General features: G+C 42.8%; 3 protein-coding genes and 1 pseudogene across 8 annotated transcripts in view; 1 reads left to right on the top strand and 3 right to left on the bottom strand.

The window, feature by feature from the left end:
• The window catches only part of LOC115167558 (tetraspanin-4), a 103822-nt gene extending 89943 nt beyond the window's left edge, over positions 1-13879 (top strand). For all 4 annotated transcript variants that reach the window (XM_029722123.1, XM_029722122.1, XM_029722121.1 and 1 more), the window contains 4 exons: positions 4098-4199; positions 7096-7227; positions 10819-10902; positions 12797-13879. In XM_029722123.1, the coding sequence (XP_029577983.1) occupies positions 4098-4199; positions 7096-7227; positions 10819-10902; positions 12797-12865 (387 nt within the window). In that variant the 3' untranslated portion in view covers positions 12866-13879. The remainder of the gene's footprint in view (positions 1-4097; positions 4200-7095; positions 7228-10818; positions 10903-12796) is intronic.
• Positions 13880-29182: 15303 nt separating this feature from the next.
• On the bottom strand, positions 29183-57272 carry LOC115167557 (DNA damage-binding protein 1). Its single transcript, XM_029722119.1, has 26 exons — positions 57107-57272; positions 55941-56089; positions 55303-55419; positions 54921-55142; positions 54484-54598; positions 54145-54242; positions 53801-53959; positions 50165-50248; positions 49618-49837; positions 46264-46339; positions 42319-42427; positions 40962-41140; positions 38885-39045; positions 37905-38012; positions 36881-37088; positions 36485-36580; positions 36180-36291; positions 35559-35682; positions 35223-35387; positions 34614-34708; positions 33827-33997; positions 33294-33403; positions 32472-32641; positions 31415-31517; positions 30077-30200; positions 29183-29845 (listed from the first exon to the last, which is right to left on the bottom strand). Exons 1-26 carry the CDS (start codon positions 57165-57167, stop codon positions 29762-29764), a joined length of 3420 nt encoding a protein of 1139 aa, XP_029577979.1. The 5' UTR covers positions 57168-57272; the 3' UTR covers positions 29183-29761.
• LOC115167768 (uncharacterized) lies at positions 34178-34302 on the bottom strand (annotated as a pseudogene).
• A 2243-nt stretch (positions 57273-59515) lies between the features above and the next one.
• LOC115167556 (transmembrane protein 138) lies at positions 59516-71735 on the bottom strand. Of its 3 annotated transcripts, none has more exons than XM_029722117.1 (5): positions 70477-71735; positions 62763-63406; positions 62379-62550; positions 60596-60671; positions 59516-60235 (listed from the first exon to the last, which is right to left on the bottom strand). In XM_029722117.1, the coding sequence occupies exons 2-5, from the start codon at positions 62888-62890 to the stop codon at positions 60117-60119; spliced, it is 495 nt and encodes a 164-aa protein (XP_029577977.1). In that variant the 5' UTR covers positions 62891-63406; positions 70477-71735; the 3' UTR covers positions 59516-60116. The 3 variants fall into 3 exon arrangements, with proteins under 3 accessions (XP_029577977.1, XP_029577976.1, XP_029577978.1); XM_029722116.1 differs by having other exon boundaries at positions 62763-62955; XM_029722118.1 differs by having other exon boundaries at positions 70600-71735.
• Between the last annotated feature and the right edge of the window lie 354 nt (positions 71736-72089).

Below are 72089 nucleotides of genomic sequence, written 5' to 3'. Positions count from 1 at the left end.
GAGAGAATTGTTTGATTGGTAAAACACACTACTAATCATATTGATTCACCAATTAAATGAATGGCAACATGAAATGACTAATTAATTGGACTACCTACAAAACATAAAATGTTCTGCTCTTTGTGTGAAAAGGAGAAACCCATTGGTGAAATCCTGTAGGGGTATTGACAGTAAAAAAACACACCTGGGTTCAAATAGTATTTGTTTTGTTTCAAACACTTTAGCTGGACTTCTGGCACTCCAGGCAGGATCAACTGCCACTCAGGCAGGCTCAACCAAATGCTCAAAGTACAAATACTAACCTAATTGAACCCACGTCTAGTAAAAGTATCTGTTGATTTAAACTTCATAGAATTCAATATTGCAATCAGGTTGAGATAAAACCATAATACAATAAGTAGAAAGGAGCAAAGCAGCGTTGAGGAAAATAGACTGTGGAAAACAAAACGTGAACAGCTTCTGTCAATGTTTTCCTATGAATAAATATGATACATATGAATGCATTTGAATAAACATAAGACATTAAGGGGAATACCTCCAGAGAGAATAGAACCACAAATAGACCCCATTTTGACACTATTCTATCCTTGCTGGGAGCTATCGGCAGACGAACATAGATGAACAGTTTGCCATTTTACCAGTTGGGGCTCCCGAGTGGCGCAGCGGTCTAAGGCACTGCATCTAGCTAGAGGTGTCAGTACAGACCCTGGTTTGATTCCAGGCTGTATCACAACCAGCCGTGATTGAAGTTAGGGTTTGGCTGGGGTAGGCCGTCATTGTAAATAAGAACTTTTCTTAACTGACTTGCCTAGTTAATAAAGATAAAATCAATTTTGGGACGATGCATAGAGCCTTCGCCTTCTCTTCATATTTCCTGATTCCTCGTCCAATAAACATTTAACACAGTACAATGTCTAAAATACAGAAAGTATTCAGACCCACTGATTTTTCCACATTTTGTTACATTACAGCCTTATTCTGAAATGGATTAAATTGTTTCCCCCCATCAATCTACCCACAATATCCCATAATGACGAAGCGAAAACAGGTTTTTAGAAATACCTTATTTACATAAGTATTCAGACCCTTTGCTATGAGACTCGAAATTGAGCTCAAGTGCATCCTGTTTCCATTGATCATCCTTGAGATGTTTCTACAACTTGGAGTCCACCTGTGGCAAATTCAATTGATTGGACATGATTTGGAAAGGCACACACCTGTCTATATAAGGTCCCAAAGTTGACAGTGCATGTCAGAGCAAAAACCAAGCCATGAGGTCGAAGGAATTGTCTGTAGAGCTCCAAGACAGAATTGTGTCGAGGCACAGATCTGGGGAAGGGTACCAAAAAGTGTCTGCAGCATTGAAGGCCCCAAAGAACACAATAGACTCCATCGTTCTTAAATAGAAGATGTTTGGAACCACCAAGACTCTTTCTAGACCTGGCCGCCCGGCCAAACTGAGAAATCGGGGGAGAAGGGCCTTGGTCAGGGGGGTGACCAAGAACCCGATGGTCACTCTGACAGAGCTCCTGAAGGACAACTATTTCTACAGCACTTCACTAATCAAGCGTTTATGGTAGAGTGGACAGACGGAGGCCACTCCTCAGTAAAAGGCACATGACAGACCGCTTGGAGTTTGCCAAAAGGAACCATGAGAAACAAGATTCTCTGGTCTGATGAAACCAAGATTGAATTCTTTGGCCTGAATGCCAAGTGTCACATCTGGTGGAAACCTGGCACCATCCCTTCGGTGAAGCATGGTGGTGGCAGCATCATGCTGTGGGGATGTTTTTCAGGGGCAGGGACTGGGAGACTAGTCAGGATCGAGGGAAAGATGAACGGAGCAAAGTACAGAGAGATCTTTGATGAAAATCCAGAGCGCTCAGGCCATCAGACTGGGGCGAAGGTTCACCTTCCAACAGGACAACGACCCTAAGCACACAGCCAAGACAACGCAGGAGTGGCTTCGGGACAAGTCTCTGAATGTCCTTGAGTGGCACCGCCAGAGCTCAGACTTGATCCCGATCGAACATCTCCGGAGAGACCTGAAAATAGCTGTGCAGCGAAGCTCCCCATCCAACCTGACAGAGCTTGAGAGGATCTGCAGAGAAGAATGGGAGAATGGGAAACTTCCCAAATACAGGTGTGCGACACTTGTGATATTTACGTGTTTTCTTTTTTATTTCTAACAAGCTGTTTTTGCTTTGTCATTATGGGGTGTTGTGTGTAGATTGATTAGGGGAAAAAACGATTTAATCAATTTTAGAATAAGGCTGTAACGTAACAAAATGTTGAAAAAGTCAAGGGGTCTGAATACTTTGCAAATGCACTCTATGTACGCTGTCTGAAATAAAACGTTGTTCTCTCCTCTCCTCTCCCTTCACTGCACTGACAGGCAAAGATTTGAAAGGGGGAAAAAATATGCTGGAAGCTCGTCATTAGCCTGGCTTTCAGCTGGTACATTCTTTAAGATCAGTACAGATGAAGGAGCAGAGGAGAGGACATATTTTAGACGATGAGAAAGAGAAAGGGATGGATTCAGACCTGGGACACCAGGTGAGCGGACTCTAGTTTAGCCTTAATCCATAAATGAACTACCAGGAAGAAAATAAACATGAAAAAACAGCAAACCTTGAGGCCTAGAGAAAGATTTTAAAAGCTCTACTGCTGTATAATGAGCTGCTTTGGGAAGAGAGAGTGTTTGGTGAGTATTCACACTGTTTCTAAATTGCCCATTTGATTACAACATGATTCAGGCTAATCCGTAACAGTGTGTATAAAACAACAGTAGTTCTGTAGGCAGCGTCAAGTTCATTAGAATCACTCAAAGCAATGACTTTAAAGACTGTGAGGCCGCAGCGATTGCCATTTGCTGAAAAATGATACAAAATCCTTCTTTGAATCTCTAATCTAATATGGCAGGTTTAGCTGTCTTGTAGTGACCCGGCATAATATGAGTCAGTGTGTTCCAAGGCGAGACACGGGATATGTTTTTTATTATTATTATTTTTATTATTATAATCATTTAAAAAAGTATATTATTATTTATTTTTGATTGAATATTTAAAACATACAATATACTTGCAGTTAAGCCGCTCAACAACTACATCACATTAGTCATCTAACGGACTCCCATCCAGAGCGACTCACAGAAGCAACCAGGGTCAACGCTCTGTTCAAGGGCACGTAGACAGATCTCCCACAAGGTCAAAAACGGGGACCCGAACCAGCGATCCATCAGTCACCGGCCCAAGCTCCTAATCGCCAGGCCACCAGGCCTCCAAGATCCCCCCCCCCCCCCAAAAAAAATGATCAGAGTGGATTGGTCTTTATCCAGACAGATTTGATCATGCATTTTTTAAGTTACAGCAGTGTCAGCAAAGTTATGATTGGAAGTATGAGCCAGTATCTACAAGGAGACTTATTTCCTATGGGCCATATTCTGACTTGAGATGGCACTAAACTCGAATTTGTCTCCCATTGACGACAATGAATGACGCGAAAGTCAGAGTTAAGCATGCATCTCAAGTCAGAATAAGGCCCGTTGTGCTTTCAGCAGAGCAAATTTTGCTCCTGTTATTTTCAGAAGGGAATACAAGATAAGAACAAAGCTAAAATTATGAAATTGGATTTTAGTAACTCTTCCCTTGAAGGCCTTTCTCATGCTCTTTTATCCTTTGTGTTACCTTTGTGTTCTACATTGTACCCGTATATTATTTTGCTCAGAAAAATATCAGGTATAGAGTCTATTATTCATGCAACATTGCAGCTGTGTTGAAAGGGCTGTAAACAGATGTGATTTTAGCAAAGTGCCCTTTTGACAGCGGGTTGAACAGACCACTGATGGTGTCAGCCTATGGCCCTCTACACAAACATGCCAAAAGACTACATTACCCTACTGGCACAGTTTTTGAGAGAGCAAAGGCTCTGGATCAATGGCAATCAATCGGATTGATGTATTGTTTGTTGACTGTCTGAATGTGTAAATAAGTTGTGTGTTTCGGAGACAGAGAGACAGAGAGTGTTTGTGTGTGTGTTTTGCATGAGTAAGGATGTCCATGTCTTCACCTTGATGTCTTTGTGTGTCTTGTATCCAGATTGATCACTATGCCCAGAGGGATTTGAAGAGGGGACTCCAGCTCTTTGGCACCGAGGGCAACGTAGGCTTGACCAACGCCTGGATGATCGTACAAACTGATGTAAGTCCTTACGCAAGGCACTTAACCCTACTTGCTCCTGTAAGTCGCTCTGGATAAGAGCGTATGCTAAGTGACTAAAATGTAAATGTAAAATGTAAGTCAATGTGTCCTGCTTAGACTGCCTCCTGGTGGTCAGCAGTAGAACAGTACAGTTGTCTTAAATTGGTCTGGTCCCAGATCTGTTTATGCCAATGCATGACAATGACCATAGGAGTTAGCAAGACAGCACAATCAGATCTGGGACCAGGATAGTGTTAAAAGAGGCCAAGCTTTTAGAAATACAGTAGTGCAGGCTAATTACATGATCATATGTACCACTTCATAGGGACAAGGGATTACGCAATCTAACCTGATTCCAACCAATAAGAATAGCCTTGGATTCTTTAAATAGGCTGCCAAACAGTAAGAGAAATGCAAATTGGACCGCACGGCTCCCCGAAGAACAACAGTGTTTGTTTCCACACTCACTTTGATGTGCTTGGCTTTGTATTATTCATGACAAAAATCCACAGCTCAAATCATGGGCAAAGGAAAAGTAGGAAACACAAGGTGAGGAAAGATAGTAGAGAAAAGATTGAATAAAAGGAGCTGATAAAAATGCAGCAGGCACTGCTGGTGAAGGCTGCCAAGAGATGTCAAAAGATACCCGATACAAGATATCAAACTTTGGGCTATGTGATCACAGAATGACCCTTTTTACATTATGAAGTCCAGTTTGATTGTTTGTAGTGTGCATTGGTGAATAGTGTGCATTAGTGAAGTTGTGCGACTGACTGCACATCGTGAGTGAGTGAGACCATGTGTTCAAGATTAAATTCTAGATTGAGTCACATGTCAGAACCGCAGCAAGTGTTCTCATTCCATAAGACCAAGTTTACCCTCTCCACCCCCCCCCCCCCCCCCCCCCCCACCCCCCCATTGAATACTGAATACATTACCACACTGCAAAATGCACCCAGGCAAAGTTAATCTAGTTTAAATTCAGTAATGACCATTTTGGAGTGATGAGGGAGAACTATCTAAGTAAAAGAGGTGACAGAGATATGTTTAACATACAGTACCAGTCAAAAGTTTGGACACCTACTTATTCAAGGGTTTTTCTTTATTTTGACTATTTTCTACATTGTAGAATAATAGTGAAGACATCAAAACTATGAAATGACACTTATGGAATCATGTATTAACCCAAAAAGTTTTAAACAAGTCAAAATATATTTCAGATTTCAGATTCTTCAAAGTAGCCACACTTTGCCTTAATGACAGCTTTTCACATTCTTGGCATTCTCTCAACCAGCTTCATGAGGTAGTCACCTGGAATGCATTTCAATTAACAGGTGTGCCATGTTAATAGTACATTTGTGGAATTTCTTTCCTTCTTAATGCGTTTGAGCCAATCAGTTGTGTTGTGACAAGGTAGGGGTGGTATACAGAAGATAGCCCTATTTGGTAATAGACCAAGTTCATATTATGGCAAGAACAGCTCAAATAAGCAAAGAGAAATGAGAGTCCATCATTACTTTAAGACATGAAGGTCAGTCAATACGGACAATTTCAAGAACTTTGAAAGTTTCTTCAAATGCAGTCGCAAAAACCATCAAGCGCTATGATGAAACTGTCTCTCATGAGGAGTGCCACAGGAATGGAAGACCCAGAGTTCATTAGAGTTATCAGCCTCAGAAATTGCAGCCCACATAAATGTTTCACAGAGTTCAAGTAACAGACACATCTCAACACCAACTGTTCAGAGGAGACTGCGTGAATCAGGCCTTCATGGTCGAATTGCTGCAAAGAAACCACTACAAAAGGACACCAATAAGAAGAAGAGACTGGTAACACTGTCTGTGATTTATTTAGAATTCAAGGCACACTTAACCAGCATGGCTACCACAGCATTCTGCAGCGATATCCCATCTGGTTTGCGCTTAGTGGGATTATCATTTGTCTTTCAACAAGACAATGACCCAACACACCTCCAGGCTGTGAAAGGGCTATTTGACCAAGAATGAGAGTGATGGAGTGCTGCATCAGATGACCTGGCCTTCACAATCACCCGACCTCAACCCAATTGAGATGGTTTGGGATGAGTTGGACCGCAGAGAGGAAAAGCAGCCAACAAGTGCTCAGCATATGTGGGAACTCCTTCAAGACTGTTGGAAAAGCATTCCAGGTGAAGCTGGTTGAGAGAATGCCAAGAGTGTTCAAAGCTGTCATCAAGGTAAAGGGTGGCAACTTTGAAGAATATAAAATATATTTAGATTTGTTTAAAAAAAAATGGTTACTACATGATTCCATATGTGTTATTTCATAGTTGTGATGTCTTCACTATTATTCTACAATGTAGAAAATAGTATAAATAAAGAAAAACCCTTGAATGTGTCACGTTCTGACCTAGGAGAGCTGTGTTTTCTCTGTTTAGTTAGGTCAGGGTGTGATAGGTGGGTGGGCATTCTATGTTTTGTGTTCTATGTTTTGGCCGGGTATGGTTTCCAATCAGAGGCAGCTGTCATTCGTTGTCTCTGATTGGAAGCCATACTTAGGCAGCCTGTTTTTCCCTGTGTTTTTTGTGGGATCTTGTTTTTGTGCAGCTGTGTTTGAGCAGCCCCAGAACATCACGTTTGTTTCAGTTTTCACCTGTTTCTTGTTTTGTTCGGGTTCACAAATAAAATATGTGGAACTATCGGCACGCTGCGCCTTGGCTGATTTATGACAGGGAATTCGAGGATAGCAATCATGACAGAATGAGTAGGTGTGTCCAAACTTTTGCCTAGTACCGTACATATGGAAGTGCCAGAGAACGATCTCTGTTCATGAATCATGCAGAATGGTTTTAGTGTGTAGCATTTTTGGTTTTCCTCTCTGTTCGGACATTAACATTCAGTGTCCTTGTCTGGTGTAGTTCCGCTGCTGTGGCGTGACCAACCATACGGACTGGTTTGAGGTGTACAATGCCAGCCGCGTGCCCGATTCCTGCTGTCTGGAGTACAGCGACAACTGTGGCCTCGTGAATCCAGGGACCTGGTGGACCGCGGTAAGATGCACAGAATCACACATACACGAACACAAACACACATGCTCCCACACATACACTCTCCCTCTCTCCAACACACATACGCGCACACTAGTTGTTCCCAAATGTTATCTGGTTGTTTTTGTTACCCAAATGTAATTGTTTGGTCCAAAACCTTCCTTGTGACCAACCAGTTAAACAAAACATTACGGTATACTGTGATAAATCTCAGACAATCCACCCACAGTCCACTGAGCTTTTGCTAAAACCCGACCCACGCTTTGGGAAACACTGCTCTGCTGTGGATAACTACCTGTTCTCATATGCCTTATATCTGGGGTATAAGGCATATTCAAATATAAGGGGTATTTGACCCTATGGGCTATAGCCTATAGAATCCCAGTGAATAACACATTCTTAAATGGCAAAACAGATAGTCAAAAAATGTATCATAAGGAATAAGGTTTTTAAGTGTCTATCCTATATCTAGGAGATATAAGAAAGCTCAGGAATATATAAATATAAATATGTCTCACAGAATGATATAATATAAACGTCCCTTTTTCAGGACTCTGTCTTTAAAACATAATTCGTATGTAACTTCACAGGGTTTAAACACTGTTTCCCATGCTTGTTCAATGAACCATAAACAATTAATGAACATGCACCTGTGGAACGGTCGTTAAGACACACTAAAGAGGCCTTTCTACTGACTCTGAAAAACACCAAAAGAAAGATGCCCAGGGTCCCTGCTCATCTGCGTGAATGTGCCTTAGGCATGCTGCAAGGAGGCATGAGGACTGCAGATGTGGCCAGGGCAATAAATTGTAATGTCCGTACTGTGAGACGCCTAAGACAGCGCAACAGGGAGACAGGACGGACATCTGATCGTCCTTGCAGTGGCAGACCACGTGTAACAACACCTGCACAGGATCAGTACATCCGAACATCACACCTGCGGACAGGTACAGGATGGCAACAACAACTGCCTGAGTTACACCAGGAACGCACAATCCCTCCATCAGTACTCAGACTGCCCACAATAGGCTGAGAGAGGCTGGACTGAGGGCTTGTAGGCCTGTTGTAAGACAGGTCCTAACCAGGCATCACCGGCAACAACGTCGCCTATGGGCACAAACCCACCGTCGCTGGACCAGACAGGACTGCCAAAAAGTGCTCTTCACTGATGAGTCGCGGTTTTGTCTCACCAGGGGTGATGGTCAAATTCGGGTTTATGGTCGAAGGAATGAGCGTTACACCGAGGCCTGTACTCTGGAGCGGGATCGATTTGGAGGTGGAGGGTCTGTCATGGTCTGGGGCGGTGTGTCACCACAGCATCATCAGACTGAGCTTGTTGTCATTGCAGGCAATCTCAACGCTGTGCGTTACAGGGAAGACATCCTCCTCCCTCATGTGGTACCCATCCTGCAGGCTCATCCAGACATGACCCTCCAGCATGACAATGCCACCAGCCATGCTGCTCGTTCTGTGCGTGATTTCCTGCAAGACAGGAATGTCTGTGTTCTGCCATGGCCAGCGATGAACTCAGAGCTCAATCCCATTGAGCATGTCTGGGACCTGTTGCATCAGAGGATGAGGGCTAGGGCCATTCCCCCCAGAAATGTCCGGGAACTTGCAGGTGCCTTGGTGGAAGAGTGGGGTAACATCTCACAGCAAGAACTCGCAATTCTGGTGCAGTCCATGAGGAGGAGATGCACTGCAGTACTTAATGCAGCTGGTGGACACACCAGATACTGACTGTTACTTTTGATTTTGACCCCCCCTTTGTTCAGGGACACATTATTCCATTTCTGTTAGTCACATGTCTTTAGAACTTGTTCAGTTTATGTCTCAGTTGTTGAATCTTGTTATGTTCATACACATTTTTACACATGTTAAGTTGACACAATGCCCATCCAACCCGGAAGCCAGCTGCACCAATGTGTCGGAGGAAAGACCATACACCTGGCAACCGTGTCAGCGTGCACTGCGCCCGGCCCGCCACAGGAGTCGCTAGTGCGCGATGAGACGAGGACATCCCTGCCGGCCAAACCCTCCCTAACCCGGACGACGCTAGGCCAATTGTGCGCTGCCCCATGGGCCTCCCAGTCGCGGCCGGCTGCGACAGAGCCTGAGCTCGAACCCAGAATCTCTAGTGGCACAGCTAGCACTGCGATGCAGTGCCTTAGACCACTGCGCCACTCGGGAGGCCCTACACATGTTAAGTTTGCTGAAAATAAACGCAGTTGACAGTGAGAGGATGTTTCTTTTTTTGCTGAGTATTTATATATATTTTTTACACATTTTACCCCTTTTTTGGGGCACAAAACCTTTTTTTAACCGGTACCGGGATACCTTTAGACGAGTCCTGTGACACTTGTGGGGGTCGTAGAACAACACAGAGAACACCAGCGTGTTCATGAGAGTCTCTGCTTTCGATACTGGGGTCATAGTTTGTAGCCCAAACAATTTTCAAAAATCGGTCTTCTCAAGAAAACCTCTGTAGTGTTACAGGCATTTTCGTCTCCTGGTCTGACAAACAGCTCTGTATCCCTGTCACTTTTCACTGCTGATGCGGAAGGCCAGCATGGGCGTATGTGGTGGATTGAGCCCATACAACAACAAAAAAACATGTCTCTAGCTTAGACAGATTTTGATGGGGATTTCTTTATTATGTTAATCAACTCTATGGGGTTTTTAAATCTGTGCCTTGAGGTCTGCAGCAGCATTGCTGATTTTCTTTCTTTTGCCCCTGGTAGTTAATTAATATATAATCACTTGATTAATACCCTTGTTTGGTGAAATAATCCACTCAACTGGTGTCACAGGTCTAAATCCCTGATTATAGGGGAAGACTGAAAAAAAAGACTGTGAGGCATAAATTCTTTCTGCCGTATACCATGCCAGGCTCATGTACTCTGTGCCAGTCCCATCGCTGTCTGCCGTTGTCTATGCCACTTTCTTTCATTATTACAACAACCACTTTAGCTGCTTTGAGGATATGTAAACTATTCACAATTCTATACGTGAAGACTTGTGTTTGTCTAGTGGTACATCATCCTTTTAATTGACACTGTGTTTTCACGTAATGTCTCTTGAATGTTCAAAAGGGAGAGTTGGAGAAACTTTAGGTGACGTCGCCTAAGTGTATATCCTGTTTGTGTTGGCCATGAAAAATTCAGCTCGTTCGCTTGTCTGAATGTTGTCCCAGCACAGAGCGATGGTACCATCTGCAAGTTACTCCCATCCTTCCGCCCCTAGTGATAGATAGGGATTGTAGCTATCCCAGGGAACATTTATTCAGAGAAGAGGGGGGGATTTTGAAGGCATCCATATGGGACCCACTTAGCTAACATGACAAGGAGGTGATTTGCAGAGTAAAAGGCATGTATGGGAGGATGTGTCACTTTGTGTTGGGCGGTGTAGAGAAGGGCCTGTGGGCCAGATAATCTTGTAAGTCTACCAAGACTAGTACCAGAAGGAAAATGAAATGTACCCCAACCCTGCTGTAGGCTACACTTAGGCACTCCATGCTATAAATGTGGGTTAATGTGATGTTAATGTGATAATGTGCTGTAAAACTTTTGTTTCCATTCCTGTGTGTCTCCACAGCCATGTTACGAGCGGGTGAAGGATTGGATACAACAGAATCTGGTGGCCCTGTGGATATTTGCCTTGTGTACGGCACTCACACAGGTACAGACACTGGTGACACAATATTACTCTTCAGTGTACATTGAAAGTGCTTTGAATGCCTATGTTTCAGTGGATAGCATTTTATAGTGATGTCTATTGACAGGGAACCATAACATCTTAGCTTGGCACCAGAAGATTGGTATCTGCTTTTCCAACTTTGCTAAACAGACTCCATTCTAAATATCTGTGCATATGAACGTTTACTTTAGCTTGCATTGGGGTCAGACTGAATGGCAGGACAACAAAAGTCAGAGTTGGTTAAAGCACATATTGAACAGATCTGGAACTAGGCTAATATCACTAATAATTGATAAGGAATTAGATGATTTGAAAGTAGGCCTCTAATAACAATTACAGTGAATTCAAATTCATGAGGTTGTTCCTTTTATTTTCAATGGAGACACTGGTCTTGTCCAAATACCCATACTAGCTTACTACACACTTAATTTAAACTGCATACTATTTAGCACATAGCGTAGTAAAAAGTATACAGTATGCCACGACTGCAACCTGTGTTGTGATAATTGCGTTGTTTGCTCTATAACCTGTTAATTCATTTGCCTTGCAACTGTGATATATAGGGTTAAACAATACAAATAAATTCAACCATACCTTTTGTTTTATCACAAAATATAGCAACCTCTGTCCAGTGAAGTCCACAAAGCATATTGCATGTACAGTTAGTTACATGACCTACAGCATGGTCAAACAAGTTAATGTTTCCAACATTTTTTGGACCACTAAACAACTGTCGCAAAGAAAACAGGATCTGCCTGCACTATTCCAGCACCACTTCAACTTCAACATTTTAACATGAACATCACCTGTGCTTAGTCTAATAGTGACAACTAAAATATACCAAAAACAATTTAGTCCAATCAACATAAGCTAAATGTGATGTGGCTGTCCATGGTTCTGATTTCTGTGTGTGTGTAGAAAAACCTGTTGACTCCCCCTACTTGTAGAGAACCGCTAATGCCATCCTCCTCGCTTTCATGTTGACGAAACTGTCTATCACTCTGTCATGCAGTACACGCTTTTATTTTTTGTTGTCCTCGGCTACTTGGCTAAAATGCTTGCTTGCTAGCCTAACTTCTGTTCATGGGCAACGTTAGCTAGTTAACATTAGACTTCTACATCTAGCTACATATTGAACTTTCATCCTTTCAGGCCAGGGGAACAACAATGTATGAATTAATGGTTGGATCAGAATTGCAGTTATAATTATTGGTCAGTACGGATAATTAAGTAAAACCACAAGTCCAAATCACTATCTCCATCCATGGCCGATTTAGATGTTGCTTACAATGCAATACTCGTGAGAATTTTAAGGAGAACAAAAACCACTTAGCCTACATTTGAACACCACCGCAGAAGCTTCGCTGTTCGGCATCTTCCCAATGAAGTAGCCTAGTTTTGTCGTTTGGCTACTTGAAAAGAACTGGGGCCAATCACTCGCAGCCCACATCTTCCCAACTTTGTGGAAAAGTGTGCATCGAATTCTACTGGATGAAGAGCCGAAATGAGCCTGGCATTTAAACCATACTATAGATTGAAGAAAAAAACACATACTAGAAAACGTTATATTTTCTCATACTGAGAATGCGTCTTGCACGATTGCGTTGTCTCGCGTTATTGGTTAATTTCGGTAGCAAATCCCCATATCTGATTATCAACTGTTGTCAAAGCCGACATTACCATGAAATATGGGCTATTAAAGTATACTCGATTTTCTAAATGTCCCATACTATTAAACCTTTTTTATATATTTTTTTGCATACTCAAACGGCCTACTATTTAGGACACAAGTATGGGTATTCAGACACGACCACTTTATTGATGATGTAGTTGTGTCACATTGGGTTTTGGTTGTGTATGTGTTCCCTTTGTTTAGATTCTGGGTTTGGTCTTCTCTATGACGATGTTCTGCCAAGCAGTCAAAGTGGAGACCTTCTACGCCTAGCAGTGTCCCCTCTTTGCCCCAAAGGACTCTGTGAATGAGTGAGGCACACACCTCTCTCTCTACTCTGTGACGGACCTTTCTCACCAACGACTCGCCGACCTATCCTCATTTAACAACCTGTACTGTAAAACGAGCACAATGTCATATCGAGAGCCAATGGATGGTTTTTGCTTAATTAAATGTTATTCATTCATTTTGTGGTCAACATATATATGTAATATATAGGAGTAATCCTTTTTTAAAGATCTGTTTTAAATTATTTTGAATCATTCTATAATCTAAGTGTTTTGAAACGAGAGGAGAGCTAAGGAATGCAGGTCAAGAGGGCATTTAGTAAGACAGGCCACGTGAGTACTAAAGTGCATGGTTCTTATGATGGTGTTTACTAAATGTTTGGCTCATCCAAATCAACTTTTCCTTGAGTTTTTTTTTATTCCACCATCAAGAAATACTGTAAATTAGAATGCATTGTAACAGTGAATTCATAATAATACTTATTTAATAAACTAGTTAATCTGGAGGGATTTATTATGTATAAATTATAATAATATATATCAGTATAGCAACTTCAATACTAAGAATGTCTGGATGTTCACAAAACCCCTGAAAATAGAACAAAACCAACACCAGTCATCCTAGGCAACTAAATGCCCCTTGACAGAATCTGTCAAGGTCCTCGACAGCTTCTCCCTGCTGTGGCCTAGGGGCATTTCTTTCCCACAGTTCTCATCAATGTTTTTACATTCACATTGAGCCAACTTCTGTGTGACCCCATGAATAACCATTCCCTGTGTCCCAGCTAGTTAGAACACACAGTCTTCCATACCACATGCATGAGAAAATCAGAAAACTCTCGCAAAACAACCTTTGATTAGAAATGTTTTTGTGGGTTCACAATCTCTCTTGGTAGCTTGACATGTTGTTTGATTGTCAGTGTCAGTGGAGTCTTGGTAGCAGCTGTGCATTTCTGTTTACACAATGAACACTGGGAAAATATATATATTTGCAAAAAAATGATATGGGGGATTGGAAATGATACAGACAATTACATTGATGGAAGCTATAATCGATCTGCAATGTTAAAGCTGATCTACCCCCTTACAAAAACACTGGGAAAACCGCCTACATCTTCAGATGCTACAGTTAAACACTAGCCAGTGGTAGGTAACAGGTGTATTTCCTGTACACCACAACATCTTTAACTTGACTGGCGTGCACGCACACACACACACACACTCACACGCAGGCACACACAGGTAGGGGAGACCAGGGTGGGGAACAAAGTAACCCTTTTAGGCTTTTGTTTATTATGAAAAGATTAGAGTTAGATTCATATTTTCTACATCAACACCATATATATCTCGACGTTTCTAGGACTTAACAGGCTGTGGGGTTAACTATTACACAGTCTTCAATAGTAAAAATGTGTGGTAATAAAAAAAATAGATTTTAAACTGATACTTGGATGAAAATACACTAAATTGACAAATATGTAATATTGACCAAAAACGCAAAATAGACAAATTCATTTTGCCTATTTCATATTAGCATTTAAGTATGAATTTGACTTTTTTCCCCTCATTTTTCTACAGTATTTATTTATTAAACATTTTGCGGGATGAAATCTCTTGATATGCACCATCTTGTTTTCAAGTATCCAAATGAAAAAACTTTACTTAATAACAATAATAATATGGCAACTACTGGTTAATAATAATGAAATAATAATAAAATCTTACCTTAACAGCATAAAATGTTTTGTACAACTACTAATGGGCCTAAAATGAATGAATAACTGCTAAACTACAACCTATTAAACCTAAGTCCCTAAGTACATAGCCTACATGCATACATATTTACAAATATCTTATCATTTAGGGTGTATTGAGTTAAAACACGCTTTGGTGTTTACATTTCACATCCTTAAGTTACACTATATTTTTGTTAGAATGTAACATGTAACAATTTCAAAGATTTTACTGAGTTACAGTTCATATAAGTAAATCAGTCAATTTAAATAAATTCATTTGGCACTAATCTATGGATTCCACGACTGGGAATATAGATATGCATCTGTTGGTCACAGATACCGTATCTTTAAAAAAGGTAGGGGCGTGGATCAGAAAACCAGTCAGTATCTGGTGTGACCACTATTTGCCTCATGCAGTGCGACACATCTCCTTCGCATAGAGTTGATCAGGCTGTTGATTGTGGCCTGTGGAATATTGTCCCACTCCTCTTCAATGGCTGTGTGAAGTTCCTGGATATTGGCGTTCACTGGAACACGCTGTCGTACACGGCAATCCAACATTTTCATCTTCCAGGAATTGTGTACAGATCCTTGTGACATGGGGCCGTGCATTATTATGCTGAAATATGAGGTGATGGCAGCGGATGGATGGCACGACAATGGGCCTCAGGATCTCATCACGGTATCTCTGTGCATTGAAATTACCATTGCTCATGAAACCAACACTTTACATTTTGCTTAAATTTTGTTCAGTATATATTTACTTTAGGGCCTCAAATCCCATTGCATGACCACCAAACTGCAGTATGCCTAAACCTCCACCGTTACTACAGGCACCCTAAAGGTTATACTAAAATGTTTCACATATTAAAGGAATATATGTTATTTCCTTTTAGCATTGAACAAATGTCCGCACATGCTTTTCTCCCCCCTACTCTCACCACCTCGTTGAGACCTCTGCTATTGCGCCTCTAGTTCATCATAGGCCTACTTTCTGCAAACCTCTCCCACCACTCAGCGGAGCCATACTTCATTCCCATGTTCGCTTGCTTTCTCCCTTCCCACGCTTGATCAATAAAACATGCGCTCGCGCTCGCGGTCGCTCTCTTTCACCTCTCCACTCCCTCATCTCTCTGAAGCCGCTGACTGAGTTGATGAAACAGCAAAGACAGAGAGCTGATGGAGAGCTGCAAACATGACAATGGTTGAACTGGAGATATTTCACAGTCTACTTGTCCTAGGAGTAGTCGTGGCCAAAGGTTTTGAGAATGACACAAATATTAATTTTCACAAAGTCTGCTGCCTCAGTTTGTATGATGGCAATTTGCATATACTCCAGAATGTTGTGAAGAGAGTACCTCTTTGCCATGCAAATGAACTGAATCCCCAAAAAACATTTCCACTGCATTTCAGCCCTGCCACAAAAGGACCAGCTGACATCATGTCAGTGATTCTCTCGTTAACACAGGTGTGAGTGTTGACGAGGACAAGGCTGGAGATCACTCTGTCATACTGATTGAGTTCGAATAACAGACTGGAAGCTTCAAAGGGAGGGTGGTGCTTATCATTGTTCTTCCTCTGTCAACCATGGTTACCTGCAAGGAAACACGTGCCGTCATCATTGCTTTGCAAAAAAAGGGCTTCACAGGCAAGGATATTGCTGCCAGTAAGATTGCACCTAAATCAACCATTTATCGGATCATCAAGAACCTCAAGGAGAGCAGTTCAATTGTTGTGAAGAATGCTTCAGGGCGACCAAGAAAGTCCAGCAAGCTTCAGGACCGTCTCCTAAAGTTGATTCAGATGCGGGAACGGGGCACCACCAGTACAGATCTTGCTCAGGAATGGCAGCAGGCAGGTGTGAGTGCATCTGCACGCACAGTGAGGCGAAGACTTTTGGAGGATGGCCTGGTGTCAAGAAGGGCAGCAAAGAAGCCACTGCTCTCAAGGAAAAACATCAGGGACAGACTGATATTTTGCAAAAGGTACAGGGATTGGACTGCTGAGGGCTAGGGTAAAGTAATTTTCTCTGATGAATCCCCTTTCTGATTGTTTGGGGCATCCGGAAAAAGCTTGTCCGGAGAAGACAAGGTGAGCGCTACCATCAGTCCTGTGTCGTGCCAACAGTAAAGCATCCTGAGACCATTCATGTGTGGGGTTGCTTCTCAGCCAAGGGAGTGGGCTCACTCACAATTTTGCCTAAGAACACAGCCATGAATAAAGAATGGTACCAACACATCCTCCGCGAGCAACTTCTCCCAACCATCCAGGAACAGTTTGGTGACGAACAAAGCCTTTTCCAGCATGATGGAGCACCTTGCCATAAGGCAAAAGTGATAACTAAGTGGCTCGGGGAACAAAACATCGATATTTTGGGTCCATGGCCAGGAAACTCCCTAGACCTTAATCCCATTGAGAATTTGTGGTCAATCCTCAAGAGGCGGGTGGACAAACAAAAACCCACAAATTCTGACAAACTCCAAGCATTGATTATGCAAGAATGGGCTGCCATCAGTCAGGATGTGGCCCAGAAGTTAATTGACAGCATGCCAGGGCGGATTGCAGAGGTCTTGAAAAAGAAGGGTCAACACTGCAAATATTGACTCTTTGCATCAACTTCATGTAATTGTCAATAAAAGCCTTTGACACGTATGAAATGCTTGTAATTGTACTTCAGTATTCCATAGTAACATCTGACAAAAATATCTAAAGACACTGAGGCAGCAGACTTTGTGAAAATGTATATTTGTGTCATTCTCAAAACTTTTGGCCACGACTGTACATCCCCTGTGTTGTCCTGGAGACTGAAGTCGTCTAATATAGTTTCTATTAAATAAAATGTCAGTGTTTGTTAATTACAACCGCTGAATTTGTAAAAAGGTGTCTAAAGGTAGGTATAGCCAGGGCCTCCCGGGTGGTGCAGTGGTCTAAGGCCACTGCGCCACCAGAGATTCTGTTCGAGCCAAGGCTCTGTTGCAGCCGGCCGTGACCGGGAGGCCAATGGGGCGACGCACAATTGGCCCAGCGTCATCCGGGTTAGGGAGGGTTTGGCTGGCAGGGATATCTTTGTCTCATTACGCACTAGTGACTCCTGTGGCGGGCCGGGCGCAGTGCATGCTGATCAGGTCGCTAGGTGTACAGTGTTTCCTCTGACACATTGGTGCGGCTGGCTTCCGGGTTGGATGTGCGTTGTGTCAGGAAGCAGTGCGGCTTGGCTTGGCTTGGCTTGGTTGGGTTGTGTTTCGGAGGACGCATGGCTCTTGACCTTCGCCTCTCCCGAGTCTGTACGGGAGTTGCAGCGATGAGACAAGACAGTAACTACTACCTATTGGGGAGAAAAAGGGGTAAAAAAGGTAGGTATAGCCCAAGGCTACGTTGTGCTGTTCCATGGGTGCCGCATGCAGATTTTCATTGGGACTGATTTCTACCTTGAAACAGGTGTGCGCACTCTCCAGCCAGTCACAATAAAGTACCAGGTAGAAACTAAAATCAGTTGCACGTTCAGCGGGACTCGTGATTTTGGAAGATGGAAATATGTTATGTAGAACAAGGAATCCTGTCGGCTCTATGGTTTTTCTATCTGCAACGTTCGTCAATGTTTGGCAACTGAACGTGGTGCAGCCCTTGTGGACTTGAGGGCCTGAGTTGTGCACCCCTGCTATAGAATAATGACATTTCCAACTGAAGGCAACGTCAGAAGTATTTTAGCTAGACAATTGTCCCAGTTGCTTTAACCGGCATAATATCTTATTGTCAAAATTAAGATATTGCCACGGCTGAATTTCTGTAGTTCAATGCTTCCATTGTCTCCCCCTTCTGGCTATTGGGCTAAAATCCATATTGCGGTCTCAAAATATATACTGCTCAAAAAAATAAAAGGAACACTTAAACAACACAATGTAACTCCAAGTCAATCACACTTCTGTGAAATCAAACTGTCCACTTAGGAAGCAACAATGATTGACAATAAATTTCACATGCTGTTGTGCAAATGGAATAGACAACAGGTGGAAATTATAGGCAATTAGCAAGACACCCCCAATAAAGGAGTGGTTCTGCAGGTGGTAACCACAGACCACTTCTCAGTTCCTATGCTTCCTGTCTGATGTTTTGGTCACTTTTGAATGCTGGCGGAGCTTTCAAAAGTGGTAGCATGAGACGGAGTCTACAACCCACACAAGTGGCTCAGGTAGTGCAGCTCATCCAGGATGGCACATCAATGCGAGCTGTGGCAAGAAGGTTTGCTGTGTCTATCAGCGTAGTGTCCAGAGCATGGAGGCGCTACCAGGAGACAGGCCAGTACATCAGGAGACATGGAGGAGGCCATAGGAGGGCAACAACCCAGCAGCAGGACCGCTACCTCCGCCTTTGTGCAAGGAGGAGCAGGAGGAGCACTGCCAGAGCCCTGCAAAATGACCTCCAGCAGGCCACAAATGTGCATGTGTCTGCTCAAACGGTCAGAAACAGACTCCATGAGGGTGGTATGAGGGCCCGACGTCCACAGGTGGGGGTTGTGCTTACAGCCCAACACCGTGCAGGACGTTTGGCATTTGCCAGAGAACACCAAGATTGGCAAATTCGCCACTGGCGCCCTGTGCTCTTCACAGATGAAAGCAGGTTCACACTGAGCACGTGACAGACGTGACAGAGTCTGGAAACGCCGTGGAGAACGTTCTGCTGCCTGCAACATCCTCCAGCATGACCGGTTTGGCGGTGGGTCAGTCATGGTGTGGGGTGGCATTTCTTTGGGGGGCCGCACAGCCCTCCATGTGCTCGCCAGAGGTAGCCTGACTGCCATTAGGTACCGAGATGAGATCCTCAGACCCCTTGTGAGACCATATGCTGGTGCGGTTGGCCCTGGGTTCCTCCTAATGCAAGACAATGCTAGACCTCATGTGGCTTGAGTGTGTCAGCAGTTCCAGCAAGAGGAAGGCATTGATGCTATGGACTGGCCCGCCCGTTCCCCAGACCTGAATCCAATTGAGCACATCTGGGACATCATGTCTCGCTCCATCCACCAACGCCACGTTGCACCACAGACTGTCCAGGTGTTGGCGGATGCTTTAGTCCAGGTTTGGGAGGAGATCCCTCAGGAGACCATCCGCCACCTCATCAGGAGCATGCCCAGGCGTTGTAGGGAGGTCATACAGGCACGTGGAGGCCACACTGAGCCTACTACTGAGCCTCATTTTGACTTGTTTTAAGGACATTACATCAAAGTTGGATCAGCCTGTAGTGTGGTTTTCCACTTTAATTTTGAGTGTGACTCCAAATCCAGACCTCCATGGGTTGATAAATTGGATTTCCATTGATTATTTTTGTGTGATTTTTGTTGTCAGCACATTCAACTATGTAAAGAAAAAAGTATTTAATAAGATTATTTCATTCATTCAGATCTAGGATGTGTTATTTTAGTGTTCCCTTTATTTTTTGAGCAGTGTATATGGCAAGGTAAGCGAGCCCAGATAAAATCAACAAACTTGCAAAGAGGCAAAGACGTAGGACTATTCATAACAAACGTTAAATTGTATTTCCAGGTATTAGCATTTCATAAATTTGTTTAGACAATATTCTTCCACCTCCACTGGCTGAGTATGGAGATACATATGGTGTTTCTCCTATTGCACTGGAAGGGCTGGTCTTCACCGATCTATCCTTTAAACAATGTTAAACTACGCTTTGGTCCTATTATTGCTCACACAATTTCTATTTGGGACAAAATAGAAAAACTATGTAACTGGGAATCGAAATGACATCGACGGGACAGTAGTGGAGAGGGTAGTAAGTTTTAAGTTCCTCGGCGTACACATCACGGACAAACTGAATTGGTCCACCCACACAGACAGCGTGGTGAAGAAGGCGCAGCAGCGCCTCTTCAACCTCAGGAGGCTGAAGAAATTCAGGCTTGTCACCAAAAGCACTCACAAACTTTTACAGATGCACAATCAAGAGCATCCTGTCGGGCTGTATCACCGCCTGTTATGGCAACTGCTCCGCCCACAACCGTAAGGCTCTCCAGAGGGTAGTGAGGTCTGCACAACACATCACCGGGGGCAAACTACCTGCCCTCCAGGACACCTACACCACCCGATGTCACAGGAAGGCCATAAAGATCATCAAGGACAACAACCACCCGAGCCACTGCCTGTTCACCCCGCTATCATCCAGAAGGTGAGGTCAGTACAGGTGCATCAAAGCTGGGACCGAGAGACTGAAAAACAACTTCTATCTCAAGGCCATCACTGTTAAACAGCCACCACTAACATTGAGTGCGAACATACTGACTCAACTCCAGCCACTTTAATAATGTAAAAATGTATGAAAATTGTATCACTAGCCACTTTAAACAATGCCACTTCACATAATGTTTACATACCCTACATTACTCATCTCATATGTATATACTGTACTCTATACCATCTACTGCATCTTGCCATCTTGATGTAATATATGTATCACTAGCCACTTTAAACAATGCCACCTTTATATGTTTACATACCCTACATTACTCATCTCATATGTATATACTGTACTCTATACCATCTACTGCATCTTGCCTATGCCGTTCTGTACCATCACTCATTCATATATTTTTATGTACATATTCTTCATTCCTTTACACTTGTGTGTATAAGGTAGTTGTTGTGAATTTGTTACGTTAGATTACTCGTTGGTTATTACTGCATTGTCGGAACTAGAAGCACAAGCATTTCGCTACGCTCACATTAACATCTGCTAACCGTGTGTATGTGACAAATACAATTTGATTTGATCAACCTTATACATTTACAATTTGTTCACTGGCTGTATTTAACACCAAGAAAAATTTTAGCATGAAAATGGCCCCAACTCCCAACTGTTCACTGTGTCCCCTAAATCAGGTAGGCACATTCCTTCAAATGGTGTGAGAGTGCCCTGCAGTTAAATGCTTTTGGGACAAAGTTATAAAAATAATTTTCAAGTTCATGTATGTAAGTATTCAATGCTTTGCATCTGCTGTGTTACTTAAGAAGATAGCTCCTTGAATCTCTCAATCAGAGACGATTACTACTGACAGGCAGCACTGCCGCAAAAAAAAACATGTTGGCTCTTAGATGGCAATCAACTCACTCTCTTCCAATTCACCAGTGGATAGAGTTCATATTTGAAGAATCTCAAATATAAAATATATGTAGATTTTTTTTAAACACTTTTGGTTACTACATGATTCCATATGTGTTATTTCATAGTTTTGATTGATTCACTATTATTCTACAATGTAGAAAATAGTAAAAAATAAAGAAAAACCCTTGAATGAGTAGGTGTGTCCAAACTTTTGACTGGTACTGTATACAATTGAAGTCGGAAGTTTACATACACTTAGGTTGGAGTCATTAAAACTCATTTTTCAACCACTCCACAAATTTCTTGTTAACAAACTATAGTTTTGGCAAGTCGGTTAGGACATCTACTTTGTAAATGACACAAGTAATTTTTCCAACAATTGTTTACAGTCAGATTATTCCACTTATAATTCACTGTATCACAATTCCAGTGGGTCAGAAGTTTACTAGAAGTTTACTTGTCGATATAGGACTCATTTTACAAATTATGTCAATTAGCCTATCAGATGCTTCTAAAGCCATGACATAATTTTCTGGAATTTTCCAAGCTGTTTAAAAGCTCAGTAATCTTAGTGTATGTAAAAAAAAAAAAAAAAAAGCTGAAACAAATCATTCTCTCTACTATTATTCTGCCATTTCACATTCTTAAAAGAAAGTGGTGATCCTAACTGACCTAAAACAGCGATTTTTTTACTAGGATTAAATGTCAGGAATTGTGAAAAACTGAGTTTAAATGTATTTGGCTAAGGTGTATGAAAACTACTGACTTCAACTGTATATACACTACCGTTCAAAAGTTTAGTGTCACTTAGAAATATTCTTGTTTTTGAATGAAAAGCATTTTTTTTGCCCATTAAAATAACATTATATTTATCAGAAATACAGTGTAGACATTGTTAATGTTGTAAATGACTATTGTAGCTGGTAACGGCAGATGTTTTTAATGGAATATTTACATAGGCGTACAGAGGCCCATTATCAGCAACCATCACTCCTGTGTTCCAATGGCACGTTGTGTTAGCTAATCCAAGTTTATAATTTTAAAAGGCTAATTGATCATTAGAAAACCCTTTTGTAATTATGTTAGCACCGCTGAAAACTGTTGTCCTGATTAAAGAAGCAACAAAACTGTCCTTCTTTAGACTAGTTGAGTAGCTGGAGCATCAGCATTTGTTGGTTCGATTACTTTGGTTCGATTGCTTTAGCAGTATGCTTAGGGTCATTGTCCTGCTGTAAGGTGAACCCCCATCCCAGTCTCAAATCTCTGGAAGACTAAAACAGGTTTCCGGCAAGGATTTTCCAGGATTTAGCGCCATCCAACATTCCTTCAATTCTGACCAGTTTCCCAGTCCCTGCCGACGAAAAACATCCCCTCAGCATGATGCTGCCACCACCATGCTTCACTGTGGGGATGGTGTTTCTCGTGGGGATGAAAGGTGTTGGGTTTGCACCAGACATAGCATTTTCCTTGATGGCCAAAAATTGCAATTTAAGTCTCATCTGACCAGAGCACCTTCTTCCATATGTTTGCGGAGTCTCCCACATGCCTTTGGGCGAACACCAAACGTGTTTTCTTATTTTTTTCTTTAAGCAATGTCTTTTTTCTGGCCACTCTTCCGTAAAGCCCAGCTCTGTGGAGTGTAAGGCTTAAAGTGGTCCTATGGACAGCTACTCCAATCTCCGCTGTGGAGCTTTGCAGCTCCTTCAGGGTTATCTTTGGTCTCTTTGTTGCCTCTCTGATTAATGCTCTCCTTGCCTGGTCCCTGTCTTGGCAGGTTAGTTGTGGTGCCATATTCTTTCCTTTTTTTAATAATGGATTTAATGGTGCTCCGTGGGATGTTCAAAGTTTCGGATATGTTTTCATAACCCAACCCTGATCTGTACTTCTCCACAACTTTGTCCCTGACCTGTTTGGAGAGCTCCTTGGTCTTCATGGTGCCGCTTGCTTGGTTGTGCCCCTTGCTTAGTGGTGTTGCGAACTCTGGGGCCTTTCAGAACAGGTGTATAGATTACTGAGATCATGTGACACTTAGATTGCACACAGGTTAACTTCTTTTAACTAATTATGTGACTTCTGAAGGTAATTGGTTGCACCAGATATTATTTTGGGGCTTCATAGCAAGGGGGGTGAATACATATGCACACACCACTTTTCAGTTTTTTTTTTTTTTTCACTTCACAAATTTTTACCATTACCAGTTGTAATGCAACAAAATAGGAAAAACGCCAAGGGGGTGAATACTTTCGCAAGGCACTGTATATGTATGATTTAGCATAATTAATTAATCATTACTGTTTTGTTTCATCCATGTGACAGACCAATACTGGTTCATAACATGTGACAGACCAATACATCACGAAGGCTTCTTTCTCTCTAAACTGAGACCTTGAAACTGAGATATCTTCAGTTCATTCTCAAAACGCGGTCTGGGCATACTGCCAAATTGCAGCTACTGATAGTGAGGATTTGTGCATGAACACAGAAATTGGTTATTAGAACAGCACATGAATAGAAGACAGAAATTAATTATAAGAAAAGCACAAACATTAAAATTCCCATTACAGTTTCTTCAAGTGCAGTCACAAAAACCATCAAGCGCTATGATGAAACTGGCTCTCATGAGGACCGCCACAGGAAAGGAAGACCCAGAGTTATCTGCTGCAGAGGATAAGTTCCAGCCTCAGAAATTGCAGCCCAAATAAATGCTTCACAGAGTTCAAGTAAAAGACACATCTCAAAATCAACTGTTCAGAGGAGATTGCGTGAATCAGGTCTTCATGGTCGAATTGCTGCAAAGAAACCACTACTAAAGGACACCAATAATAAGAAGAGACTTGCTTGGGTCAAGAAACACACGCAATGGACATTAGACCGGTGGAAATCTGTCCTTTGGCCTGATGAGTCCCAAATGTGAGATTTTTGGTTCCAACTGCCGTGTCTTTGTGAGACGCAGAGTAGGTGAAGGGATGATCTCCGCGTGTGTGGTTCCCACCGTGAATATATATAGGACATATAGTGCCTTCAGAAAGTATTTACACCCCTTTTACTAATAAGCCAAGGGCTATGAATTCTTTCTGAAGGCAATGTATAGACCTATTTTCATATGTTTTACTTACTTTGCTTTCAGGCCCACAGGGAAGGGGTGGTATGGGGAGGGTTTTCTCTGGTCTCCGAGATGGGGTGCAGGAGGGTGGATCTATGTACTTTTTAAATATTATTGCCCGTCTGTGATCTGAACCCCTCCCAGAATAAACATTTTTTATAATAAAAAGCTGTTCACAAAAAAAAATATTTAACCTAGGAGAACATAGGGACTGTTGGGTTTAATAAAAATCTACTTACAGTTGATGTGACAGCTTGTCAGGATTAAAATAGCCCACAGTATGCTGCTATTTTAACACTTAGCTGCTGTAACCCAGCTGTGGTCACACCTGCAGAGCCACCTGGGCTGGTGTGCGTTTCTATCTCAGTGTATTACATAGAACAGTAATTAGCAAGTGCATTAGCGTGTATTATGCAGCATTATCATAATTATGCTTCAATGTTATCAAGGTTACATTACATTTCCATCCACTTTTTGTTATATGATTATGTGTAATAACTGTCAGACCATATAACTTAACCTGACTATTAGGACAAGCTTATTCCATCAGTAGTTCTCACTCATGCCACCAAATGTAATATTTACAGCAAATGACATAGCAGGTCACTGTCACTGAATATTTTATGTGGGTATTCACAAAACATCCAAGCTAATTATGACAATGACTTGTAGTCAAATTTGATATTTGCGGTGTGCAACTCAACTCTCAGAACAGTGCGTGTAGTATTCGCAAACATCAACACTTAGTCTAACATCTACTGGCAGCTGAACAATACAACACAGCACACACTTTATAGTAGGCTTAGATTGAAGATGTGGCAAATAGTAGTGGCAATATCATCCATTATTATGCTCAGTAATTTTCCTTCCAAGATGTCGGACCCCGGTGGCTTGTCATTGTTGATGATACAATATTTTCACCTCTTCCACACTCACTTTACGGAATTCAAAATTACAGTGCTTGTCTTTCATAATTTGATCAGTTATACTAGGATGTGTACTGTCAGTGTTTATTGCTGGCATGTCATGCCTAAGTTTGCTAATCTTGTCAATGAAAAAAATAATTAAAGTAATTGGCAATATCAGTGGGTTTTGTGATTAATGAGCCATCTGATTCAATGAGTGATAGAGCTGAGTTTGCCTTTTTGCCCAAAATTTCATTTAAGGTGCTCCAAAGGTTTTTACGATCATTCATCTTTGTGTCATAGTGTAGTTTCTTCTTCTTTTTATTCAATTTAGTCACATGATTTCTCAATTTGTAGTAAGTTTGCCAATCAGTTGTGCAGCCAGACTTATTTGCCATTCCTTTTGCCTCATCCCCTTAACCATACCATTTTTCAATTCCTCATCAATCCACTAATCTTTAACAGTTTTTACAGTCATTTTCTTAATGGGTGCATGCATATTAGTGACTGCAATAAGCAATTTCATAAATGTGTCAAGAGCAGCATCTGGTTGCTCCTCATTATACACCACAGAACATTGGTTTTCCTAGATATGGAGACTAGATTGTGACTACATCCGATGGATTTGAATACTGCTTTAAAGCAAATTCCTGCAGCATTAGTAAAGATGTGATCAATGCATGTTGATGATGTCATTCCTGTGCTGTTTGTAGCTACCCTGGTAGGTTGACTGATAACCTGAACCAGGTTGCAGGTACCGGTTACAGTTTGAAGGTTTTTCTTGAGTGGGCAGCTTGATTAAAGCCAGTCAATATTTAAAATCACCCAGAAAAGATACACTATATATACAAATGTATGTGGACACCCCTTCAAATCAGTGGATTTGGCTATTTCAGCCACACCCATTGCTGACAGGTGTATCAAGTTGAGCACACAGCCATGCAATATCCATAGACAAACATTGGCAGCAGAATGGCCTTACTAAAGAGCTCATTGACTTTCAACATGGCACCATCATAAGATGCCACCTTTCCAACAAGTCAGTTTATCAAATGTCTGCCCTGCTAGAGCTGCCCGGTCAACTGTAAGTGCTGTTATTGTGAAGTGGAAACGCCTAGGAGAAACAATGTCTCAACCGCGAAGTGGTAGGCCACTCAAGCTCACATAACGGGACTATCTAGAAGAAAAAGAAACGCACGCCTATTAAGGCGAGGTGCTGGCTAGCGGAGTAGAACACTTGAAAATAAGGGAGAGCCGCACACTGTAGGAGCTCAGATGCAAAAATGTAATATCCAACGTTTCAACAGCCAAGCTGTCTTCATCAGGGTATGATCACAAACACTGCGAGATGACTCGTTTATATTGTGTCAAAAGACACACAGGTGTCTGTAATCATGGCCAAGTGTGGCCTAATATCATTGGTTAATTCTCAAATATAAAAATGGCATACAAAGAACAGCATACAAAAAAACAAATGGATAGCATACGAACGGGACAGCCGATTGCTGAAGCGCGTAGCGCGTAAAAATCGTCTGTCCTCGGTTCCAAACTGCCTCTGGAGGTCATGTCAGCACAATAACTGTTAGTCGGGAGCTTCATAAAATGGGTGTCCATGCTGAGCAGCCGCACACAAGCCTAAGATCACCAAGCGCAATGCCAAGCGTCGGCTGAAGTGGTGTAAAGCTCGCCTTCATTGGACTCTGGAGCAGTGGAAACGGTTTGGCGGATGCCAGGAGAATGCTACCTGCCCCAATGCATAGTGCCAACTGTAAAGTTTGGTGAAGGAAGAATAATGGTCTGGGGCTGTTTTTCATGGTTCAGGTTAGGCCCCTTAGTTCCAGTGAAGGGAAATCTTAATGCTACATCATACACTGACATTCTAGACGATTCTGTGCTTCCAACTTGGTAGCAACAGTTTGGGTAAGGCCCTTTCCTGTTTCAGCATGACAATCCCCCCGTGCACAAAGCCAGGACCATACCGAAATGGTTTGCCGAGATTGGTGTGGAAGAACTTCACTGGCCTGCAGCCCTGACCTCAACCCCATCGAACACCTTTGGGATGAATTGGAACGCCGACTGTAAGCCAGGCTTAATCGACAAACATCAGTGCCCGAACCTCACTAATGCTCGAGGCTAAATGGAAGCAAGTACCTGCAGCAATGTTCCAACATGTAGTGCCTCTAACTTTCTCACTCATCATTATTCACGATTAATTCATGATTATCCATAATCATGGTAGCATCCACATTGTAGAAGTGTTTATAAACATATTATATTCTTATTTACAATTAAAGTGACAACAAAATGACACAATACTTTATTTACCATTCATTTCTTTTGGGCACAAAATAATCTGAAACAACCTAAACAAACTGGAAATGCATCCAACAAGCTTGTGGACTCAAGCTTGATGTAGTCATTGTGTGCTAGGGATATGGGACCAAACCAACTTCATACTACATTAATACACATAAATGAATGTCATTTCAACCCCATGTATAATTTCAAATCCAATGTGCTGCAATACCTCAATCAAAATGGATCAGTTCCCTTTGCTTTCCTTAGATGACAGACACAAGGCCAGGATCACCCCTTCAGCTGCTGTAACGCAGCATGTTGGCTCCACGGTCACATGTTCGTCATCAAAAACAAAGCAGTGCCAGACAAGGGAGAACCTGCCAAGGGAGACAATAAATGAGGCATGCTGTTTGATCTAACAAAGAGGTCTGGTCCTGGCGGAGGATGTTATGGGCGTTCTGGTGTACAGCTGACATCGGCAGATAATGCCCCTCTGGGGTGTCCTAAGAGCCTGTGTAACTACATATACACTTAAGTGCCTCTTCAGCTACAGTGGACATGTGGTCCAGTTCCCTCTCCTTTCGGTAGTAGTGCTTCTCTGTTCTATGGCATCAGTTGGTTGAAGCAAGTTCAGTTGGCTGCTGGCAGCTTGGCAGCACCGTCTTTGCAGATGTCATTCCAGCAAGGGTCTAGCCTACATCAGGGACCATATGGATCAAGCATCTCAGAGTAGGAGTGCTGATTTAGGGTTAGTTTTATTTTCTATCACATAAAAAGATGCTATATTAAATACGGGCACAGGGCTATTCAATTCCAGCCTTTTCCCTGGCAGTTAATAATTGATTGACCAGTTCCCCCGCCTGGTAGCCCAGGAACTGTCTGCAGATAACTGTCGTAATAATAATTATAGCTAAGTACTTATCTCATAGCCCGAGCACAGCTTATTATGGTTCCGTTGGAAGCCTGAGGTCTCCGCACACCATCACAATATGCACCTTAACTACAAATACTCCGACTTCGCTAATAAATCTTTCACCCCTTTCTTATGCCTTGAAACAAACGTGTCCCCATAGTCAAAACTGAGTTAAGAGAAGAATTCAACTCTAGGAGACAATGCAAAAGTTAATGTAGTACATTAAGTCACTGAAAGGGATTCATTTTTAATTGTTGAAATATAGATTTATTTTGAAATTACACTGTGGTGTAAGACTTGACATGCTTTGAAACCCCAAAACCAACTGAATATCATCACTCAGTGGAAAGATGAATGGTGCACCATTCATGAAACACAAAGACCCGAACGCAGAGGTACACAGTACTAAAGCAACCTTTATTTGGAGAAACGGCAGACAAAACAGCTAATGTATCATATTCCACCCATTCCTTCCTTCTCTTTTACTCATGTTCTCTCCAGACTCCAATCATTCCTACTTTAGTGGATCCCTGTCAAATCCACAAGTCATCTCTCCCCGTCCTTGCACTGCAGTGATCTGGCCACCCCCTCCTCCATAACTTATGGCTTTCTGACCAGTCCCTTTGTTCGTCATCTTCGTTATGGTTGACAGGACATTTTGTTTATCCAAGCACCTGTGAAGTATTGATGTGGCCCGTCTGGGATCAGATTTTTTTTTTAAAACTGTGTCAACTCATTTGAAGTCTGGAGGACGGTCATGCAAACACCTTTTCATTTATTTATAAGTATTTACAGAGCCCTAGCCCCCCCCCCGGTTCCCCCTCTAGTGGATCCTTGTCAGCTCCTCCACAATCTTTATGACCTCGTCCACGGTGGCCTCGCGCTTCATGCCGCTGCCGTCGTCAATCTGAAACGCAGAAGGGGGTGTTACGTCAGCTCACTGTTCCAGCAGTTTGGATTGGCCCGCACAGCTATGGGACACATGTAGCTGAGTGGTACCTTTATTAAGTGTCACTGCGGTCCAAAAAGTGCGAGCGAGCTAGTGGGTGTATGAGAGAGCGAGTGAATGAGTGTGTGTGTGTATCTGTGTGAGAGCATGAATGCGTGTGCTTCAGAGAGCGTGCATGTGCGTTGGTACCTGTAGCGTGCTGACCACCTCCTGCATCTTGGCGCGGCCCAGGTCCAGGAAGCTCTCGATGAGGTCCCCGTCGATGAAGCCCGTGGCCTGCTCAGTCTTACGCTCTGTATGGAAGGACCTCCAGGTGCCACCAAGTCAAGGAAGACATAACACACACCTACACACATACCCCTACAGCAAAGTCACTTCTCCTACAGGGAACTCTGTCCTTTTGAGGACCGGAAGCTGCATTTACTCATAGAATGTTCACTAAAATATGAGCACATGCACTGCTATCGAGATCAGATGAGTTCAGGGTGGTATGGCCACAAGCTTCTTTTTTTACCCCATTTTCTCTCCGAATTACTATCTTTGGCTCGTCGCTGCAACTCCCCAATGGGCTCGGAAGAGGCGAATGTTGAGTCATGCGTCCTCCAAAACATGACCTGCCTGGCTGCGCCACTTATCACACTGCTCGCTTAAACCCGTAAGTCAGCTGCACCAATGGGTCGGAGGTAACGCCGTTCGACTGATGACCGAAGTCCGCTTGCATGTGCCGGCCCTGCCACAAGGAGGCACTAGAGCGCGACGAGCCATGGAAAGCCCCCCGGCCAAACACCCCCCTACCACGGACATCTCTGATCCAATTGCGCCAATGTCTCCCGGTCACGATCGGCTGTGACACATCCTGGGATCGAACCTTTTGACCACTGCACCACTCAGGACTGCCTGGTATTGTGACGCAATAATTTCCATGGTAATGTAGATTCATTTTATGTTAACTGATGTGGTTCATGCAATTGGAATGCATTTTTTGTAATGTCAGTTGAATCAGCAAATCACAGCACATATTGATGTGTACACTTCCTACTTTGCGCCTCGCAATGGACCCAAATCCACCCATTATGCCATCATTGACTTGTATTGGGAGATCCGTTCTATTTTTATGGCAGCACATGCAGTCAGGAGTGGAGGAGGTTATTACAGTGACCGCGGTCATTTGGCTGGCCAATTACCGTTATCCAAAATCCCATGACCGTCACAACCATATTGATTATTCCCTGTGACTCCCCCTGTAATCAACCCCCGTCCCATCTTATATGGGTGACAGGCAGTCGTGTCACATACACACGACTACATGTCAACTTCAGGTCGTCGCTTCATTCACACGACATGGTAAAACACGGCGCCTTGTCATTCATTCATATCCGGGCTAGGCATGTTATGACAACCATTACCATTCTTACAGCCACATCAAAGTTTTGCCACCAGTGACAGTGATGCTCACCAGTTCTGAAAAAGGCACTTTCAATGTGACCCCCCCCCCCCCCCCCCCCCCAAACCAAAAGGAAAGGATATAAGCTGTGCTCGATCTTGCCCACGCTCTTGATGACCTTGTTGAGTCGGTTCTGCAGGTCCAGCAGCAGGCTGTACCAGCCCTCGGATAGAGAGGTCACAAGACCTGGAGACATAAGACAGATGGCTTGTCATTTATGGGAGAAAAGAAAAAGGAGAACCGATATTGGATGAGGTATGCAGAGCCATATGCTCGCCACTCATACCTAGTGAAGGAGAAAAGATGAAAGCTGAGAGGGAATTTGAGTGAGGGTTGTATGACTGAGGGAAGGTGAAACAATTTTCTCTCTCCAATTTGTGCCTACCGAACACGATGTCCACAAACACAAATGTTGTGCAGCTTTTTGCAGGGGACTAATACATTTTCACTTCTTTAGAAGAGCCTGTATATATTTTTGCTTCATTTCTCATTAGAAGTCAACCGGAAATGACCAGAGGTGCTTACTCAGAGAAAGGGCTTTCGTACCAGGAAAAGCTTTCAGCAGAATGTGCCTCGGTGAAATGATAGTCATTGCAGAATTCACTGAACACTCAAAACATCATTCCCCTTTCTTTATTAACACAGCTATGAAAGAAATGAAGGAACGTGACTTGGATTTTGGACAGTCACTTGGAAATGACTTTCATCCCCTCTCCACTGCTCCCCACCTCTCATCCTTAAAATGGGTGCTTATGTAGTTGAGGAAAATCTGTAGAGCAGACTGCTACACTAACATTACATAGCCTAAAAAAAAAAAGACACGAGGGCATTCGGGACCTTGAAACCGGCATCAGTACTGGTTCACTAGGCACCAGAAAAACAACATTTTGAATGCTGCTACAGAAACATGTCCAACAAGAACACAGATCTCTCTCTTGCGGTCACAAAATGTTTTGTGCTACTGCATGCTCTACGACCCTGGTGTGTATTCATTACCGCAAACAATCCATAGAAAAACGTTTTGCAACAGAAAAAAAACAAGCGTTTCTTATATGACAAATTCAGGTTAGGTCCTCCCTGTTTCGTCTCATTTGGTTTCTAGTGAATACACCCATGGAGTGTGGCAGTGGGGGCCATTACCGATCATGCCGTTGACGGTGCCAAAGAGCACGGAGCCCTGCGTGGGGGTGGAGCTCTCGCCCAGGTTCTGCAGCACCAGTGACCCATGGGAGAAGACATTGACAAACTCCCCCAGGTGGAACACGCCCACCTCCTGAAGGTGTTGTCGCTCCTCGTCTGTAGTGGCCGCGCTGCCAAGGGAGAGAGGGAGGGAGAGAGCTCAACTTCTATATTTGGTCCAAATGATTTCATGCTTTGGCAATGTGTACCCATTTATTTTGTTCTAAAAAAGCTACATTTCAGAGATGGCACAATACGTTTTTTTTTATTCTAATCATTGTACCCATTTATTTATACATTTCTGCTTTGGCAATGTGTACTCATTTGCTGCATACCAATAAAGTATCATTGAATGTATTATAATTGAGAGAAAGTGGCAGGGATAAAGCGAACGATACAGAGGCAGGCAGAAAAAGACAAATGGGAAAAGCAATAGATGTAGATGACAGGTAATGAGTAGGAAAAAAAACAAGCGTGTGAGGGAAGAGTTAGTAAGAAATAAGAAAGGTACAGTGATAGAACGCAAATTTGATGAGTGAAAACAAAAGAGAGAAACGGTGGCATCAACAAACATCTGAGAGAAAGATGAAGGTCAATGGAATTCAGTGATCATGGATGATTAAGTCGACGGCTTATGGAGGACGGCGGTCAGAGTGCGAGGACATATCTAGGCCGGGCTCCATCTCATTTAGTCCTTTGGCGATTCTATGCATACTATTTATTTGCCTCCTCCTTCCTTCCCGAGGTGAGAGGATTCTAGAAAGAGGTCAGATTCCACCTCACCTGTCTTTTTGACAAACAAAGAGGTTGAAGGCATTCTCCGCCCCCAGGAAGTTGTCATCGTCCAGGATCTCCACAGCACTCATCCAGTTGGGATTGAAGTCACGGGCGATCTGAGAAGAGTGACAGGGGAAAAGCAGGCGTATCACCAGCGGCTCAATTCCATTCAATGAACTTTATTAAGCCGAGAGGTGCAATTATTGATAAAACAATGGTTCCAACTCATCACTCAAGTTTGTATTCATTGCAAGTGTATGGTGTTGAATCCTCCTCGATATAGCCCATGAGAAATGAGTGTGACAAAATAAAAGCATTCAAATCTATATTTTGGAGAATGCTGTATTCCAAGTGGGAAACCTGTATAGGAACAAAACCAAAACAAATCGTCATTTAGACCTTATAAAGTCTGTACCCAGTCTGTGTTCCAATTCTACACCCTCCTCGAAGTGTGGCACTGAGCACATCCCCCATCCTCTTAGGGAAAAAGGGTGGAGAATTGAAACACTGGCAGGGCCTCTTTTAGCATCATTCCTTACCTCCTCAAAGTTGCCCTCCATGGGTTTATAGGCCAGCAGCAGCACAGACCTCATCAGGTCTCCCACCAGGATGAAGTCTCCTTTGGTCTTTAGGTAGAGTGCCATGATGTTGTTGTAGTGGTTACACTCTGTCCTCAGCTCCTTCTCAGCGGTCCACTCGTACAGACGCACCTGGGGCGTGCGCACATCGATGATGCGTTGATATTGACATTCACATTTGTTGAGGAGCTTTGGAGTAACAAGGACTCGAAAGCACCAATCACGCAATTACAAGAAATAACCCAGTCAACGTTCCTTCCGATTCCAACGTTCCATTTGAAAGAATACTACTGGATAAACATAAATCAACTAAATTCTCTGTACTCCTAACACTCATTCCGTATGGTTGAGAGTCCGATAACTACAGTTTCACTGTGGCAGCCGTTATGGCCAGTACGGTCCATTGTAGAGGAAGCACTGAATTTGACAAGGCAGCAACAAAGTTTTTTTTTAAACCAATTTTAAAGTCAGGATTGAGAAATAAACTTAACCTGCGGAATGTCTCCTTTAATTGTCTTACTTATTTTTTTATGCCAAGTACCATGGGGCGAAAGTACCCGACTCACTTAAATCAAATGTTCCCGTAGTGATGCATTAACGGCAATGAGAGACAAAGTGAAAGTTTTCATTTAAGTGGATGTAAAAATGTCCCTCCATGTGAGTATCTACAACTATAGCTTGTAAAATAGGAGCTGGCTTTAAAAAAAAAAATTAAAAAACGACTTTTCAAACCATCAAAAGTACTCACTGTGCTGTTGATGCTGGCCAGTAGTTTACCATTGAACTCCACCATGGAGTAGACGGCTCCCTTCACCTCCTTCTCTGCAACCGTCTGCAGCTTACCTGCACAGAAGAAGAGAAATAACACAGTCTGACGTTACAGTAGCCTTAAATCCAAACGGATATGTTTTGTTTAACCATTTGTTTCACTGTGAAAGAACGGTTAAACTGAGCTTAAACGGTTTGGATTGCAGGCAATTCTTTTAAACAAATGGTGAATTGCAGCACACCAGTTTGGTTTTCAGGCTAGTGTTATCGCTCTCTGATACAGTATTCACAGCATCTGTTCACTCGGAGTCATCCGTCTTCACGACTGAGATGATTATCGATAGGAAGGTGCCATCAGGCACTGTCAAGGGAGGAAGAGGCATGGAAAGGTGAGCGAGAAAGAGAGAAAAACGATGAGGGGGAGAAAGAGAGACCGTAGAAGAAAGTGTGAGAAAGAGTGCGAGCAAAAAAAAAAACAGGAGGATATGAAAGAGGGGGGGGGGGGGGGTGAAAAAACAACAGGAGAAGAATGATGGGAAAGAGTGAGCGAGAACAATGAGAATGGAAGAAAGAAAACGTTTGTCCTAACCGTCAGTGTAGTGGAAGACGATGATGCGGCCTTGCTTGGGCTCCGCCTCCTCTGGGTAGACCATCGCTGTGCCAACGATAAAGTAGACCGCGGGGTCCCTGCCCAGGCGGCAGGACACCATGCTGAGGGCGTACTCACTCTGGAGGAACTGGTGGGCGTGGAGCACTGTGAGGATGAACACGTGAAAATCACGGTATTGAGGACAAATCACCACAAAAAGGTGAGAATTCTGTGTACTCCTCAAGAGTACAATCACCAGTAGAATCACCAGTAACAGATCACATAATTCACTTTGAATATTCTCTTTAATCAAGACGGTTTTAAGGAGGAACTGACCTTCGAAGGTGTGTTGGTCGACCACCAGGAGGCTGTGCACCTCCACCTCCTCCCCGAAGGAGGTCTCGTGTGGGGAGGTGCTGCTGGGGAACAGCTTACTGGAGCTCACACTGCTAGACAGAGCCTAGGGAGAGGTAGAGAGAGGAGATATGAAAACCCAGACTATGAACCACCACAAGGCTAGGGGAAAAGTTGTAAATAATGTTTTTCTCCTTTCTTATTTTTAGTCATTATGTGCAATAAACCTAGAATAAACTAAGTCATCTGGACACATTGTCAGCCAAGCGATGTGCATTACTAGCAATCAAGGCATTTCCCCCCCCAAAAAACATAATTGCACTAAAAACTGCTAAATAAAATACAGTAACTCTGGATGCTGATGCTTTAGCTCATATAGAGAGCGAAGTTTACAGATATTTCCGGAGTGTTCTTCCACAAAACACGCAGTTGCACTTAAGTCACGATGCATCATGAAAACCGTTGAATACGGGAAACAAGGCTCAGGGCCCATATTCAAAAGGTCTTGATCAGCACTCCTATTCTGAGAATATTTATGAATACGCGCACAGAATAGGAGATCTTGGCAGTGGTACAGTGAAATACCAGATGGCGTGCAGCTACCTGAGTGCTAGCGCTGGGGCGCACCGCTGCAGTGGTCCCGCTGGCGTCCTGCATCTCCACGCGGCTGGACAGCACCCCGAAACACTGAGACACTTCCTGGTAACAGATTCTCCTGAGAGAGGGAGGGAGCGAGAAGGGAGAATAAAGTGGAGAGATTGAAGGGGGGGAGTGAGAGAGAGGAAAGAGTAAAAAGAAACAATGTAAATAAAGAAATGTGTCGCTCTTGATTTACCTGAGGGTAAATCCATTGGATAGATATACTTCTACTCTGTTGAACTATTTCGACTGGGGTTGTTCCCTCTTACCTGGGAGACTCGTAGAGGGGAACCGTGCGAATGTGGAGCTTCTGGATCTCGTCGATGGTCCCGATGGTGAGAGTGCTGTTGTTGGCCAGAGCCAGACTGTCAAAGACACAGAAACACGTTACAACGGCACCCCAAAAACAGATAAGTTGCATATTATTTCTAGCTTTGGAATCATTCATGTTCTTTCTTTAGAGTCCTTGAAGGAGAAAAATAACCACAACGGACTTCTTAGTCTCCCCTCCACCACTTGCACTGGTCTGAAAACAAAGGACAGGTGACAGGGGGGGAAAAAAGGTTTCCGCTTAAACCTGATGAATTCGTCTCACGTCAGTCCAAATGGAGAAGACGTGCTAAGGATGCCGCTTTGGACTATTGAGACGCGCGTGACTGACTAACCTGTCGGGGTAGCCCTCGGAGTTGAGCGGACACATGTAGTTGACCTCCTTGAGGTTGACATTGGAGAAGACCAGCTTGTGGTTGGAGGAGTAGATGACGGTGGGCCGGTCGGAGCAGGCAAACACGTTGGAGGTGGACAGGGAGCGGAAGGTCCTCAGCACCGTGGGCTGGGTGCCCAGAGTCACCTTCTTACGCTCGCTCAGCACGCCTGTTGGCAACACAACAGGGTCAACGCCAACAGTTTAACAATACGTTTGCCAACCTGCCAGGATTAAGTGCACTTTCAATTCAGTCTATTCAGGAGATAAGTGGCAATTCCAATCCAAATCTTTTTCCATTTTCAATATACACTGAGTGTCAATGACATTAGGAACACCTGCTCTTTCCATGACACACTGACCAGGTGAATCCCTTATTGATGTCAACTGTTAAATCCACCTCAATCAGCGTACACGAAGGGGATTGTGTATTAGTGCCATTCAGACGGTGAATGGGACCGACAGAATATTTCAGTGCCTTTGAATGGGGTATGGTAGTAGGTGCCAGCCACACTGGTTTGAGTGTTTCAAGAACAGAAACACTGCCGGGTTTTTCACACTAAACAGTTTCCCGTGTGTATCAAGAAAGGACATTCAGCCAACTTGACACAACTGTGGGAAGCATTGGAGTCAACATGGGCCAGCATCCCTGTGGAAAGCTTTCCATACCTTGAAGTCCCGACCAACTGAGGCTGTTCTGAGGGCATAAAGGGGTGCAACTCAATATTAGGAAGATGTTCCTCATGTTTTGTACACTCATTGTATTTCCAATGAAGATTTAGACATTTTCAATACATTTTGAGAATTCTGAAACAGAATCGAACCGCAGCCGTTAAGACAACGAACAGGCCAATTTGACATATCCTAACCTAATTTGTTCCATCAATAACTGACATGATGGCGCAGTTAACTGTCTGGAATGTTTATTCAAATGTGACTCAATCAAAAAGGCAACAGGCAGTATTGTGTTGCTCCAGCAGCCTGACCTGTAGTCAGATCCAGGCCGAAGTAGAAGAGCGCGCCGTCTCCCAGGGCACACAGCAGGTAGTAGCCGCCCTCGAACGTCGTCATCAGGATGGAGCGAGGGATAATTTCTGTACACACACACACACACACACACATCAAATGTGTGAAAAGCTTTGGAACAGCAGCAGAATCTCACTGTCAAAACAACTCTATGATTCATCTCCCGAGGGGCAATTAAGAAAAGTATTGACAGCTAGGTCACACAACATCTTCCACATGGTTGTGCAACATCGCAAATGGATCTAGGATGTGTGGAACCAGCAATAGAGTGCTTCTGTCCCTTAGGATTCCCTCCCCTTTCATGGACAAGTTACACAGGCTTTGAATAGGAGGGGTTTATAAACACATCCAAAAATGATAACAGGAGGACACAAAGAGAATGTCCAATACAGAGAAAAAAGGGAATGTGTGCCGATTTTTTTTGCAGCTCCCAAATCCTATTTTTATAAAATGTTGATTTTACAGAAGCTTTATTAAAATAACACGTTGGGAGCAACAAAACAGTGGGCGGACATTAGGGATGGCACATTTGAAAGTATGTCTATGTTCGAGTACACTGGAAAATAATTTAGCATACTCGGGTACTCGCATGTTAGCGTGAAATGGGGGCTGCGATAACAGTTGCTCCAATTACTGTTTGTTTTAATACTCAACTAAAAACGAAACTAATATTTTCACTGACAGACTCCAAACAAACACTGGTAGTGCTTATATACAATTTACCTGCTAAATAGTTGCATTTATAAAAATGTTGTCGATTAATAGTCACCATATACAAAACCTTGAACCGAGTACTCGTACCAATCCCCAGCAGAAATGAGCTTTTTCTCAAAATTACACAGACTTACCTGGCTACACAAAGGCACAAATCAGTTGCTCCGTCTATCCATCCCACCTGCACTATCCCTTTAGTACACTTGAATCTCCATCCCCCTCTCACCTCCTCCGAGCATCTCCTTGTGCAGGGCGGTGAAGCAGGGCAGCTTGAGGACACGTGCCGATATGTCCGTCCACAGGCCCACGGCGCAGAGGGGTGACTCTCCGCCCTCCCCCAGGGGCGTGATGTCTAGGCAGGCCACCTCATGCTCCATCTCCACCGTGCTGAGGGGGGACAGACAGAACGGCATGAGATTGGATAAATGTTTTAAATATAAAACATTTTTTCTTTTAAACACTAAAAACTATAGAACACATTTGATACGTATGTATTCATTTTATTTTTACTCCTAATATGAACAACTTAACAGACGCACACAAACAATGACTACACCTCGACGGGCATGCTCACACCCACATCCCTAGTGTCTGCGTTATTGTTTGCCACAGCGCCTTAAATTGTCCCAATTTGTTTTTCCTCGGTCGCCCCATGGCATTTCAATAAGAAATCATTGGATTTTCCCAATGTGTTAATGATGACGGATTGATTGACTTACACGTTTTTAGTATAGGTTTGTTCAAGATGAGTGATGAAGAGAATCCTCCAACCAATTGGGTATGTCACAACACCCCCATATGGGATTGGATTTATGAAGTGCATTTAAAAGGTGCTCAAAGCACTTAACGTTGTGCAGCCAAGATTTACTTAATTGATATTCCTTTTGCCCCAGTGGGTGTGTGTGTGTTGGTACAGCCCACTCTCAAAAAGGCAAATCTTTTGCTACAGCTCAGCATCAGTCACTTAAACAGTGTTTACTGAACCAGACCACATTAGTAGAGCGTTCCTTAGAGAGCAGTGTAAGACAAGCTCAGGCATGGTGATGGCCTGTAGAGCTGACTCCAACTGGGTTCTAAGTGGTGTTTTTTCCACATTATGCTACATTACAACCTTATTCTAAAATGCATCAAATGGTTTGTTTCCCCTCAATCTACAAATAATACCCTATAATGACAAAGCAAAAACAGGTTTTTAGAAATGTTGGCAAATTTATAATAAAAAAAACCCTGAAATATCACATTTAGATAAGTATTCAGACCCTTTACTCAGTACTTTGTTGAAGCACCTTTGGCAGGGATTACAGTCTCGAGTCTTCTTGGGTATGACATCACAAGCTTGGCACACTTGTATTTGGGGAGTTTCTCCCATTCTTCTCTGCAGATCCTCTCAAGCCCTGTCAAGTTGGGTGAGGAGTGTCGCTGCACAGCTATTTTCAGGTTTCCCCAGAGATGTTCGATCTGGTTCAAGTCTGGGCTTTGGCAAGGCCACTCAAGGACATTGAGACTTGTCCCGAAGCACCTCCTGTGTTGTCTTGGCTGTGCGCTTAGGATTGTTGTCCTGTTGGAAGGTGAACCTTCGCCCCCCAGCCTAAGGTCCTGAGCACTCTGGAGCAGGTTTTAACCAAGGATCTCTGTACTTTGCTCCGTTCATCTTTCCCCTCGATCCTCACTAGTCTCCCAGTCCCTGCTGTTGAAAAACATCCCCACAGCATGATGCTGCCATGTGTGAATGTTCCTGAGTGGCCAAGTTACAGTTGACTTAAATCCACTTGAAAATCTATGGCAAGACCTGAACATTTTTGTCTAGCAACGATCAACAACCAATCTGACAGAGCTTGAATAATTTAGACAATATTAAAATGGGTAGATGTTGCTCAATCCAGGTATGCAAAGCTCTTAGAGACTTACCCAGACAAACTCACAGCTGTAATCATTGCCAAAGGTGCTTCTACAAACTATCACCTCTGGGGTGTGAATTACTTTTACTTAGTTATAGCTCATTTTCAAAAGAATTATACGAAAATGTTTTTACTGTCATTATGGGGTATTGTGTGTAGATCAATTTACACACAATTATCCCATAAATTGTATCCATTTTAAATTCAGGCTGTTACAACAAAATGTGGAATAAGTCAAGTGGTATGAATACTTTCTGAAGGAACTGTGTTCGTCATTTCTTCTGTTGATTGAATTTGTATTCATACTTAAAGCTACAATTCAGTTGGCCTGGGGCTCATCAAGTCTCAGGTGGTGTTTAACAACACTGTAAATAAAGTTGAACTGGATTTGAGTTGTGTGTGTACCTGATCTGTTTGAGTTCTCCAGAGAGGATCTGGAGATAGTAGAGGGCTCGGCCCACGGCCAGCACCACCTGGGAGGAGTTACATGCGGCCACGCTGATGTTCCGGCCCTGCGGCTCCTTCCACTCAGACACCAGGGCCTTGCTGTCCTGCATTACCAGACGCACACCGCCCGACGTGATCTGAATCACACAGTACATAAATATATTGGCACCTTAGCACGATTCACTATTTGAAAACTTTGTGTTCACATGTGTATTTGTTTGATTTACAACTGCACATAAAAATAAAAATGAATTTATTTGGTTTAAGGCAAGTGATTCTTGTTTACGTGCAATTTATCTCACCTGTGGTAAGTGTCAGGTGCCCACCGGGTAAAAACAGCCATTAAAATCAGTTTTGCAGAGAAGGAAATCATATTCTGCTCAATTGAAAAAGTGCATTGGCACCCTTGTATGTGTGTGCATGCATGTGTGTGGCACAGGTGTGTGTGTGCGTGCGTGTCTGTGTGGCAGACGCACATGATGGAGCAGTGACTGTCTGATGAGGAACAGGCTGTCTTACCGTAGTGAGCTAGTTTATTGTCCTACATCACGGCCTGGACAGAAGCAGTCTACAGTCTTCAGAACTGGATTACAATCGCTTTATTTGCCTCAAAATAATAGATCAATAACTTTTTTTGTCATATCTCTCATAAAGCTGTGATTGAGAATAGTGGAGGCTGTAGATTTTCATTCTGTCATTTTTGAAAGCCCCTAACTTTAGGACAACACCATTTTTACAGCCAGCATGGATCCCCAAATCCAGATGTGCAAAGCTGATAGACATACCCAAGATGACTTAAAGCTTTATAATCGCCGCCAAAGGTGCTTCTACGAAGTTATGACTCAGGAGGCTGAATACTTACAGAAATATCTAATTTACATATTTCATATTTAATTTGCCCCAAAAATGTAAGATATGTTTTCACTGTCATTATAGGGTATTGTCTGTGGCTGGTTGAGAAAAACAATCAATTTTTGATTCAGGTCTGTAACAACAAAATGTGGAATAAGTCAAGGGGTATAAATATTTTCTGAAGGCACCGTGTATGTATTGTGATTCAATACTGCGATTGTACTGCGATTCGATGTTCCAAACATATTGCTCACCATATGTCTGCCGCAGAGGGATAAGAGAGCCATGAGAAACATTATAAAATTAGTCATGGAAATAAATTAGTTTTGGTGCAGGTACAGCCAATTAGTGCAAAAATATTGCGATAGTCAAAACTACACCATATATTGTCCAAAATAATATCCCGATACGCAACTACAGATTTTTTCCCTCATCACTAGTGTGTGCGCGCGTTTGTGCATACCTGGATGAGCTGCTGGTGGGCAGCGTTGCCACAGTAGAAGGTCTGCAGGTTGTCCACAAAGCCAGGCAGCTCAGTCTCCTCCACCTCCTCCCCGCTCAGCATCAGCACCCTGAGGACATACACAAACACGGAACGACTTGTATACTGAACAACAATATAAACTCAACATGTAAAAAGTGTTGGTACCATGTTTCATGAGGTGAAATAAAAGATCCCAGAAATGTTTAATATGCACAAAAAGCTTATTTCTCCCAAATGTGCACAAATTTGTAACGTTCACCAGAGCTATTACCAGATAATTTCTCTACCGTAAGCCGCCTCCGCAATTTTAGAAGGTCCAACCGGCCTCACAACGGCAGACTATGTGTAACGACACCAGCGCAGGACCTGCACATCTGGCTTCTTCGCCAGCGCGACAGTCTGAGACCAGCCACCCGGACAGCTAATGAAACTGTGGGTTTGCCCAACCGAACAATTTCTGCACAAACTGTCAGAAACCGTCTTAGGGAAGCTGATGTGCGTGTTTGTCGTCCTCATCAGGATCTTGACCTGACCGCAGTTCGGTGTCGTAACAGACTTCAGTGGGCAATGCTCACCTTCGATGGCCACTGGCTTGCTGTGGACGTGTGCTCTTCACGGATGAATCCCGGTTTCAAGTGTACCGGGCAGATAGCGTGTATGGCGACATGTGGGCAAGCGGTTTGCGGATGTCAACTTTGTGAACAGAGTGCCCCATGGTGGCGGTGGGGTTATGATATGGACATGCATAAGCTACGGACAATGAACACAATTGCATTTCATCGATGGCAATTTGAATGCACAGAGATACCTTGACAAGATCCTGAAGCCCATTGTCATGCCATTCCAGGGCTTGACATTAAAATTTGTCGTCACTTGTCCTTTGAACAAGTAGGACATATTTTTTTACTGGTTGAAAAGCTGAAGTCACTTATCCCAACAACAACAAAAAAAGGTCCGGAACACCATCGGCCAAAAGGGTGACTGAAATAAGTGACGTACATAGGAGGGATCTGAAATACTTTTATGCGCTGGCCCATAGACAATGTTATCCTTCCCTAGCAGTCATCCAAAATAACATACAAAAAAGGTACAACAAAAAAAGTGACTGCTACGCATTTGGCTGGCATGATGCAGGAGGGACGAGAGGAATCATGACATTGATCAAATATATTTAGTGGACTCAAATCTTTTCGAATAGCTTATTCCACTCTGGGGGAGCTGTGGCACGAAAGAGATGTGTATTAGCTTAGGCCTGTCTGTGCCGAAGCTCACAGATGGCGCGAGTGACACAGTCAAAGTGCATCGCTGGCTGTGCGGTCTTGTGCCGAGTTGCAAATAATCGTGGGCTGCAGAGCAACTCTGCTGTCCTCGACTTGATAATTATAAACGTATTCCCATTTTCCCCCTTATCCTTTTCTTATTAGGCCTAAGCTACTATACGTGTTGTAATTGGTTTGCACCATGCTAGAATAATACGGAAAAGGGCATCGGCCAACTACCCATTTCCTTCATTAGCATTCCTCAGCTGTAGCCTAAGTTCTTTTGATTCCTCATTTGATTTCTCCATCTTGGTATTGTTTGCTCAATGTCACTTCTTGTGGCCTAAAATATGTAATTCAAAATAAATCTGAATGATAATAGCATAGACTCCAACTTTGATAATTATTCCCATTTTAAAAGCTGCAAACTTTAGGACATTAAACACTTCATTAGAAAATACTCATAAAAGCATTAAGACAAATTAAAGTTATGTTTTTTCAGTTAGTAAGATAAGGCTTTTGGTCGTTTGGTTCGCAATGGCAAGGAAGGATGCATCAACTGTAAGGTTTGGTCAAATACTCATTTGATTTTTTATATCTTGCTTTTGTTTCTTCTCTCATTATTACCTTAGGCCTCCCATGTTTTTGGGTTATTCAAAAACAACAACTTTGAGATTGAATCTAACAGAGTCGTAGGCTTTCCTTGTTTGATCATGAAATTGAGCATGCATTAAACTGAAAGATTGGCTTAATAGGCCAAGTCAAATATATATTATTCTCTTGCTTTGTGTAAATATAACAATTGAAATGGGATAAAGCAAATAGGAATATAGGCAATTTACTCAGAATGTCAACCAATCACTGCCACAGCGCGGAGTAATTGTTTGATGTTGTGGTTTTTCAACTTGTCCATTTGGAAATCTACATTCTGGTTGTCAGACTATTTTACTTACCCCGGACAAGCAGACAAAACTTAATGTCGAGCCCTGCATTCAACCACCGCCATCACCTCATGTTTCAGCATGGTAATGTACGGCCCCATGTCGCAAGGATCTGTACACAATTCCAGGAAGCTGAAAATGGCCTGCACACTTACCAGACATGTCACCCATTGAACTTGTTTGGGATGATCTGTATTGACGTGTATGACAGCATGTTCCAGTTCCTGCCAATATCCAGCAACTTCGCACAGCCATTGAGTGGGATAACATTCCACAGGCCACTATCAACAGCCTGATCAACTCTATGCAAATGAGATGTGTTGCACTGCATGAGGCAAATGGTGGTCACACCAGATACTGAGAAATGTTTTGATCCACGTTGCTACTCTTTTTTTAAAAGGCATCTGTGACCAACAGATGCATATCTGTATTCCCAGTCATGTGAAATCCATAGATTAGGGCCTAATGAATTCATTTCGATTGACTGATTAACTTACATGAACTGTAACCCAGTACAATCTTAGAAATTGTTGCCTGTTGCATTTATATTTTTGTTCAGTGAAAATAGGCAACTTACATGGTAAAAAAGGCTGGCCCTCCCGAATGATTGACTTTCCCAACCAATAAGGATGCTTGGACGCAATGCAGGGCACTGCCCTCGACACCTCAAGTTAGCAAGTGTTTACATTCTGTTGCAAGAAGAAGGAAGTGCTGAGCAACTGTTCACATGCCGTTTCCTAACTAAGTGTTGTGTGCGCCCATTGCAATAAGTGTAGTATCATTATTATTGCTACAAGTGTGTTTGAGTGCGTCTAGCATACTCAATATTGTATTAGCATTGTTTGTATTATTGCAGCTATAGCATGCATACATGTTTATATTTGCAATTTGTATAGCCTTGTGTTAATTGTGTAGTAGCTAGTACCATTCTACAGATTCTAGAAGTTCCCAGAAAGTTCCAGCTCTTTCTGTGCACCAGCACAGGCACAGTAGCCCTAAATGAATATCTCAGCCAGGCCAGCTATAAAGCTCCATGGCCTTAGGCCTTGTACATCTATCTCTCTGGCCATGTATGTGCTTTAATGATGTCTAGATGCTATACTATTGGAATCATTCATATGTTTATATTATGCCACAGTTTGCGCATCTGCTTATTGTTATATTACATATGAAAATTTTTCTTAGTATATTATATTGATCGTATTGTTTCCCCTTTTAGAACCACACAAAAAAATCTAAACAACTTTAAAATGGAATCATCTACGCCTATGTTTGCGTGTTGTGGTGACCAAGTGTTGCGTATGGGCCTCAACATGTTCTGACCAGACAGCACTATAGTGGGCAGAGCTTAGTGAATCAGTTTAAGTGTAATAGCAGGTGAGGGAGATCCAGCTGGCCATTTTTTCATGGTCCTAGTTTTTCGCTGGATTTAGTGACCAACCGTTTTTTCATGCATTTGATCATTTCAACCTTTGTGAACTTGTCTCGTTACAATTGGTGTAAAAATCTATCCATGTCAACAATATCTGACTCTAAAATTAAATAAATGTTTTGTTTCATCTGTTTATTCTCCCTTTTGTTAGAATAGGTGTCAAATCAATAACTCGTCAAACAAACAAGATACTGTGGCATTAGGCAAGGCTTCACCGGACTGGACAGGGAGTGATTGCATTGTGGTCAACACATGCTGAACCTTTCTATAAGGCCACCATTGGTTGTCTCACCTTGTCTGGCCCACGAAAGACAGGACCAGCATATCGTCTGTCTCTCTCCCAGCCTCTGAGCGAAGGGGCCACAAACCTGGGAGGACAACAACAAAAATATGGAGGAAAATAAACATCAAGAGTTCAACAGAACTAGAAAACAAGCAGCATTATTAGCTAGGTGGTGTTTCATTAGGACAAACAACGGAAAATGTTTCCAAGTGTTTCGCAACAGAAAACAAGAATGAGCTTCTTGTTTGGATTACTATTGGATTAAGTCCAGGTAGTCCCTCCCGGTTTTAGTATGTTTTCTTCCATTTCGGTGCCTAGTGAACAGGACCCTGAACTAGAAAGGAGTCAACGCTGTAACTTGATTGATCCGTGCCCACAGTCCTGGTGGGCTACAGCAGTTTCTCAAGGTTTTCGTTCTCTATCTGGGCCTCATTGATTGGCCAAGTAAACAATTTGCTTCTCATCAGCGTGTTCACGAGTATGTGGACGATGCCTGGGACAATAAACGATAAAAAAAAACGACAATCAAAAACTAGAAAACAGAAATAATTAGACAGATGCAAATGATATGGAGAAAATCCCACTGAAGCCCCATTTCCATTGGCACTTTGAAGTCAACCCAGGTTGGGCTGGCCTTGGTGGGTTAGCTCAAATTGCATTTCCACTGCCTTCAGAAATTAGAAATGATGTCATGTTGCTAGGCAGCCAATATGTGACTGCAGTTGGCATCGCTAATATTGCTAGCTAGCAAGATGTTGAAGAATTTAATTCACCCTCACCATGTTGTAACTAACATGATCTCATACACCTGCCAGTGCCAGCCAGACTCAGAGCCATGTATTTAGCTTGCTGAAGTTAGCTAGGTAGCTAAACAGGCTAGCCTCTTAGAATGTAGATTTCCACCTAAATAGACATACCCAAAAGTAACTGCTATTCATGTGTAATTACATGATTCTGACAAGCCAAAACATGGTATATTTGGACAGACGACATCTGGGATAGCATGAGGAAATTATCAGAAGATAGGAGTTACAAGCACACACAAAACACATGTTTTTGTTTGAAAGTAATATTTCATTGACAAGCTGTAAGAGAATTATTGATGCAAAGAGCTGGAAACACAGATGGCTTCCATAACATGTGAACAAAACCAGGAAAAAAATGGGATTGATAGACCTAACAACTAGAAATGGGCAGATGCTTTAGTAAGTGGTGTCTGGTGTGGTCACGAGACGGTTTCCAAGTGTCCCTAAACCTCTCCAAAGTGGCATACATCTGTAAATTAGATAATTCCAGTGCTATTACATATTTGCAATTCCTAAAATGGTATTTGTTCAATATATATATATATATATATTTTTTACCATATTAACCTCACTCAAACAGTGCGGTGGTGTTATGGGGTATCCAGGGTACATTCAAGAGTCCTTTCAATCTCTCCAAAGTGTCCGAATGTGGTAATTGCACTGTTTTTGCACACTGGATGTGCCTAAAAGTTATTGTTCACTAAAAACAAACTTTCCACAACACCATCCTCTCTCAAACATTGTGGTGGTGACGGGGGGACATACAGGGGATATCCAAGGGTTTATCATATTTTTAAGCGCAAAGACAGTCACTCGGGGGACATTCAATGCTGTCAGTTTTTCCATTTGGAAGAGTCAGCTTTTTAAACCATCATGGCTCAGTTTAACACACCTACTCCTGACTATATTATAATTATTCAATGTGACGATATCGTTTTTTTGAACATCAGATAACATTGGCAATAGGCTAGATTTGTTCCTACCAACCTAGGGATTAACGTAGCTATAGCGCAAACACAGACCAAATTGAAGCTTACATTGTAAGATGATTGCTGTTTGGTGAAAACGTTGTTAAAAAAATAAAAAAAAATAAAAAATAAAAAAGTGTGACTCTCGGGGCTGGTGATCAATAACAGAAGGTCACGTGCAGACAAATAATACATCCTCATGATCTGTGGAGTCACAGCTTTCGGTGTGAATCAACGCATTCCGTGTTCATTTTGTTTATGCTTCACAACGCTAACCGGAACGTAGGTAGCAGCCATCTTGAAATCAGGTCATCGGCTCGGTCTGCCCTTATACATTCGTATGCCCATATATGGTAGTAAATCACACCAAATATTTTAGGAAACAGATCAATAGCCAAGATACTCAGCTTTCCGCAGACACCCTGCCTTTGCAGATAGGGGCTACCGTTCTCATACCAGACTGAATTGAATAAAAAAGATAATATGGGGACGTTACTTTTAAGAGGCTAGCTAGCTAGCTTAATTCCTACCTTGCTTGCCATGGCATTGGCTATTAGCTAGCTAACCAAGCAAACCAGACAGGTTTGATATGATGTAGCTAACGAGCATTCAATATGACCTGGTCAGCAAAAATTCCTGCTAGCTCACGTTAGCTAGTTAGTTTCAACTGATTTGCAAGCAAATTGGTTAGCTAGCTAGCATTCTAGGGCTGAGTGTTCTTATAAAAGTTTGTGTAGTACAAAAATGTATTGTAACGACCCTGGGTTTATAAGCGCGGAAATCGACTCTGCCGCTTGAGCATGCTTTTGCGGCACAGTCGATAGCGCGCCGGACTTCGGGCTTGAAGGTAGAGGGTTCGAGACCTGCTCCCTGCTTGCCTGTTTCTTTACATTGGTGTCAGAAGTGATCGGACCTTGCATCCACGACAGTGCGTGTGCTTGGCCGGTGAGCGCGTTCCTGTAAGACGTTGAGTCGCAAGCTAGCGCGAGGACGCGCTCTTTGAAAGGAGGGAGTAGCGTAACGACCCTGGGTTTATAAGCGCGGAAATCGACTCTGCCGCTTGAGCATGCTTTTGCGGCACAGTCGATAGCGCGCCGGACTTCGGGCTTGAAGGTCGAGGGTTCGAGACCTGCTCCCTGCTTGCTGTTTCATTACAGTATGAAGGATCCAGCTATTGTGGTAACTCGTGTCATGTCTGACTACTGCAGTACTGCTTCTCCATGGGCAAGCTAACAGCAACAAGCCCAGACAAGCTAGCTAAATGTGTCAGCATCCAGCAGTGATCAGCTTGGTGGTTGTATAGTAATGTTGTCACCATCCTGGATTCTAATTGAGCTGGCACCAGTTGTGAAACTGGGCTGCGCTGGCCTGGGTTTCCCTCCACCCAGCTCGAATTTGAGAATTTCATTCAAGCCAGCTTGAATTTAGCTCTAGTGTATCAGAGGTAGAGAGACTACCATATATTGCTTATACCAATCCAACTCCTTCAGATCTGTCTAGGGGGATAAGGGCTAGGGGTCGATTGGGTATTGGTCCAGAGAGAGCAGCATCCTCCTCATTTCCGAGGGCCCAGAAGCAATCCTACTGACCTTTGATCCCTGGCAGGTCGATGCTGGCGTGCTCGTGGATCCCAATGCCATTCCGGATGATCCTGAGGGAGCCCTCCTTAAACGCTCCGGAACAGGTGACCAGCTGGCCCTGTCCCTGTCTCTCCAGGTCCACTACACACATGTCCACGATGGGCCCCAGGTTGGTGAAGGTCTCCATCACCGCCACGTACGACCCCGAGTCATTACTGTCCACATTGAGCTGGAAAGGGGGGGGACAACTCTAGATAAACAACAAGCGGACTATTGATGTCCACCGCCCAGCACAGAAAAAATTGTGGGGCATGCTTATCCTTTCTTAAACTCTTCCATTTCAAAGCTGGTTTGATCTGTACTTTTCAATTACTGAGTGATGGCCATCATCCCCTTGGTTGTCTACAAGTGCTATACAACTCTACCATACTCAAAAAGCACCTTGTAAAACCAGTTTTCTGGAATTGTTTTCTTCTCATTTGTCTTTGTTAAAATCAACACTTTTCCAGGGGTTACATTCATCGAGGTGTTTTCTATGTGACCAGTCCAACCTTACCTTGACCAACTGGGAGTCGCCCAGTCTGGAACCAACAAACACCACACCGTTGTCTAGGTAGGTCAAGCACTCTGCAATGGACGTCTGCAAGGGAGGGAGGGTCACACACAGACATTACTCTTCAGTAGAGTTGTAAAGGGATGTTTTGTTAACTAGTAAATAGCCTACAGCAAAGTGTGTTTAAATCATTTCTAACTTAATTTCTGCTAGTTAGTTTTTGCTACCATATGGGTTTTAGCTTGCTTGAGCCTGCTAACTGAGGAGTGTTAATTCACCTATTTCCACACGTTTCATTTTAAAACCTTTATCTTACAAAGGAGTTGTTTCATCTAACTGCTTAACTAAACTCAGCAAAAAAAGAAAAGTCCTCTCACTGTCAACTGCTTTTATTTTCAACAAACTTAACAGGCCTACATGCCCTCAGTCCAGCCTCTCTCAGCCTATTGCGGACAGTCTGAGCACTGATGGAGGGATTGTGCGTTCCTGGTGTAACTCGGTTAGTTGTTGTTGCCATCCTGTACCTGTCCCGCAGGTGTGATGTTCGGATGTACCGATCCTGTGCAGGTGTTGTTACACGTGGTCTGCCACTGTGAGGACGATGAGCTGTCCGTCCTGTCTCCCTGTAGCGCTGTCTTAGGCGTCTCACAGTACAGACATTGCAATTTTTTCCCTGGCCACATCTGCAGTCCTCATGCCTCCTTGCAGCATGCCTAAGGCATGTTCACGCAGATGAGCAGGGACCCTGGGCATCTTTCTTTTGGTGTTTTTCCAGAGTCAGCAGGAAGGCCTCTTTAGTGTACTAAGTTTTAATGACTGTGACCTTAATTGCCTGCCGTCTGTAAGCTGTTAGTGTCTTAACGACCATTCCAAAGGTGCCTGTCCATTAATTGTTTATGGTTCATTGAACAAGCATGGGAAACAGTGTTTAAACCCTTTACAATGAAGCTCTTTAGTTGTTTGGATTTTTTCGAATTATCTTCGAAAGACAGGGTCCTGAAAAAGGGACGTTTCTTTTTTTGCTGAGTTTATTCATCTTTACATGGAATTGTATTTGTTGCTTTTTTAAACTCATTTTTTTCAAACCTTTACAGGAAAATGCCACGGGCACTATCTGATGTGTGGAGACATTTCACTATAGCTAATGTAGAAGGAAAAGCTGTGTACATTTGCAAATACTGTGCCAAATCATATGTGAAGAACGCAACAAATATGCAGAATCATCTGGCCAAGTGCATAAAGTTCCCTCAGTGCTCACAACAAGCAACCTCTGACAAAAGTCCTTCCACTTCTATTCGAGTTAAAAATGCTGAACCAGACACCTTATCGATAGCAACAGCTCACGGTCCTCCTGGAATCAGAAGTTTTTTTTTACTCAATGGAGGAACGTAGTCAGAGAAATGCTGATGAATGTGTTGCTCGTGCTGTGTATGCAACTGGTTCACCTCTGATGCTCGCAGGCAATGTGTATTGGAAGAGATTTCTGAATGTTCTTCGCCCAGCATACACCCCTCCAAACAGACATGCTTTATCTACTCATTTGCTGGATGCAGAGTTCAACAGAGTTCAAGTGAAGGTCAAGCAAATCATCATCTCTGATGGGTGGTCAAATGTTCGTGGGCAAGGAATAATTAACTACATCATCTCCACCCCTCAACCAGTATTCTTCAAGAGCAGACAGGGGACAACAGATACACCGGTCTCTACATTGCAGATAAGCTGACGGCAGTCATCAATGACCTTGGACCACAGAAGGTACTTGCACTTGGTCTAAAGTGGAGTCTTATCCTCACATCACACCCATTGGCTGTGCTACTCATGCATTGAATCTGCTCCTCAAGGACATCATGGCACTGAAAACAATGGATACACTCTACAAGAGAGCCAAGGAAATGGTTAGGTATGTGAAGCGTAACCAAGTTATAGCAGCAATCTACCTCACCAAGCAAAGTGAGAAGAATAAGAGCAGCACATTGAAGATGCCCAGCAACACCCGTTGGGGTGGTGGTGTCATGTTTGACAGTCTCCTGGAAGGGAAGGAGTCGCTCCAAGAAATTGCCATATCACAGTCTGCCGATATGGCTAGCCCCATCAAGAGGATCCTCCTGGATGGTGTATTTTGGGAGAGAGTGGTAAGCAGCCCGAAACTCCTGAAACCTATAGCAGTAGCCATTGCACGGATTGAGGGAGACAATGCCATCCTGTCTGATGACAAGACTCTGCTTGCAGATGTAAGAGAAGAAATCTGTACTGCCCTGCCCACTTCACTGTTGCTACAAGCAGAGGAAACTGCAGTTCTGAAATATATCAAAAAGCGTGAAGACTTCGGTCTGAAGGCCATACATGCCAGTGGACATGTTGGATTCCAAATATGCTGGCAAGAGCATCCTGTCTGGTGCAGAGATCAACAAGGCCTATGTTGTCATCACTACCGTGTCTCGCCACCTTGGCCTGGATGAGGGCAAGGTTAATTGGCAGTCTGACAAAGTACACTTCCAAGCAAGGGCTTTGGGATGGAGATGCAATATGGCAGTCGTGCCAACATATCTCCTCAGCCACCTGGTGGAAGGGACTTTGTGGATCTGAGCCTCTTTCCCCTGTTGCCTCCATCATCCTCTAAATCCCACCAACATCAGCCGCCTCAGAGCGCAACTTGTCCTTGTTTGGGAACACACACACACCAAAGCACGCAACATACTGATAAAATACAAGTGTTGAAAAATTGGTAGCCAGTCGGGCAAATTTGAGGCTTTTGGAGCCTGACAACGAGCCATCTTGAGGCCTCAGAGTCTGTTCAAGAGGACATTGAGGCAGTCCAGGGAGAAGACATGGAAGCCTGAGAGGAAGACAACCAAAGATTTAGTTTCTAGACTATCATTTTACAGATGCATGTTGAAAACGTTTTTGGGAGATGCGATGGATCATTGGGGATCATTCAATATTCCCTTTCTTTTGTTGTTCAGTGAAATCCTCCCGTGTGAAAAGTCAACTCATTTAACTAAAAGTTAAATTTGTAACTAAATGGTTTTGTTTATATTGGAAGGATTTAATCATTTGCAATTATGTCTACTTATGATAAGGTAAAAGGTTTATGTCTCCATATGATATGGTAAATATATCCAAAGCAAAAAACATCTACACTTAAATGGTATTCATTTGTTTATATTTCTGTGAATTCACATATATTCCCATGGAAAGTTTCCACCTCTGAATATTCCCCAAAATGTGCAACCGTACTCTTCAGCCCATCTCATATTATCAACTTACAAAAAGGGCCTGGTGTACACTCACATATTTTTTTTTTTACAATACACACTGAAAGATAATTCTGCCATTGAAACGTAGTTGTGTAATGTGAATGTCAAATAGGAAAGAAGCAGAGAAAAGGGAAAGAGAGAGTTCAAAAGGGGCATAATTGAAAGCAAGATATGAGACTGAGCCAGATAAAAAGAGATCATAGGGAGACAGAAAAAGCAAGAGGCATCAGAGAGAGCGAGAGAGAAGGCTTTCTATGGAGAGAAGAACAAAAGACAGAAGTTGAGATGAAATGAGACCACACAAAAGAGAAAACAACCAGAAACACAGCGAGAGGGAGACAGATCACAAGAAAGAGGGAGACAGTAGGCCTACAACACATACCTCTCCGAGCAGCTCGACGCGGAGGTCCTTGAGCACCACGGCCCCGTCCATCAACTCCTCCTTCTCTAGCAGCAGCATAAACAGGCGGCCCTCCATGTCCCCCAGCAGGTAGCGTGAGCCGTTGGGGTCCACGCGGTTGTGACATACGATGGTGCTTTGCTGGTTTTTTTTTTTGGGGGGGGGGGGGGGCAGAGGTGGTGTATGAGGGGGTGTCTCTCTGTTCTATGTAAAGAGTGCTTTTGAGCATCTGGAGAAGTGCAGCACTCTATATCCAATTCATCACTGCTATCAAGCTGCATGATGCTGGAAAAGAGTTGAAAGCCTCTGCATTGTGTTGATCTTACCTTGATGGTGGGAGGCGCAATGGCCAAGTATTTATCCCCGTTGTGGTAGGTGATGGATTCTTGTCCAATGATTATAGCGCCTCCAAATGGTTCTGGGACTGAAATAGACAAATACATAAACCACCACGTAAATCAACCAACAAGGGAATCACATTCAAATACGCTATAAGAAGAAAAAGTAGAAGAGGACCCTTGGACGCTGCAGTTCCAGTGGAAATGATCTTTAAACACTAATCTAAGTTAGAGTTTTGAACATCAGACTAAAGTAAATCTCATGAGGAATGGACCAGGGCCCCGACGATCATTGTCTAACCCTGCCTGGACATTCTCTCTCCTCACCTGGGATGACCATAGAAGCCTCAGCCTCCACGTTCTCCTGTTTCCACGGCCCCTTGTTGAACTCCTTCTCCCTCAGCGACACCTCGTAGGTCTTCACATGCCGTCCCTGAGGGTCCTACAGCACATAAACACAGAGAAACAAATCAGACTGACACACTCGTAGATATTCACGCAACATTTCTGTTAACTAAAGCACACATTCCCCCTTTCACCGGACATGCACTACTGTCTCAAATACACATCCCCTCTGTATCCCCAATATTCTTTCAAACAGCATCATATTCCTACTCTTGCATTTTCTCAATTTCTCCCCAACCACTCCCTCAAAACAAACCCATATAAATGCATAGACACAACCACTCCAACATCGTACCCCTTTCATCCACCACTTCCTGCCGGTCACTCCCCCACCCTATTCTATCTCCTCCCCTCCCTACCTGATAGATGAAGCAGACTGTGGGCGCCTGACAGCCGTACAGGAAGTGGACGTCGATGACCTGCAGCTCCTCCAGGCGGATGTTGAAGGCCTTGAGTTCTCGGTTCTCCCGGTCCAACGGGATCACCTTGAATAGGCCGTCGTACAGCCGCAGGCCGATCATGCGGCACTCTGGGTCTACAATGCCAATGATGCCCGTCTCCGAGGGACGCCCGATGCGGTCCTATGCAAAAATAAATAAGTTGGTCAAGTAAGAGGAGTTTCACGGCATCCTATTGTTTCAGTGTGCAGAGTATTCCGGTTGTAGTTTTGCAGAACATATACCTTGATCTCCATCAATAGCTCAAAGACACTGGCTAAGCGCATATTTATTTTTATCCTACCTGAACGTTGCCGTGGGCGCGGGTGATGATGTCGATGCTCTCCCCGTTCTGTTTGTACTCCAGGATGCAAGCGTTGTATTTGGCCGTGAGAATGAACAGCAGATCCTTGCTTTCGCCCTGCAGTCAAAACAGGCAAAAGGTTCCCCTCCATTGAAAACATACGTCCACGTTCGGCTTCGGCAGATGTTTACAACTTGTATATGGCAGTCACAGAAAGAAACCTGGATCTTGTTAAGAGGGGCACATCGTAGTGGAACCTTTTGCAACATGAAACATAGTTCTGTGTTCTTATTGGGATCCCGAGTGGTGCAGCGGTCTAAGACACTGCATCTCGGTGCTTGAGGCGTCACTACAGACACCCTGGTTAAAATCCAGGCTGTATCACATCTGGCCGTGATTGGGAGTCCCACAGGGCGGCGCACAATTGGCCCAGCGTCGTCTGGGTTTGGCCGGTGTAGGCCGTCATTGTAAATAAGAATTTGTTCTTAACTGACTTGCCTAGTTAAAGGTTAAATAAAATAAAGGAATAAAAGTTCAGGTAGTACCACCTTGTTTCAAAATGTTCTCTCTACTGAAAGTGAACCAGCTTTGAAATGACTAACATGCACACACAAACATACAGGTAGTCATAGACTCACCTTTGGCCTGAAGAGCTCCATGACAGCAATCTTGCCGTACATGCCCACCTCTTTGACGGGCCGGAGCCCTTCCGCTGTGACCACATAGATCTCCAGGCGTGTGTTTTTTGCTATAAGCAGATTCAGGTCCTCGGCAGAAGTAAAGTGGCCTGGGGAAGAGAGGATGGGCTAGTCAGTCGGACTAACTTTTTCTAATAGCTAAATTAGTAGTTATTGGAGTGCCTTCCAGTTTTCTGTATGACAAGCAGATTTGATTTTTTTATTTAACTATGCAAGTCTATGCAAGATCATTTTTCTTTCCCAATCTCCTTCCTGTATATTGAAAATGCTAATTTCTGAAGTTCAAGTATTTGTTTTTCTATCTACTAGCAATACAACTGGCATACTTCTCTAGCTAAGCAGATAATTTTTACTCACAAAATATGCACTAAGGTGACAACACTGCATAGACATTGTAATTTTAAAATTAATAATATGGGATTTGTTAGTCAGTGTCAGAATGCCTTAAATGAAGTTATTTTAACCTAAAAAAATAATACATTGAATAGTTTGCTAGCTATCGCCATCATATTGGCAATCAAAGAAATGCAGGCAGTTAAAGGCTAAGTAAATGTCCCTACATTCGTAACTATGCAGACTGTCCATGACTAACGTTATACATTTGCCAATTTACTATTTAGGTGGACATATTGACTGGCACTGCAGTGGCCTGCCTGCTACCTGTGTAATTTAGCAACACTGAAGCTTCAAACCTGTCTGAGATTATTGGCCAACTGATAACCAGGAAGGTAATAGTAATCCACTTGACTGACATTAGCTAGCAAACAAATTGACATCAGACAGCTGAAGATAGCTAGCATTAGCTTCAAAATATCCTGGCTGCGCAGGAGCACACACTGGCTCGTGCCATTTTGTGTTCACTTGATTGACAATTGATAGCTATCTATATGATATCAGTCGAGCGGAACCACACGTCCCATACTGTGCATGGTTAATCAAAATTGAACAAAGCCTTTATCAATGGACTTGATCAACTTGCTGGCGAAACAATATCAAGGGGCCTGCAAGTGCCTGTAGCTTGGCTTCTCGCGCGGGAGCTTAGCACGCTAGTGGATGAGGTCGTTACGACATGTTGGTGCGCGAACTAACAAGAAAAACATAATTACCGGTGATGCAGGCATTGACTGCCGTCGGTTTCTGCGCTGTTACCACGTAATTATAAGACATGGCGTTCAAAGACAGAATAAGAACACCAGCGAAATCGTATCAGTTCTTCTCAAGTGTTAAAACCATGGATATAAATAATTTAAAAAAACAAGCGGAAGTGGATTGCTAATATCTCTAGATATATTTACTTTCACAGCGCCCCATGTGGCTCAGAAGTCGATTTGTCGTTGTTGGTGCATGTAATTTTATAATATGGTGCATTGTCCATCTGCATTGGACAGAAGAGTGTCATAACTTATATTATTTGGCTTACCCCTCTGTAATAGGACGTTTTTTCACATGAAATACTGTGTGTTGCAATGCTTTGCTCATCAGTGTTTTAAATTGTCAACCTCAGCAGCAGAGAGCCAAGTGACTGATGAAGAGGACTAGAGACCTTTCAGAGCCATGGCATTGTTGCTCACGGTTGATCAAGCAAAATGCCCTTGTAAGAGACACTTAATCTACTTACTGTATCAATCAAAATGGTCAAAATGGCAGGCATTCTAGTACATTCTAGTACTCAGGGGCTGAGTCACTGACTTACTGGTGTTCTTCCATGCCGTCCATGGGAGGGGTGCGTCACTTGAGTAGGTTGAGCCACTGACGTGGTCTTCCTGTCTGGGTTGGCGCCCCCCCCTTGGGTTGTGCCGTGGCAGACATCTTTGTGGGCTATACTCGGCCTTGTCTTCGGACGGTAAGTTGGTGGTTGTAGATATCCCTCTAGTGGTGTGGGGGCTGTGCTTTGGCAAAGTGGGTGGGGTTATATCCTGCCTGTTTGGCCCTGTCCGGGGGTATCATCGGATGGGGCCACAGTGTCTTCTGATCCCTCCTGTCTCAGCCTCCAGTATTTATGCTGCAGTAGTTTATGTGTCGGGGGGCTAGGGTCAGTCTGTTACATCTGGAGTATTCTCTTGTCTTATCCAGTGTCCTGTGTGAATGTAAATATGCTCTCTCTAATTCTCTCTTTCTTTCTTTCTTTCTCTCTCTCGGAGGACCTGAGCCCTAGGACTACCTGGCATGATGACTCCTTGCTGTCCCCAGTCCACCTGGCCATGCTGCTGCTCCAGTTTCAACTGTTCTGCCTGCGGCTACGGAACCCTGACCTGTTCACCGGACGTGCTTGTTGCACCCTCGACAATTACTATGATTATTATTATTTGACCATGCTGGTCATTTACGAACATTTTAACATCTTGACCATGTTCTGTTATAATATCCACCCGGCACAGCCAGAAGAGGACTGGCCACCCCTCATAGCCTGGTTCCTCTCTAGGTTTCTTCCTAGGTTTTTGGCCTTTCTCAGGAGTTTTTCCTAGGGAGTTTTTCCCAGCCACCGTGCTTCTTTCACATGCATTGCTTGCTGTTTGGGGTTTTAGGCTGGGTTTCTGTACAGCACTTTGAGATTTCAGCTGATGTACGAAGGGCTATATAAATAAATTTGATTTGATTTGATTTACTGTGTGTGTGTGTGCACATGCATGTGTTAGGTTAGCATAGGACTGACACCAGAGACGGTAGAGAAAGCGAGACACCTCCCTCCTCCATTTTTTTTCGGGACGGGGCCACTCTGGTCTATTTATTGCCCCTGCCCCGCGGATGGGGTGCCACAGAAACAATCTATTTCTAGTAAGGGTGTATGGGGAGAGCGGTGGAGGGGACCATAAGTAGACCAGAGCCATTGGCCCCCTGGTGAAAGCATGCTGACACGAGAGAGGGAACGCCCACTTACACAGACAGGAACCTTGACTATTTTTTCCAATTGTAAACTGCCTGAGTAAGACATCTTGGTTCATCCACCATCCTTGCTGACACCTTCATAAACACAGGGCTTGCAGTGACATCACTGCTGTCAAAAACACTGCCCTGTGGGCTGTAGGCTAAAGACTCAATCCCTGATTAATCCCAGGTATAAGAATAGATCCCTGTCTGTGGCTCCATGAAAGCAAGCATGTGTATGGTGTATTGGTGTGTATATTTACTGTCGAGCACTATTTACAGGGTGGGTTAGGAGCGATGTGGTGATAAATTGACTGACACATCCAGTTTTACCTTCAGTAATATATAGACTCTGATGTAGGTCTTTAGTCCCCTATTCTGAGAAATACTGTATCTGCACAGCATACATTCTGTTCACCCAAATAGTTTTTGGAGATTTTGCATGCGACTGTCTAACGGTTTGTCTTTTTCCATGTGTAAATCCAGTGGGTTTAGGTCAATGCATTGACTGCATAGGGTCATAACAAAGAGGTAATCTCATTCACAATGCCGAGAGCTTGTTACGTAAATTGATGTGTCACATAAATGTGTGCTTATGCTGAGTGCATGTGATATAGGATTAACATTGGAAGTATTTACTGAAAGGGATACTGAGCACAGACAGTGTGTATCAGTGTATGCACTGTCTGGATTTTGTTTAATACATTTGTACAAAAAGCAAGAAAAAAGTAAGCATTTTAAACACATAAAACATTATTGTTTTTCTTTCCAGTCATCTTCACAAAAGAAATCTGGCACACAAACTCTCAAATCATCCTACAAAACAACAAAGATAATAATTAAATTGATAGCTAAATGACACAGACAAATGCAGTCACAAGGTTACAAAGTGTGAAAAAAAAATATATAACTTGTTGTCAATGTCACATCAAACTATGAGTTCTCAGATTTTAGCATCACAGTCATCTTGGTATAACATTCTGTCCATTAATCAAGGCCCTAAACCAGTTTGCCTCTTACAGTACATCTGGCTTGCCCTGCAATGTGGCTTGCTGTATCCAAGCAGAATCTCATTTTTCACCCTTCTTGTTAAAGTTGACCCATGTCTTCCCTCCATATAAGCCCATGCCTGTGCACTGTAGCGTCTATTTCAGCTCTGCACGTAGCAGTGTCTCTCTGTGTCCGGAGGAAATGGAGGGGCCAATTTTGGATCTGTCCCTTCCAGTTTAATCTCCACACACTGCTCTTTGCTCACTGGCGGGCCCTGGCATTGGCAAAGGCGTCTCTGAGCCAAGGCGAGTCTTCATAGAGCCGAGGGTCACCCAGGTACTCTGTGGTGCGCTTGTAGAAGTAGTAGTACAACACGGACGCTGCACACAAACACACATCACCAATGAAAGACTGAAGTAATTTGGTTTTGAAACAGAAAAGACAACAACTATAAATCCTCTTAACCAATTAGTAGATAAAGGGAATGAAAATCAGATCCATACGGCCCCTCAAGGGTCAACTTGGTACCTACCTACTACGCTATACAAATAAAGCGTGTGAGAGCTGTGTGTGTGTTGGTGCATGTGTGTATGACTGATGTAGTACTACACACCTTCAAAAAGTATTTACCATGTAGCACTGATCTCCACCTTATTTGATTGAATAAAAGGCACTCAAGATGGATTGCGTTTCAGGCCTAAAATGTTTCCTAAAATGTGTGTGACCAAAGATAGCCTCACCTATTCTTTGGAAGACAAAAATCACTTGGAGACCATCAGTCCACACATAGCGGTTTGATTTTAGCCAGCGTAGATTCTGCAGAGATAGACACAACCCAATGCATCATTCAGTTTGAGGGATAGCATTCTTTCACTAAAACATATAAACCATAAATTGATAGTAAATGATAATACACATGTAATAAACAATTCTGATGCCTACGGAAAACTTGAAATTCCATATCCACAAAGTAAAATAACTCACACACATATCAGGTTAGTGGCAAATGTAATTTCCCCCTGTGGATTAATAAAGTATACGCTCATCTTATTTGTGGCTAGGAGTGAATCCACTTACGACAAAAGCTCAGTCATAGTTGGTTGTCAGGGAGTTTCCTGAACGTCACAGCTCAGGCTAAATCCCCCAATTGCCTGTTAGAAAGATCAGTTCCTCTTCTCTCAAACCTCAAATTCACTGAATGTTGATCGCCAGGCTATGAACAGATCCTATACCTTCACATTTCTATAATAACTAGAAATCAGAACTATCCCCATGAAAAGTCAAGTACGAGTGTTACACCCACAGTCAATGCTGCTGTTCTATTAAATACTATTTATTCCACTGCTAGACCAAGTCCCTCACTGCCCACTTTATATTTGTAAATGCAGAGTAATAATGGACTGTTTTTACAATCTAATTTTCCCCCAACATCAGACATCCCTTAACTTCAGACACTCTCTAGCGGTTGGAGGATTAAATCACCTTGAGCTCAACATTTAAATGGACTGGAAAATAACAGTATATTTTGCAACTAAAGACACCCTTCTAGCTAGCTGACCACTGATTTTCATTGCAGTTTAGGTAAGTTAAGTTTTTTGTATATATATATATATATATATATATATATATATATATATATATATATATATATATATATATATATATATATATATATATATATATATATATATATATATATAAACACATACATACTTTGTGGGACACTTTGTAAATTGTAAAATTCTACTGCACGACACACCACACACACATCATTTAATATCCAACTTTTACCAAAATTATTCATACTCATGTATGTTATTATTAAACATACGATTTATCTGTAAAATAAATAATGAGACATTATTTGGTTACAATACTGAAGAAGATGTTGATGAAGAACCATTTTTAAGAGTCTACAGGAGGGCGCACCGGGCTACGGAATGATAAGTTGACAGGCAAGTCATTTTTTTTTTTACTGGAAGGCTAGCCAACTATCTAGTAAACACCTCAGATATGAGGTTGGTGTCTCTTTTTGAACAAAATTAAAACGGATATATCTTGTAATTGAACAAAATACTAAGGAGGACAATAACTGGGGACCATATGCTGATAATACGGGACATATTTTTTTTTGCTAAAGCGCTTATCAAAAAGCTGATAGTAGCAGTATTTCCACTGAAATGTCAAACATGCTAATTGCTAACCTGTTAGCTAACATTTTTACGACACCAATAGTCACAAAACATTGATGGCTTGATCACAAGATAACAATGTTGAAGGTAATATGTTTCTTAAACGCTGTTGAATATGCCGATAATACGGGGTGTTACGCTATGCATACTACCTCTCTTGTTATTTTGACTTGACTCTTTTTGTTGTTAATATTGACTAATGAATGTACTGCATTGTTGAAGGAGCTAGCGCATAAGCATTTCGCTGCACCTTTCATACCTGCTGTAAACTGTGCATGTGACGAATAAACTTCGATTTTAATTGACACGCATACATACACACACAGCGTACCATGATCCAGGAGTGTAGGGAGATGCTGAGGGTCAGGTAGAGGGCTGAGAGCAGCAGCAGGGCCCTGAAGCGCTCCAGCAGCAAGGACACCAGGCCCACCTGGAACACGTAGGTGTTGAACAGCATCAGCAGAATGATGATCAGGTTAAACAGGATGGCTATGTCCTGGATACTGATAGAGAGAGAGAGAGAAGCTTCCATTTAGTTAGTTACGTTAAACGAATGAAGACACACAATTGGACACACGCACACACTGTGCTGAGGGACCAGAGTTGAGAAACAATGCTTTTTACATTGTGTCAATCCCCTTTTTCTCCCACCCTTAAATAATTAATTTACATCAGAGTCTACCCCCTGGCTCTCCCATCCTTCCCCGCGTCTTACATGAAGAGCACCAGCTGGACGACGGGCGCCGCCCTCAGCAGCTCGCTGAAGGAGTTGACGAACAGGTCAAAGGTCAACAGGCTCAGCTGGATCAGCAGCACCAGGGAGTAGTTGTTGGTCTGCAGCATCTCCGGGCCGAAGGCTGGGCGCCCGGGCTGTGTGCGGCTCCAAGGAGGATCCAAGGTGGCGCACACTCACACACACGCAGACAGAGAAACATACACACTAACTATACAGACACAGGTGCACACATGCAGAGGTGCCAGCTGCCGGCTTGAGCTTCCGCACGGCAGCTTGATGTGTCCAATATATGTGTTCACGTAGAGCAGATGCAGGTGCAGTGCGTTTGTTGTTCCTAATTAAGGACTATTCCACTGACTGAGGAGCTCTGTGGCCTGCTATCGGCCAGAGACATTGGAAGAGCTCTCTGAAAATGCTATTGTTAGCTATCAGCATGTTGAAAGTGGAGAGGGTCCTCTTTCCAGCCCACAGTAAAATTGTAGTAGCACACAGTTCCTTATGGCATGGTGTTAGCTTTGAACATCTACAGGCAAAGGTGACAGTCGCTTTCCAATAGGGTGTTCTACCCGCATCACCTTTCTACTGGCTGTAAATCCATTCCACAGCTATATTCAACAGAGACTCTGAAGTAGAGAAAAACAGAGTGAGCAGAGAGTAAACAACATACAGTGGTAAAAATACATCTGTAATAACTTAAAGCAGAATCCAATGATCCAGGCGGAGTTTATTTTTATAAGGAGAATGGAAATTGATCCTCCTTCCCAGAGGTTTTTTTGGTGGAAATGGTGTGAGAGGGAGACATATGAGAGGGATTAATAGTCTTGGTTGACCCAACTTTGTTTTTACATATTGTAGTGTTACACAAGATCACTGGAGGGGAAAGACTGTTACGTAGACAGGCAGGCAGGCAGGAGGGCAAGCAGGCAAATGACAGGTCAGGACCTGGATGAAAAGTTGAATTTCACTGAGTGGAGAAATCTTCACTGTCTGAACTATTCCCCTTCTTACTGACACTACCTGGTGCGTACGTCTGTTTCCCAAACATAAATACATGTACTGTACACACGCACGCACACAAAGGGTTACTCAAAATACTTGATATGACTCTGTTGCATGAACATCCAGTACAGTATCACTGAGTGGTCCAATCTTACGCATCTTAATCAGTCTGTTTTTTAATTTCCCAAAATATGAATACCCTAAACTTGTCTAAATGTGACATGACGTGTGGATGTAGAGCTATAAGGCCATGTTTAGACTTGACAATTCATGCAGCTTTAGTATTCTGATCATAGCGTTCTGATCACGTAATTCCGAACGGGTCACGCATCTACACCTACATTTAAAATGTGTCTACCGTGTCCACAGTGTGTCTGGATTCCTATATTCAAATGCCAGTATGCATTCTACAAATGATTTGGCCCTACACTCAAAATATTCCATGGCTGACAAGATACAAATAACAAGAACTGGCATCATATTTGGGTCTAAATGATGTTGTCTTTCTGTAGGTGTGTACAATACTTTAGGTGTGCTTGATTTGGCTTGCCCGGCACAATAGTAACCATGGAATAGTTCTAAAAGTGCAAACCCTCCCCAGCCGACACACCAATGACACCAGGTGAGCTAAACCAAGCGCAACTAAAGTAACTGAAAAAAACATAAAAAACTATTGACCCAGGTCTGACTGGCACTGTCTGTGTCCAAACTATGATCACTTCTTAACAGGGTTGGTTTAGGCACTGTATACTGTAATGTAATTAGTTAAAAGTAAACTGGCCCACCTCAACACAATTAACAAGACCTGACCTTTGCACCTTGTAAAAGTCACTTGTCTGGTCTGAGTGGCACAATGGTAACCTCACCGCCACTGTCACCCGCTGGGAGTGTTTCATAAAGGGGACAGGATTGTGACTGGATAACCCTGTGTGTTATGCTGCCCTATGCCATGCTCACAGAAATAAGGCCCTGTCCAATACGGACACTTGGGACATAGACTTGAGGGATTAAACTATTCACTCGCTCAGTCATGTTGTAACCGGTAATTTCTGTAACCAGTCATGGCCATAGCCAGTCTTTGCCATAGCCAGTCATCGCCATGCAGTCTAGCGTATTTCCACCATAAGAACTGGAGTTATGGCCTTGAGTGTTGACTTTTACTTAAAGAGTGTTTAATGCCTAAATTGGATGCCCCAATGAAGGGGAGAAGTAGTTCAGAAGTGGGATCTTTCTTTAAAATAGATGATTAGGCAATTCTTATACCTTTCTCCTGAAGTGTGCACTCCTGCACTCTTCCCCACACATTCAAAATAATTGGATTGTTGTAGCTAGATTGGTTTTCCCCACTAGTTTCCTTTCAAATCCATTAACGGAAGTGATCAAGTGCTGAAGATCATTGGGACTCAGAGATGGTCTGCTTTATACTATAGCATGGCCTACTGGATTAAGACCATTGACCTACTGTAGCCTAGGCCACTCTAGCTGCAAGAGCAGAGAAGCCTATACATAACCATGACCCCATTAACCTATACATGCGTTTACCCTTTAACATCAACCCCTTCTGTTAGAAGGAGCAACATAACAATGATGTTGATGTTGACTTATGACCTCTTACTTTACATAGTCATGACATTCAGTACAATGATACCTACAGTATTGGTATTCAACTAGGATTTATGCTGTAGTCTTACATTCACTCTGCCTGGGAATCAAGGCTTCAAGTGTTGTGGCCTCCAAGTGTAAAAATAATGACCAAACCAGGCTATTATGTGGTCTGAGTCCTATCCATCACAGATTGACAGCTTGGCATGAGTTGTGATTTAAAATTGGTATGTTGGTGGCAGCGGTGGGATCAAGTAGTGCGGTGGATTTTTGGAGCGAAAAAGTACCAGCATATTCACAAACCATACTTAACAAAAATATAAATACAACATGTAAAGTGTTGGTCCCATGTTTCATGAGCTGAAATTAAAGATCAGACATTTTCCATACGCACAAAAACCTTATTTCTCTCAGATGTTGTGCACAAATTTGTTTACATCCCTGTGAGTGAGCATTTCACCTTTACCAAGATAATACATCCACCTGAGGTGTGGCATATCAAGAAGCTGATTAAACAGCAATATCATTACACAGGTGCACCTTGTGCTGGGGAAAATAAAAGGCCACTTTAGAATGTGCAGTTTTGTCATACAACCCAATGTCACAGATGTCTCACGTTTTGAGGGAGCGTGCAACTGGCATGCTGACTGCAGGAATGTCCACCAGAGCTGTTGCCAGATAATTTAATGTTAATTTCTCCATCATAAGCTGCCTCCAATGTCGTTAGAGAACTGCCAGATTAGAGAATCTGGCAGTACGTCCAACCTGCCTCACAGTCGCAGACCACGTGTATGGCATCGTGTGGGCGAGTGATTTGCTGATGTCAACGTTGTGAACAGATTGTCCTCCATGGTGTCGGTGGGGTTATGTTATGGGCAGGCATAAGCTACGGACAATGAACACAATAGTATTTTATCGACAGCAATTTGAATGCACAGAGAATCCACAGCCATCACCTCATGTTTCAGCATGATAAAGCACACCCCATGTTGCATGGACCTGTACCCAATTCCTGGAAGATGAAATGTCCCAGTTCTTCCATGGCCTACATACTCACCAGACATGTCACCCATTGAGCATACAGTGCATTCGAAAAGTATTCAGACCCCTTGGCTTTTTCCACAGCTATTTTCAGGTCTCTCCAGAGATGTTAGATCGGGTTCAAGTTCGGGTTCTGGCTGGGCCACTCAAGGACATTCAGAGACTTGTCCTGAAGTCACTCCTGCGTTGTCTTGGTTGTGTGCTTAGGGTCGTTGTCCTATTGGAAGGTGAACCTTCGCCCCAGTCTGATGTCCTGAGCACTCTGGGGCAGGTTTTCATCAAGGATCTCTGTACTTTGCTCCGTTCATCTTTCCCTCGATCCTGACTAGTCTCCCAGCCCCTGCTGCTGAAAAACATCCCCACAGCATGATGCTGCAACCCCCATGCTTCACCGTAGGGATGGTGCTAGGTTTCCTCCAGACGTGACGCTTGGCATTCAGGCCAAAGAGTTCAATCTTGGTTTCATCAGACCAGAGAATCTTGTTTCTCATGGTCTAAGAGTCCTTTAGGTGCCTTTTGGCAAACTCCAAGCGGGCTGTCATGTGGCTTTTACTGAGGAGTGGCTTCCGTCTGGCAACTCTATCATAAAGGCCTGATTGGTGGAGTGCTGCAGAGATGGTTGTCCTTCTGGAAGGTTCTCCCATCTCCACAGAGGAACTCTAGAGCTCTGTCAGAGTGACCATTGGGTTCTTGATCACCTCCCTGACCAAGGCCCTTCTTCCCTGATTGCTCAGTTTGGCCAGCTGGCCAGCTCTAGGAAGAATCTTGGTGATTCCAAACTTCTTCCATTTAAGAATGATGGAGGCTACTGTGTTCTTGGGGACCTACAATGCTGCAGACATTTTTTGGTACCCTTCCCCAGATCTATGCCTCGACACAATCCTGTCTCGGATCACTACGGACAATTCCTTCGACCTCATGGCTTGGTTTTTGCTCTGACATACACTGTCAACTGTGGGACCTTATATAGACAGGTGTGTGCCTTTCCAAATCATGCGCAATCAATTGAGACTCCAATCAAGTTGTAGAAACAGCTCAAGGATGATCAATGGAAACAGAATGCCCCGGAACTCAATTTCAAGTCTCATAGCAAAGGGTCTGAATGCTTATGTAAATAAGATTTAAAAAAATTTTTTAACACATTCGCAAAAATTCTAAAAACCTGTTTTAGAAAAAAGGGAAGGGGTCTGAATACTTTCCGAATGCACTGTATTTGGGATGCTCTCGATCGACATGTATGACAGTTCTAGTTCCCGCCAATTTCCAGCAACTTTGCACAGCCATTGAAGAGGAGTGGGGGAACATTCCACAGGCCACAATCAACAGCCTGATCAACTGTATGCGAAGGGGATGTGTCGCGCTGCATGAGGCAAATGGTGGTCACACCAGATACTGACTGGTTTTGTAATCCATGCCCCCTAAGGTATCTGTGACCAACAGATGCATATCTGTATTCCCAGTCATGTGAAATTCATAGATTGAGGCCTAATTTATTTATTTCAATTGACTGATTTCCTTATATGAACTGTAACTCAGTAAAATCTTTGAAATTGTTGCATGTAGCGTTTATATTTTTTGTTCAGTAGAATAAGCCATTTCAGCATGGTATACCATGTCTATGACTTCACTCTACAATTGTCACGAAGGCTTCATGACCACTAACCCTATCGCTTCGATCAGGTGACAGCGTCATTGCATCAATGCTGCGTGAAATAAGTATTTTTTTTTGTAATCCAACATTTTTACTGGATATGTATGCAACAAAAGTTCGACATTCACCTTTGCAACTATTTCTGTCAAGTCGATGCATACAATTTGATGCGTATGTTGGAAATATCCAGCGTATGCACCACACAGAACACAGACCTCTGCAATGCAATGCTGCAAGAGCAAACACAGCATTCCATTGGAAATAAATGTACTTCTGCTGTACCAAAACGCAATGACGCTGTCGGTCTGATCAAGGCGTATCTGTTTGTCTGTCAATTAGTCAACATCGGCCCTGCCCCTGTGTTTTGCGCAGTGAAGTAACATGCCTGGAATTTAACCTTTATTTATAGATTTTCATCAAACTGTCCTCTATTCTTTTCAGACAATTGCTTTCATTTTGTGGTGTAATTCTCATTTCTGGATAAGGCTTAAAATTCTGGATAAAATGTTGCTATGTCACATGATTGCGCAAAACACTGGGCCCTAGTCATATTATCATTGACCAGTCAAAGGCTGTGTTTACACAGGCAGCCCAATACTGATATTTTTCCCAATTAGTGGCAAAATATCTAATCTGATGGGTCAAAAGACCAATTAAGTAGCAAAAGATCTCAATTAGGCTGCCTGTGTAAACACAGCCTAACTGGTCTTTTTACCAAACACAGATCTTTTCCAAAGATGATCGGATTCTTCAAAAGAGTAGTGAATAAAATATCAGAATTGGGCTGCTTGTATAAACGCAGAAATGTCTGTTTGTTGAGTAGACAGGCACAGTGTCCACTGTCTCTGTCTTATTGACTGATACAATAAACCAATTATGGAGTGTTGTAGCTATTGCAGCTTGTGACAGCCAGGTAGACTTTTAGAATGCCATCACTTGTTGTGATGGCATTCTGTGAGGCTGGCTCACTGTCCCAACAAGCTTCCTTGTGACTCCACATGGACTCTAATGACCTGAGAAGCAAGTGACATATTTATAGCCTCACACTGCTGCAGGTGTAAGGTGGATTAGGACTAGTTTCACATACTGAAGACTGTAGGCCAAGCATTGCTGGGCAGATGCACAAACTGTCGCTATAGTTGTATCCTAGTAAACTTACTCACAGAAGCACTTGAACAGTGACATAGCCTAAATTCCAATAAACTGTGCCCAATAATAACAATAATAGGCTACACTTTGTATCATCATTAGAATTTGATACACAGAAAATTTGTCATAAGACAAAGATTGTAATTACATTTTCTATGTATTGTTTTAAATGTATTTTCCCAGCTGATTGGAAAATGAATGATTAGAATGTCACATAGCATTCAAACACTTGACCGTAAGCAGGGAGCCAAAAGCTGCTGGTTACAAGCCATGTAAGGTTTACTATTGTCATTGTGCTGTTAAATTATGTATATGTATACTGAACAAAAATATAAATGCAACAATTTCAAAGATTTAATGAGTTACATTTCATATAAGCAAATAAATCACCAGAAAAATGTATTAAGCCCTAATCTATGGATTTCACATGACGAGGTAGGGGTGCAGCCATGGGTGGGCATAGGCCCACCGACTGGGGAACCAGGCACAGCCAATCAGAATTAGTTTTCCCCCCCGAGACAATCCCGCAGGTGAAGAAGCCGGATATGTAGGTCCTGGGCTGGCATGGTAACACGTGGTCTGTAGTTGTGAGGCAGGTTGGACGTACTGCCAGATTCTCTAAAATGATGTCAGAGGCAGTTTATGGTGGTGAAATTAACATTCAATTATCTGGCAACAGCTCTGATGGACATTCCTGCAGTCAGCATGCCAATTGCACGCTCCCTCAAAACTTGAGACATTTGGGGCATTGTGCTGAGTGACAAAGCGGCACATTTTAAAAGTGGCCTTTTATTGCCCCAGCACAAGGTGCACCTGTGTAATGATATTGCTGTTTAATCAGCTTCTTGATATGCCACACCTGTCAGGTGGATGGATTATCTTGGCAAAGGAGAAATGCTCACTAACAGGGATGTAATAAAATTTGTGCCAACATTTCTGAGAAATAAGCTTCTTGTGAATATTGAAAATGTCTTGGATTTTTTTTTATTTCAGCTCATGGGACAAACACTTTAAATGTTGCGTTTATATTTTTGTTCAGTGTAGTATATTTTAGTTAGTTAGGCCTACAACCTTATATTGACATTCTACCCGCTACTCCCGTGTTTTCAAAGCCTTCGATTGTTATGGCGATAATCTCTTTAAGAAGCAACATGACAGCTTGTTGTCTACACAAAGTGGTGAGCAGTAGCGTCAAGTAAAATTGAGGATATCCTGAAAACCACAATATTGAAATGAAAATATAGCTAGTACCTGAAATGTCCATTTTTGAGGTGATTTTTCTATCTGGCGTCTACCTGCGCGTACTTCTCTCCAAATTATGCACGCTCTCTTGACCATCCACAACACAGCAGTACACAGACCATTGGCACATACCCAACCTGCCCGTCTCCCATGGTGACAGGGTTTTTCCGCGCTACATCCCTAATAGAAGGGCGTGATTTTTGTACAATGGAACAGGCCTCCGCAGTCTTTTCTATTGCAAACAAATTGCGCTCCAAATGTAATAGGCAAACACCGGAGAAGACCCTACTTCAACTATCCTTCTGCGTTGCAATATGAACAACTTGGCTATTATCATTTAATAGATCAAAATTAAAGTAAGATCAACAAAAGGGTATCTTCATGGGGGTTTCAAATGTGATCTGGTATTTGAAGCTGTTTGCAAATATCTAAAACTTCATATCCTTACATTTTAAATGATGCTGACTGTAACTTTGCCTTTAGCCGGCTATATACAAGATTACGGTAATGTATTACATGAAACCAACCCAAAGGTGAACCATTGCCATCTAGTGGCAATACAACGTTTAGACTTGACTATGATTAGGCTTTGCTCAGTACATTTAGCATTTAATAAGGATCCTCAATTGTGCTTAAAAAACATTGATGCACATAGGAAATATGTTATCCCATTTCAAGTCAGTCTAATTTTACAATACAACAGTCAATATATCTCTTTTGAAATTAAATAAACATAAAGCATAATAGTATGATATGGGATGTCAGCCTAATGAAAAGAATTATGTGCAAAAGGTCAATCCCAATAATTATGAAGATGCCATGATACTCAAATGTTGGCTACCGTTAACCCCTTGTATCCTTTTCTTTGTATGGTTAGGTGCATATGCTTTTATGATTGACAAACATATTTTGTGTTTGCCTGCTTACTTTTAGTATATCATACTCTGTTACCTTTTCTTTGAAAGATCATGAATCAGTAGCAATTCATTTCCATGTAAAATGACCCATGAGCACCAACATGTGACGTTCATAGGAGCATGTCAAATGTGTGTGTCAAATGAAAGCTAAGAGTCTATATAATTAATAAATTAAGGCATTTACATTTGTCAACCATTTTCCATCCTAAACATCTGGAATAAGCTAAGGCTTTGATTTCTGGTCAAACAGATGGAAAACAGGTCTTAGAAAACATGTACCAGAAAAAGTGTACACATCCAACAAGTAAAGACCCCTGCCAACTAATATCAACACTTATATTTAGTGTTGGATACATTTTTCTGCCTACTATAAGTTTAAGAAACATTGCCTTGTGCCTTGGAATTCCGTTACCAAAAACCCATGTCTTTAGGATATGTTTTAATTTCTCTCCCTCATGATGAAGGAGTATAATACAAGTTCAAAACTGTAACTAGGTGACTCAGGAACATTCACTATCTTCTTGGTAAGCAACTCGTGTAGATTTGACCTTGTGTTTTAGGTTATTGTCCTGCTGAAAGGTGAATTCATCTCTCAGTGCCTGATGGAAAGCCAACTGAACCAGGTTTTCCTCTAGGATTTTGCCTGTGATTAGATCCATTACGTTAATTTTATATCCTGAAAAACTCCCCAGTCCTTAACGATTG

This window comes from Salmo trutta, chromosome 29 (genome assembly GCF_901001165.1).
Source record: "Salmo trutta chromosome 29, fSalTru1.1, whole genome shotgun sequence".
Classification (NCBI taxonomy): domain Eukaryota; kingdom Metazoa; phylum Chordata; class Actinopteri; order Salmoniformes; family Salmonidae; genus Salmo; species Salmo trutta.
The sequence above is the reverse complement of the archived record's forward strand: the minus strand, read 5'-3'. Positions and strand labels throughout refer to the sequence as shown.

What these genes read in the sequence shown, in the direction of transcription:
- LOC115167557 (XM_029722119.1), bottom strand. Translation starts at nt 57,167, where the DNA reads ATGTCTTATAATTACGTGGTAACAGCGCAGAAACCGACGGCAGTCAAT. An exon ending in TTGCGCCTCCCACCATCAAG is followed by an intron (nt 53,960 to 54,144) that starts GTAAGATCAACA and finishes AAAAAAAACCAG; the next exon opens with CAAAGCACCATCGTATGTCA. An exon ending in CAAGGAGATGCTCGGAGGAG is followed by an intron (nt 38,013 to 38,884) that starts GTGAGAGGGGGA and finishes GTGTGTGTACAG; the next exon opens with AAATTATCCCTCGCTCCATC.
- LOC115167556 (XM_029722116.1), bottom strand. An exon ending in GTCCAGCTGGTGCTCTTCAT is followed by an intron (nt 62,551 to 62,762) that starts GTAAGACGCGGG and finishes TCTCTCTATCAG; the next exon opens with TATCCAGGACATAGCCATCC. An exon ending in TTTTGTCTTCCAAAGAATAG is followed by an intron (nt 60,236 to 60,595) that starts GTGAGGCTATCT and finishes GTTTGTGTGCAG; the next exon opens with CGTCCGTGTTGTACTACTAC.